Genomic DNA, 72,089 nt, shown 5'->3' on the forward strand with positions numbered 1-72,089 from the left:
AGAACCGCGATTAAAGGTCCTCCGCCCCGACGGACTGCTGGCGGCCACGTGGATGTGCCTTTAGTCGCGGTTCGTAAGAAACCGCGACTAAAGGAGGGGCCTTTAGTCGCGCTTAATTGGTCGCGGTTGCGCAACCGCGACTAATGGCAGTTGCGAACCGCGACCAAAGACTCTTTTTCTACCGGTGAAAGACCGGAGAGTCGGCGGACCGTGGCAAATGGCTCCTACCTTTCCACGGCAGGGGGTACTACGACAGTGACATAGGCACCTGGGTCGGGATTCGAGTGGCCGATGGCAAAGAAGGAGGGAGCATTAAAGGATATTCATATCTGTGTGCCTGCGATGTTCCGACGGCCCTTGCACACCCCGGCCCTTGCACACCCCGGGAGCCAATGTGGTCGAAATGCTACCACGCTCCCCGAGCCAGTGTGGAAGATGTGTAAAGAGGAACTCACATTCGTCAATGCACCCACAACGGCCACGAGCCGCACGCTTGTCCACACTGGGTGCGGCAAGTTCTGCCTCGTTGAGGCCAGCCAGGGAGGAGAGGCGCGTGTGACCATGTTTTGTGCTAAGCGTGCAACGAATGGCGAGCTTGAGGTCACGCCGTACCAGCCTAGCCGCTCCTACCTTGTGCCCAGTTACTCTGGGGGTTTGCTTACTGCATTCTGGATGTAATAATGATATTTAGTCGACCATCTTCCATTGGATTTTTTTTGGACAATCAATACCACATATATTCATAGTACCAAATAGTACGTGGTAGAGATACACGAGCTGACTCCAACGATTACAAAATAAAGTCTAAAAGATACTAACAATTCTTCGAGGTCTTCAAATTTTTCCTTCTTCCATAACATAATTTTCCGTTGGATTTTAATTTTTATAGTATTCCTTCATTTTATTTTCTTGGTGTTACACAAGAACTGGTACAACGTATTATGTTTCTGGCTGAATACGGTCAGCCACCCTTTAGTTACCAGTATGTTTTATATAGTTGGCTGAACTTCTTCTCTGGATTTTTCTTGATGTGTATATTTTAAACCTTTTTCACACCGACGATTAGGACCGGTGGCTCCCATATGATAGTATTCTCTGAATTCGGTGCTTGTAATCAAGCGGTTTAATTTCAGTGTTTTAGTGAAACGAGTACCGCGGCTTTCGGTGTATATCTTACATATCTTAAACCTTTTTATACATATCGTCTTGCAAAACCTGAAAATTCTTCTGGTTCTAGCACGCGTAGTATGCAAAGATACACTTCAGAAAATTCATGGCACTGAGACTTTTACTTTAAGCAGATCGGTAGTGCGCCTTGTGAAGTTTTCAATACAAACACGTAATTATTTAGCTGGTGCGGACAAATTTCTACATTAGAGTGAAATACTAACAAGTGGCGACACATGAACTCTAGTCCACATTCAATGGCAATTCAAAATAAGATCAGTCTAGAAAATTGAATAAAACAAGTCCAGTCAACTTTACTAATGAAAAGACACATTATTTCAATGATCTTAGCACTTATCAAAATCTGGTCAATATCCAAATGCAGAGAGCACTTGCGCACTTTGACATACTGCCTGCTACGTATTCTAGCCAACACTTGTCCCACTTGATTCCATGGAACTATGGAAGATTAACCTTTGGAGAAGACTGAATTCGGCATCAAATTGAGCAGCAAACCTGAGCTCCTTCAGTATCCTGGAAAACAGCCGAGTTTTAGAACTCCACCGAATTTAACTCACAATTAATCAGGGGAGGCAAATTGAAAGTTTTTATCTCCTTCTTGTGCCTTGATATGGTATATACTCCTAAGACAAAAGATACACCCAAAAAAAATTCATGAGACATGATCGACTTGTACTGGAAACAGGTTTTTTTTTCTCGGCCGGAATTTCCGAGATTTCGGAGAAAACCGGTTACCACCGAGAAAAAGAAATACCGAACGAAATTCTCCGGTATTTAAGTAATTTGGCCAAATTTTATTTTTTTATATAAATTTTGAACAAAATAGTGAGTTCGTTTGACAAATCTCGGCCGGTATTTGGCCGGTATTTCCGAAATACCGGAATACCGGTGGTCACCGATATTTTTTGCCTGCCGAGAAAAAAACCTTGACTGGAAACAGATGGGTAGTGCCCCTTGTATATATATGGTTTTCAAAGACAATTTAAACGGTACCAAGAAATTTCTAAACTGTAATGAAAAAATGGCTATGCATGAACTCTAGTCATCATTCAAAGAAAATTGAAATTTATGGTCAATTTGGACAAGAAAAAACACCCATAATTTGAGTGATCTTAGGCCTGGGTTAAAATCTGTCAAAAATCAAAATGTAGAGACCGGGACCAGAAAAAATATTATCGTAACCATTTGGTTTCTTTGCATAACCTAAATAAAAATAACGATGCATTTGGTTTAAATCACCAGAGGAATATACTTTTTTTTATATGCCAGACATGCATTGAGCTAAACTATGCAACTACTTAATTTTCATTAAATAAAAAAGTTCAACATATTGATTTTTTGACAATCAAATTCAGGATACCATTTGAGTGGAAGGTGACTTATTGGAAAGGAGAAATTCATAAAATTATAATTGATGGCCGGCACACTAAAATATAAAGAATAACTCACATGGCGGAAATGGGTTCAATTCGCATCATAGCCAGAATGCTCTAAGCGATTCAGAGGCATAATTGGACGCGAGGTAGGAGCGGCCACGTCGGCACTGCGAGACCACGAGGTCGCCATTCTTATCATGCTTAGCGCAAAACATGGTGACATGAAGCAGGTATTGGTCTACGTCTTCCCCGGTCGAGCAGGTGCACTGGTTATCCTTGGCTCCCTCGTCGAGTGGCAAGGACGTCGTCTCGACGAGGCAGAACCTGCCACGCCCGGTGTGGACGAGCGCCTGGCTTGCGACGTCCTCGACGAAGGTGAGCTCGTCCTTACACATCTTCCACTCTGGCCCATTGGCGAAGTTCTTGGGGATGTCGCAGGAGTAGAGGTAGGGACTTGTCTCTTTCCCGCCGTCAGTGGCCAGCGCTGTCATCTCAAAATAAAAATAAAAACAACTTAACCACGCCCCGTAGAAGGCCCTCTGCTTGCTGACATCGACCACCAGGGTTCCGTCTGGAGCGAGCGCGTGGAACGTGGGGTCCATCGATCCGGCCCGGAGATGGAGACTTGCGCGCGCGCTTGGTCTCGCCTGAATCACGCAACCAATTCCCCTCCCTGCACCCAAACTGTCACGCCCGCCTATACGATCCCTTTTGCCTTATTTGCACAAAAACAAACGCTCAAAATCAGATCCAAGAAAAAAGGATATCCACAAGAAACAAACGCCTACTCCATCAACGATCGGTCTGTGGTTAAAAAAACGAAGGCCACCTTCAACTAAGGGAGCTCGGTCGCACACTACTACTATTAAGAACAAACACAGATTAGTTGGTATCTCCTAGGAATGAGCTCCAAGTGAAGAGAAGAAAAAAAAGTATGCAGTTGGGAGTTACCTGCCGGCTGTGGCCGTCGGCATGGCAAGTCCTCTCCTCTTCTCTCCTCGCCAAAGCCCAAAGTCACAAGTCACGCACGCGATGCCGCCCGCGGTCTCACCATCGCCTTGTATTTATAGAAGAAGATTGGAGGGAAGAGAACTCTCTCGAGTTCAACCTTTTTCTTTTAGGCGGGAAGGATAATTATCACCAGGAATTAGGTTGATTGGCCAGAATACCTCTCACGCGGATCGCTCCTTGAATGAACGTTGGATACAAGACTGGGATGGAATCACAGCCATTAAACCACCAAGCCTGGGCAGTCCAAATGTCTCCCGGATAACTCCTCCTACAACCTACCTGTGCATGCATGCATGCATCTAGATATTAGCCCCTAGCTTCTCGGGCTTGCGTTTCCAGCCAGTCTTCCGAGGTGTTAAATCTTAACTCCCTTGATTGATTTACCCATAACCACGAATCCAACGCTCCCCCAGCACAAACCCTAGTGGGCGGGTGTTACAGAGGAAAACTAATCTCCCTCGAGTGAAGAGATTGTGTGCACGCTGTGGTGGAGGACCTACGGTAGAGTCTTCCAAGGTGTTAAATCTTAACTCCCTTGGTTAAGTTGGTTTCCGAAGAAAACTAAAACAAGTTGTGGACTCGAGGAGCCTCTCTCCTCAATTATACCATTATACGACCAGCTTAATGACGACATTATTACCCGCTAACAATACTTTTTACAAAAAGTATTATGATTTGTCCTCTTTGGTTCTGTAGATGTACAAAGAAAGAGAGAGAGAGCATATGTTTCACATCAATTAGCAGCCACGCGGGTCTTATCTCAGATATCAAATGAGCAGGTTCAATTGGAAATCAGAGTCAGGCATAAAGGTTCAAATACTGCTTCCAGCAGGTTCAATTGGAAATCAGAGTCAGGCATAAAGGTTCAAATACTGCTTCCATTAACATAGCAAGTCACACCATACAGTATTTACTGATAGCCAAATTCTATTTACATCAGCAAAAAGTAGAAGAATGCCAGGCTCAACATGAGCAAGCTGTGCATGCCATACAATCAGGACTGCTCTGTTCCTAAGAATACAATTAGATCTGATTACTACTTTCACAGAGAAAATCTAGCTGGTCACGTGGCTCAAGGCTGCACCCAACCTTCCACGGCTGCTTCACTTCTTCACTTCTAGATGAGCATGAAGTTGCCGCTACCGCAGCATCTAGTGCCGTCCTCGTATCCATCCGATTCGTCATCCACACCAGCAATAACAAACCATCATATCCATCTCCTAACGCCTTCTTGTGATGTTTTTATTACGACAACATTCTCTAGCAAAATGGTGAGCTCAAACAAGAGAATTGCATCATAAAGAAACAAGGGCTTGCAATTTGAGTGAAAAATCGTACCATACTGAAGAGCCGACAAGACCTCTAGATCACTGAATGTTGCCATCGGGTTGGGGTTCTGCTCAACAAAGAATGATGCCATTTAGTTTCATAAAGGAGGTTCCTCCACTATCAATAGCTCATACAAGGTACACAACAAAGGCAGATAAGCACTGGTCAAGCACTTACATTCGGGATATCATCCTTACCACCAAAATCGGGAGCACCTCCAGCTCCAAGCTTACCACCCCCATTCCTGCAGGCTTACCACCACCTCGGAAATTACAACCCATGTCTAGCTTGATTCAGATCTAGCTTCAATAAAATCACCGTCCTTTGGTTGGACAGTGATACCGAACCCATGGCACTACATTGGAATGCTAGTTGAGTTAGTACCATAGTATTGGCTTAGTCAAGCTTGTAGCAAGAACTGTTGTAATAGGTTAATTTAGAAAGAAAGAAATGTGGCTTCAAACTTAAACACCTGATTTAACACTTCACAAGCACATGAATGTGGGAGTGATCATTAAGAAAAACAATATCATGAGCATTAGTGGTAGGTACACCAATCCACTTTAGCACTCATATAGTGGCATTGGGTGCCAATTTAGTTATATGTAACTCATGCATACCATTACCAGCCGCAAAGAAACACCATTTCATAATGAATACAGCAGTGCATTATTAAAATTTGAATGACTACAAGTGGAACCATTTCTGACTAAGCATATTATGATAATATGCAATTACAAGTCTTTGCTAGAAACGAAAATTAAAATAAATGGGTGTTTCACCTTGACCTCACATGCCATGGCTTTTTTAAAAGAAATAATGCAAAAGCGGTTTGTTTCTCCAGCAAAAAAAATGAGAAAGCGGAGAAATCAGGCCAAAAACACAATTGTAGCATATACCCATGAACTTAAGACTCTAGAGAGAACACACAAATAAGTGTTTGCAAAAAGTAATACCTTTGAAGCTTTAACTTCATTCCCTATATCATCATATAAGGTACCTGCAACGAATGATCCTTTGCTACTATATCACATTTCTTCAGCGATGCAAACTTGGTACTTTCCTATTCTTAGAATCTTGTTGTCAACATCACAAGTTGCAGGTGAAACTGATCCTTCAACGTATAGACCTGTTTTAGCACTGATTGAAGGAACAACATCTTAGCATCCGTTCGTCGGCACTGAAAACTGCAAGTTACACATAAATAATTTATTACAATCACAGTTTTAACATTCAGGGACAGAAGCATTTCTTATGAAATCATCGCTCAGCGTGATGGATAAAAAAAGGATCTTTTCCCTTCCAGTGCTTAAAAATTGTGAATCATGTATTAAGAAAACTATAATAGATGGATATTCATAATTTTTGGCTGAAAAGTAAATAAAGTAAACAAGAATTACAGGTAGTAACAAAAATCAACAAAAACAAATATGACTATTGTGGAACTCTGATAGATATAAGATTGTTGGTTCAAAGCTATAAGAAGTATGGAAACATGTAAAAAAGTAACTATGGAAAGCATTATACCTAGAATCACAAGGGACAAAGATGAAGTCTTCCCAAGATCAGTCCAAGTAGAGTACTCAAAGGCAGTAATGCCATTTTGATGACTCTTTCCAAGTAAAGGTAAGGTACATATTTTCTCAATGGAAATCTGTACATTCTTAAAGGCATCAACAACAATATCTTCTGATACATCAATTTCTTCGCATAGAAGAGCTTATGTCCACATGGATATGAACCGGCTAACAAAGGGGGAAGCCGTGCCGGTGAGCAACAATTCAAGGACGCGGTCGAGGGAGACATCAGCAACAGTAGCCCGAGCAGGTGAGCACTAGCAGGAGCTTGGGGACACCGACCTTGATATCCTTCTCCTTTTCTGCAGGGCACGAGAATGGTAAATTATACACATGAAGTGTCATACCATTACTAAAATAGGATTAACAAATTATTTCTAAAGCAACCCTGCTAAATACAAGTATTTTCACCAGCTGCAACTATTGAAAAATGAACAGACATAATTTTGCACAAGGGAGTAGTACATGATTACATTAGCAAAACTGCAATATATAGTATGATTACAGAGGCAAAAATACCTAAATATTTTTATATTTTATTTCAAAAATACATCATGCATTATGTTCAATAGTTTGCTTTGAAAAATGACCACACGGTGAAGGGGTTTATGCACACGAATAATTACTGTTTCTCAGATGGTCCAAGCAACTACGTGTACATAGCTTCCAGGTCTTTACAATGTGACTCGGTTACCCCCAAATCCATCCATACTCCACAAAAATGCAAAAATGATGAATAGCAAAACAAAGTTGTTACTTGGTCATAATACATATAAGAACACCATTCATACATTTTTAGCCAGTATAGGCGTGTTGTTGATTCACACATAAAACTTGAAAGTATTTCATAAAACATGGCACACACAATGGGGTTTCCACGCTAGACCCACTGTAGTCAGAGGAACATAAAACACTTCTTATTTCAAACACAAGTATCACACGCCAAACATGATGCATACGATTTTCTCAACTGCATACACATTCAACAGGAAAAAGGAACCGAAATTTAGCAAACATACACGAAGAGGGAGAAGAGAGAACTCACCGGTAGGCAGCATCTCTTGCTAGACTACCAAAACCAGCAGACAGGGCAGGTGACGACCAGCTTGTTTCTCGTGGCTCCCCGACATCATCTCTGCGCCACGACGAGCCCCTCCCACTAGTTGTAGTCACACTCCATCATGGGTGACTAAAGCCAAAAGATCAGTGAGACGCAAGAATGATCAAAAGCATAAATCCAAGCTATATTAAGTTAGAACACATCAGAATTCCACTTGTATATATATACAGGGTATTAAACTAGACTGGAAACAGGACAATTGGGTATAACATGTATGAGGCAACTTGCCATGAGGGAGGTCCTCTCCTCCACCAGATCTTTCATCTCAGCTTTCAAGATAAAAAAAACGCCAATAAAGCATGAATTTTCAGTGGGATGCCTGAATAATCAGAAGCATAAATCTGAGATAAATTGAGTTAGAACACATATATAAAACTACACAGAAGACAACACGACATGTATCATATGGGTAATTCTCAAAACAATGTCAACTAATATACTGCACTAAATCAGAAGAAGCTCTATTCAGTTCTTGTCTAATAAAAAAACATGCATAGCATCCATGGCTAAGCTTGTGTGACTTGTGAAAAGGCTGCAACTACTTCCCCTTTCTAGCTGTTTGCCAAGACAACTAAAATCGCGGCTGCTATTCTTCCGTATGCACACATGGCACCGTAACCATCCATGTTGAAGTCCAGATATAGCAGCTACTAGTCCACCATATGAGCCAAAACACATAGACATTGGATATAATAGTTACAGAGTAGATTGGGACATAACATTTGTATAAATTGTCACCAAGTAGGTTAGGATATGAATTTCTTGGGTTACCAACAAGTTTTTTAACCAGAATTAGATCGCAGTGCAGCAGGAAGATCACAACTCACACTACGAGCCTTCCACACATGTGCGATAATAAGGTGCAGGGATCAAAACTGGAAGGACTTGAAGTGCCAGTTAACTTGTAAACTGGATATGACACACCTATTACACATTTAGTACAAGGAAGCACAGAGCCATCTGTTTTCTGAATATAAGTTAGATAAGCATCAGGCTGGAGATTACACTAAGTACCGAGGTGCTCTGCTGGCCAAAATTCCTATTTGATAATCGCTGTCATAACCAAGATTGGCCTCAACGGCCACATAGATACTGTAATCCACCGATGATTATACCCTTTCAAATAACTCTCTTTAACACTAAATTGACTATTTCAGTGCAGAGGGGGTGGTCTTCAACTTGAGTGCAAGTGGTGAATCAAAAAAAGTTGAATTTTCAAGGCATTCGTTTCGAAGGAAAACAGAATCGAGTTGCTTTCATTCATGCATGCCTCGCTCTTAAATCCTATCCAAGATGCATGCCTCACTCAGTGTTGTACATATCCTAGCCTGGAGCAGCACACGAGGAAAATCAAGAGAGAAAAAAAAAAGATACTTTGCGCTTAATCGCTGCATCGTTGGTTCGCCGAAACTATCTCGTTAAGGTCGGTCAGGTGTGGTAACGTATTGCACCGCATCGATCAGCAGCAACATATGCAAAATCCTGTCCTGACCATATGCAATGGCCATCATCTTCCGTGCTTTGCAAGCTTGCGCGTTCCTACCCGGTACAAATCATATATTAAGAATCATGCTTACCATAGAGCACAGAAGATTAACAACTGGATCGATCAATCAAGGGAAACTAACACAGCTATAGCAGAGTAGAGGGGAACAAAAGTACCTTTTGCTGGGCATCGTCAACGTCACGCTGGAGCTCGAGATTGGTCTACTGGTCGTGGCCGGACCGTCCCCTTCCTCACATTGTGAGTCATCCACTACCAGCTAAAGCTGGTCCGAACAACAACATCGGCAGCAAATACCTTGTGATAGGAAGGATTAACCACATGAGTTGATGTGGCATTTGGTTAACAGAACTACATGGAATTGCCTATGTAGCAAGATAACTTGATTAACACGATAAGTATGGGCCAGGATCATAGCTTCCATTACTACTTAATTTTATTGACCATCTATTCATCAATAATTATAATAGAAAAATGATGAATCAGTTTCAGGGCATCTGTTCGTGCTTTGTGACAAAGAAACTATTAGCATTGGCATGATATGATAGCAATAATTAGATAGAGAAATTAGTTTTATTAATTCTTTACACAAGACTAAACCCAACATACTCACGAGTGGACATTTCTTCAGTATCTCTTCATTTAAGTGTTGATGATGGCTTTTACCGTGAGGAGCACAACACAACAAGGTATGGGGCATCCCCCTGGAGCTGGAGATCAGACTTACCTGGCCATCATCCTGGACCTGCTACAAATCAGAGCACAAGGGGATCTCCACGGTGTGAGAAAAGCTGATTGAAGACTAAGAAATAAAGAATGAGTGAGGAAGAGGGACTGACCGGTGAGGAGTCGAGGTTGGGTCGACGGTGAAGCCCTCCATGGATTGGGGCCTGCCGCTGAAAGGGGACTGCCAGGAGCATCGGCGCTTGATGCCTGAATAATCGAAAGCATAAATCCAAGCTATACTAAGTTAGAACACATCAGAATTTCACTTGTATATATACATCATATGAAAAAATACAGGATACAAGACACATCAGATATAATATGCAGGAGGCAACTAGCTAGCATATGGATAATTATCAAAACAATATAAACAAATATAATATAGTAATTGTATTGTAAGTTTGTAACAACAGAAGAAGATCTATGCAATTCGATCCTGTCTAATAAAAAATGCATAGTATGCATGGCTAAAGTCGCGTGAGTTGTGAAAAGGCTCTAGCCACTTCCCCTTTCTAGCTGTTTGCCAAGACAAATAAGATCGCAGCTGATGTTTTAACCATCCATGTTAAGTCCGAATTTAGCAGTTAGTGGTCCATCAAATGAGGCACAATACGCAGACATCGTTAGGAAAATATTTGCACAAATGGTCAGCTAGTAGGTTAGGATATGAATGTCTGGGGTATCAGCAAGTTCGTTCACTGGAATTAGATCGTCGTGTAGCAACAACATCACAAATCCAATTATGAGCCTTCGACACATGTGCTATAGTAAGGTGCAAGGATTAAATCTGGAAGTACTCACAAAGTGTCAGTAAACATGTACGCTAGATATGACACACATGTTACACATTCACTACAAGGAACCACATAGCCATTCGTTTTCTGAATACAAGCTAGATAAGCATCAGTCTGTAGAGTACTAAGGTGTTGTGCTGGGCAAAATCTGTAATGCATAATAGTTCATAACCAAGCTTGGCCTCAACAGCCGCATGGACACTGTAATCTGCTTATGACTTTACAGTATCAAATAACTCCCTTAACACTAAGTTGACTGTTTCGGAGCACAGTTTAGGCCAGACAGGTGGTGTATAACTTGAGCGCAAGTGGTAAATAAAAAAAAGTTGAAAATTTGCAAGGAATTCGTTTTGACGGAAAACAGAAATCGAGTTGCTTTCATTCATGCATGCCTCGCTCCAGGATCCTATCCTGGATACATGCCTCACTCAGCATTGTACATGCTACTACTAAGTTAGTAGCTTGATGGATCCTAGCCTAGAGCAACACAAGGAGGAAAATCATACAAGAGAAAAAATACTTTTGCACTCACTCGCTGCATCGTTGGTTCGCCGAAACTATCTCACATCGGTCGGTCAGGTGTGGTCAGGTACTGCAACTCATCAATCAGTCCCGTCCGAACCGTCCGCAATGGCTATCATCTTCCGTACTTTGCAAGCTTCCGTGTTACTACCTGGTACAAATCATGTACGAAGAATCATGCTTACCGTATAGCACAAAAGATTAACAACCGGATCGAGCATGGGCAACTAAAAAAAACTATAGCAGAGCAGAGCAGGGGAAAAAGAAAGTACCTTCTGCTGCGCATCAACATCGCCTCGCTGGATCTCGAGATTGGACTAGTGGTCGTGGCTAGGCCGTCCCCCTCCTCTCCTTGTGATTCGCGTGGCCACTCCGAGATTCAGCTGGACCGGACGACGACGACATGGGAAACAACAACCCTGCGATAGCAAGGGTTAATACACGAGAACCATGGGCCAGCATCATAGCCTCCATTACTACTTAATTTTTATTAACCATCCAATCATCAATAATGATTACAGGAAAAAAATGATGAATCGGTTTCAGGGCATCCTATTAGCATTGACATGATATGATCCCTAGCAACAATTACAGAAAGAACGTAGTTTTATTGATCCTTTGTAGAAGACTGAACCCAACCTAGGTAGCATATGGATAATTCTGAAAACAATATAAGCAAATATACTATAGTAATTGTAACCACGGAAGAAGATCTATTCAATTCGATCTTTCTAATAAAAAATTGCCAAGACAAATTCACCCGAGTTGTGAAAAGGCTGAAGCCACTTACCCTTTCTAGCTGTTTGCCAAGACAAATAAGATCATAGCTGATGTTTTAACCATCCATGTTAAAGTCTAGATTTAGCAGCTAGTGGTCTATCAAATGAGGCACAACACATAGACATGGGATATAATAGTTACATAGTTGCTTGGGACATAATATTTGCACAAATGGTTAGCTAGTAGGTTAAGATATGAATGTCTGGGGTATCAGCAAGTTCATTCACTGGAATCAGATCGTCGTGTAGCAACAACATCACAAAATACAATTATGAGCCTTCAACACTGGTACAAGGGTTAAATCTGGAAGGACTCAAAGTGTCGGGGAGGAGGAGGGGTCGCCCCTGTCGCCGCGGGGGCGACGCGGAGCGACTACGCCTTGCGCCTCCTCCAACACCTACTTCAGAATCTACACCCTCACAATTAGAGAAAAAATCGTGCTCATATACATCAAGCAAGAAGTTCAACGCAAGAAAAAAAAAATGACCTGATCATTTCTCTTGTGGATCTGTAGATTCGTCAGCGAACTGCAGTACATCAAGGAGTGGCTCCCTTGCGGACAGACGAAGGCAAGGAACACCTGCAACCTCCAGGTCTGTGGCGTCCGCCTCATCCATCTACGGGCTGTCGGACTCGAGCCGGCCCAAGCGGGTTTCTGCACTCGAGTCGATTGAAGCAGATGCACCATTAGGGAAGAGCCTCCTCAAGGTCCGTCCTGCCACGGTCGAGCCGGTGCCCCGCTGCAGGCTGCTTCTCTTTTTTTAATCGGCATACAAAGGAGAATGAGACACATGGGAGAAGCAGCTTGCTGCGTGTCGCTTGGCTGCCTCCGGCATCGTGGTGGCTGCTCATGGCCAGGCTCCGGCAGGTCGCGGTAGCATCGGCGGCGACCACGCAGCTCCAGCGCCGGCACGCACAAGATCTGCAGCATCCGAATTGCGCGCGTGGAAACGGCAGGGCCGGGAAGCACGGTCCGGGGAGAGCAGAGCCAGTGGATGATGTTATTTCCCGATGGTGGCTCCTGGCGGCCATCATCTTCGGCATAGGTGAGGGAAAAGAGAGGGGATTAGAAGAGGGTGGGACAGAGAAAGCTAGAGAGGGAAAAGAAAACCGGATCGAAACAAGAAAACAATCACAAGAAAATAGCCGAAAAGAGAAGACATCATAGGAATCAAATTATCAAAAAAGAAACCATAAAAACAGAAAGAAGACACCATCGAAAGGAGGAGCGGCCAGGAAAGAGCTCCAGCAGCGAGAGGCCAGCGAAGGTAGATGAGATCTGGTAAAAATGACGGAGAGAGGAAGGAGGTAATCTAGAGAATGTGGCCACCTTGTGAAAAGGCAAAACATCACAGGAGTTCTATAGTCACATATCTAACGCACCAAAATGTGAATAAAAATTGCAAAACAGCACCGAAGTTGCACACACACAAAACACTGCAGGAATTAACCACCAATGAACACACGTGTCAACTCTGTGTTAATCTGAAAAAGAAGTCAAAATTTTGAGAAAAATCAAGGCTGTTGAGGATTAGTATAGTAGTTATTCTGTACGATTTCGCAAAATGTCTAAATTGAACATATATAATTGCTTTGTCTTGATCAACATTCAGTACGACATGGTTGCTTCCTATCTGCCAGGCATCATCGATCAAACATATATGATTGCTTTGTCTTGCCATTCCAGGACCTTCTTCTTCTGGCATATGCATCTTTTGTTTTGATTGGGTAGTATGCAAGATACATTTCAAAAAATTGATGGTCCCAAATTTTCCGTCGATTTCATTAAAAACTAAAGAAATAAAGATCGTATGCATCTATTCAATGCAGAAACACGGGCTGATCCCTATTTTAAAAATAAAAGTAAAAAAATAAACCAGCAAAGTTTCTTTGAATTTCCAAAGGATCTCACATGGTTTACACGATGCCAATGAAAGTATATTGGTTGCTCAGGACTTTTTTTCCAGGCTACTAGGTGGCGGTATATTAATAGAATAGCAAATGCATAGATTTTCTGCGTGTCAACATTTTCCTATGGTTGATTCATGTATCGACCTTAGCTTCTCCGTGAATGTAATGAGTGAATCTTGATGAACTGATATTGATGCAGAGGATGGAGCTATGCTCCTTTATCTAAAAAAATGAAAAGTATAATGACACAGCAACCTTGTTATGGTCAACACATAATTTGAACATTGGACGGATTATTGTTGACTTATGGTCAAATTCGGACAACACATATTCGGCATAACCTAGTTCTTCCATATTACTACAGTAATATAAAACTTGCCAGTAGAAATCGTCACATCCAGAATGCAGTAGGCGTACCGGTTGCATAGTTGGGCATGAGGAAGGAGCGGCCAGGTCGGCATGGCGCGACTAGAAGCTCACCATTCTTTCCATGCTTAGCGCGGAACATGGTCACATGGAGTAGAAACTCAAGGCCATCCCTGGTGCGACGTCTAGCCTCCTCTCCCTTGGCGACTGGCGCCGCCAAGACCTCAACGAGGCAGAACCGCCCACGGCCAGTGTGAACCAGAGCGCAACAATGTGCGGCTGGTGTATCCAGGAAAGTGAGCTGTTCCTTACACATTTTCCATGCCGGTGCCGGCAGGGCCCGGCCCCCCTCAAGTTTCGGGGCATCGCAGGAGCACAGGTAGGAATGTCCCTCGCTCCCGCCATCGGTGCCATCGGCCATCCGGATACCAACCCACGCATCCAGATCGTGGTCATAGTAGCCTCGGTCGTTGAACGGCAGCCTCCACTCACCACGACGCGTATACTTGACATCCTTGGTGTCTACGGAGAAGGTGAAGTGACGATGGGGCTCAATGTAGTTGCTGGAGAAGCACGAGACAAATAAGGTTTTGCCGTCCGGATGCACTGCATACGACTGTACGAAGAAGCTGGTGTGGGAACTGAGGTTGAGTGCGCACCGCAGCGACGACCGGCTCTTCTTCCAGGCCCACTCCTTGATCTGTCCTCTCATGGCGAACTCCCCCATCTCATTGCCGCTGTCATACCCATCGTCCTCAGGTAGCACCCATTGCTCGCAAAGGTAGTGTAACGTTTGGCTGTTGGCGCCGAACGCGTATAGCTTGTTCCCGGCCTCAGCGGCGTGGTAGCACAAGAGGTTGAGACCTTTAGGCGGACTCTGCCCGACGTCGAGCCTCGCCGTCTTCGTGTCATAGACGAAGGTGATCGTGCCATTGCCGCTTGAAACGCCAGTTGCCACAATCTTGCTGCCGAGGGCTTTGAACTGAGCAAATGTACCGACTGATTAATAGCCTAGGCGAAGGACTGGCTCGGGAAGACGACGTGGCAGGGGCTTCGTCTGGTGCGGCACCCGTGCCGCGTCAATGCCGGTGACCGCGTCCTCATCACCGCCATCAAGGTCGTCGACGTTGAGCCTGTATACACTGTGTCCCGTGTTCATCTCGTCCAGCACCACGTACAGATGCCGCCGTGGCCTAGGCCATGATTTCTCACCGTCGACCTCTTGTTCTGAAGGGGTTGCCGAGGTATAAGCACGACGATGGATCCATGGATCTGCACTGCCAAGAGCGGCAGCGACGGCCGTGTCCCCATAGCTGCATCCGCCGGATCTTGTAGGGCGCCGCCGGAGATTGGACAGAAGGGGCTGAGATCGGGACAGAAACGATCGCCACATCGTGTATCGGTCGTGAATCCTAAACCTTTGATAGTTAGTTTCTATATTTTTTGCTAGTGCGACTTAGTAGGTAACAAAATATCCATCCCGTGATTGAATCATTAAAAAAAAATTTGAGGGAGAATCGTTAATTTCTTATGTTAGCACAAACAAAAAAACAAATTATGTTAATTTCGTGCGGCCAGGCCCATTAACGCTCGGGCAGTTTCCCTGGTTCTAGAATCGAGAGTCGCAGTCGCTACGCTGTACGCTAAAACGGCCTAGGCGACGGTCTCTGCATCCTCGCGGCCGGATACACATCTAGCTAGGTCACGATCTGAGTTGAAAAAACCTTGCAATGTTGCGATCCATCGTCGCCAGATCCCAGTCCCTTCTGTACCATCTCCGTCGGACAGCCGCAGCTCCGGGCGGTGCCATCCTTCCATCCCGTGCCTACGCCAGGTCGTCGACACCTGTAGCACCGTGCAATGGGTTAGCTGTGGGGGCGGCGGCGGCGAGACATCTGTACATGGTGCTAGAGGAAGAGGCGATGAACAGGTTCAGCATCTACAAGCTTCCTGTCATGGACGTGGTCACCAACGACGAGGCCCCGCGGCGGCTCCCTAGAGGTGCCCCTCCACTTAAGCTATTCGTTGGTCGGTTCAACCCCGCAGTTCGAAGCCCTCGGAAGCAAGATCGCCATCTACGGTTATTCCTGCGTCATCTTTCCGAATCCTAACAATAGTCTCTTCATGACAATGCTCTACGACATCAAGACAGGGACGCTAGACGCCGGGAGAACCCTGCCGGACCTGCCACAGCTATATGACGAGGTGTGGATCAAGGATGGCTACAACACCGCAGCGACCGTCGGCGACAGGATCTGCGTGTTAGAGTCTGTTGGAAATAAGCCGTTCTACCTGTATGAGAAGGATAACTCCTACTACCTCAACAAATGGACCTGGGAGCATGGACCCTCACCGCTTCCGATCCACGCCACTGACGACGACAACCCCATAGAGTCACACGCAGTCCACCCAGACGGGCACACCATCTTTGCCTCGTCCTCCTTCACCTTCTCTCTCGACACAAAGACCGGAGAGTCGGCGGACCGTGGCAAATGGCTCCTACCTTTCGACGGCAGGGGGTACTACGACAGTGACCTAGGCACGTGGGTCGGGATTCGAGTGGCCGATGGCAAAGAAGGAGGAAGCATTAAAGGATATTCATATCTGTGTGCCTGCGACGTTCCGACGGCCCTTGCACACCCCGGGAGCCAATGTGGTCGAAATGCTACCACGCTCCCCGAGCCAGCGTGGAAGATATGTAAAGAGGAGCTCACATTCGTCAATGCACCCACAACGGCCACAAGCCGCACACTTGTCCACACTGGGTGCGGCAAGTTCTGCCTCGTTGAGGTCAGCCAGGGAGGAGAGGCACGTGTGACCATGTTTTGTGCTAAGCGTGCAACGAATGGAGAGCTTGAGGTCACGCCGTACCAGCCTGGCCGCTCCTACCTTGTGCCCAATTACTCTGGGGGTTTGATTACTGCATTCTGGATGTAGTAATGATGTTTAGTCGACCATCCTCCCTAGGATTTTAATTTTTTCAGTACTCCTTCATTTTATTTTCGTGGTGTTGCACAAGAACTGGTACAGCGGATTATGATTCTGACTGAATACAGCCACCACCAATATTACAAGTATGTTTCATATAGTTGGGTGAACTTATTCTCTGGATTCTTTTTGATGTGTATATTTTAAACCTTTTTCACACCGACCATTTGGACCGGTGGCTCCCATCATAGTATTCTCTGAATTCGGTGCTTGTAATCAAGCGGTTTAATTTCAGTGTTTTAGTGAAACAACTACTCACTACGGGAACCCGCCGACGTGCCGACGGCCAGAATCTGTGCCGACGGCCGCCGTCGGCACAGCCTCGCTCGCCGTCAGCCCAGCAAAGTAGCCGTCGGCACAGCCTGGCCGTCGGCACAGAACCACCAGGACCGACGGCCGCCGTCGGCACACCTTGGCCGTCGGCACAAACACTATCTGTGCCGACGGCACGTAGCCTAGCCGTGGGCACATGGTCATATGGTGGGGCCACAGACAGCCACCGACAACGGCGTCAGCAGGTGGCAAACGGCGTGAAGTGGGCCGACGGCCAGGCCGTCGGCACAGCTTCCCCGCCAAATTTTCCTTCTTCCCGCCCTTATTCGCGCCAATTTTTCGCGCCACTTCCTATGTAGGCCGACGGCCAGGCCGTCGGCACAGGTTCCCGCCATTTTTCCCCTCCTTCCCTCCTCCCGCCATTCTTCTCGCGCCCATTCTCTCCCGCCAATTATTCCCGCCGTTTCAGCCCTCGTCGTCCTATATATAGCTATGTCTTCTCAACACTAACATCAGCAACAACATTTCTCTCCTCATCCAAAAAACACCACAGAATCCTCTGAGCTCAGCTGCCGTCGAGATGGCTCCTCGTCGCCGTAGCAACACGGGCTTCATCGGCGTTCGCCAGCGGGCTGCGGGCCATTTCGCGTCCGAAATCTCCGCCGGTGGTGTGCGTGTGTGGCTCGGCACCTTCTACACGAAGGAGGCTGCTGCCCGCGCATATGACGTTGCGGCTTGGAGGTTTGGCCGGTCGCGCCACGAATTGAACTTCCCGGAGGTCAGGTCTCTGGCGGAAGCCGAGAGTATATATACTGAGCCGCTAATTCGCTCAGAGGGTGAAGAGCAGCGGTTCAGAGATGGCCAGCGGCGGATTGAAACCACCTATGCGGACGAGCAGTTCATGGCACGGTGGCGCAGACCATCCCGGAGACGTCGCGGCCACGCGCGCATTCTGGAAGGAGAAGCAGGCGTACGGGGAGAGAGAGGAGGGCGGGAAAGCGCAGAGGAGGGCCGAATATGACGCGGAGTACGCCAAAGGAGAGGCGTCGACATGGGGAAAATGATGAACGGTGGTTTTCGTACCTCTCAAGTAGGGCTTCAGTGGACACCCCTAGCGAGGACGAAGATTTCGAGAACTGATTAGTATGTGTGTGTGTCGAGTCCATGTGTCTAACGGGTCATGTGTCGACCCAGTGTTAAGTGCTTTGTTCGTGTGTGGGTTTAGTTTTTTAAGTGTTTTGGTTTGTGTGTTAGTAGTGTAGTTTTTAAGTGCTTTGCTTCGTGTGTGGGTGTAGTTCTTTAAGTGCTTTGGTTTGTGTGTGGTCTAGTTGTTTAAGTGTTTTGGTTTGTGTGTGGGTCTAGTTACGTGTGTGGGTCTCAAGTTCTTAAGTGTATCATTATTGTGTGTCGTCAGAAATCGAGCATCGGAGGGTGGGAATGGTCCCAAAACTCAGGCAGATTATAGACTATAGGGGTAAAATCCAGGATCTGTATGTGGAAACTCCTGGTAAGCCCAACCTATGGTTTCCCATGTACATATGTCCTAAACAAACCAAAGCAAATAAAAAAATCCATTGTTACACCGTCACACGGAGAAAGCTATAGGGGTAGATCTGCGGGGTCCCCGCCCTAGGGTTTCCGAAGATACAGATCAGCGGAGCGTCGGAACCGCTTAAAAACTTGCATATGTCCCTAGCATATGTGCACAAGTGTGATGTAGGGTTTGGCTAACCTTGCATGTACCCGGCGTTGACGATTTTCGCAGACATGGGCCAGCACTTGGTGAAAATCCAGGATCTGTATGTGCAAACTCCTGGTACGGCTAAAATGGAGCCTATTTTATGGTAAAGTAAGCCCAACCTAGGCCGGGGCCGACTCCAGTGTGCCCATCGAGGGAAGCTTTCGCGGCCACATACTACGCACGGACTCCGGTAAGTCCTGTGCCTAACCAGTTCTCACCGCTTTCCTTTCCCATGTGTAAGATGCTAACTCTTGTCAAACATGTAGGGCACGGGAAGTTCGCGGAACCGACCCTCTCCTGGTTCGTCGCGCGAGGGCACACCGATGCACCCCGGCCGCCATTCTCCCGGTGCTTCAGGGTTTTCACCTGCTGGCGATGGTTCAGGCCATGGTTCTACTTCGGTCTACCTCGACAAAGGCCGGACGCCTGAATTTACGAGTCGGACCCCCTGATCTTAGTTTCCCTTAGCTAGGTGTCTAGCGGGTGTGCGTCGATCGTGTGTGCCATGTGTCGACGATGTATGATGATTGTGTGTGCTACATGACACATATTTGTATCACGATGATGTTGTTGCTACATTTGATGATGATTATGTGCTGTGCAACATTTGTGATGCATTTGAATGTATATTACTGCTATATATGATGTGCGTGCTGTGCTGGGCCAGGAAATGCAGCGGGAAACCAAATGGTATGGCCTGTGCCGACGGCATAGCCGTCGGCACAGCACCCTGGACGTGCCAAATGGCAGGGGCTGTGCCGACGGCTATGGAAGGGTGCGCCCAGCGGCAGCGCGGAGCGGGCGGCAGCGCGTCTGGGCCGAAGGACCTGGGCCGACGGCTTGGCCGTCGGCACAGGAGCAGGGGCGTGGACGCGTGGCAGCCTCTGGTCCTCCGATGGCAGCATCTGGGCCGACGGCTTGGCCGTCGGCACAGCTGCAGGGGCGTGGACGCGTGGCAGCCTCTGGTCCTCCGATGGCAGTGTCTAGGCCGACGGCTTGGCCGTCGGCACAGTACCTCCCTTGACCTAACGGCCGTTAGACGCTCCGCGGGCCCCACGTTGACTGTGCCGACGGCTACTGTGCCGACGGCGTCGTTTGACCGTCGGGCTGGAGTCTGTGCCGACGGCAAAGGCTGGGCCGACGGCGAGCCAGTCTGTGCCGAGGCGATACTGTGCCGACGGCGGTGTGCCGACGGCGGCCGTCGGCACAGACGTGGGCCGACGGCAGGTGATGCTGTGCCGACGGCCGCCGGCCGTCGGCCCCTCCGCTGGTTCCCGTAGTGACTGCGGCTTTCGGTGTATATCTTACATATCTTAAACCTTTTTATACATATCGTCTTGCAAAACCTGAAAATTCTTCGGGTTCTAGCACGCGTAGTATGCAAAGATACACTTCAGAAAATTCATGGCACTCAGACTTTTACTTTAAGCAGATCGGTAGTGCGCCTTGTGAAGTTTTCAATACAAACATGTAATTATTTAGCTGGTGCGGAAAAATTTCTACATTATAGTGAAATACTGACAAGTGGCGACACATGAACTCTAGTCCACATTCAATGGCAATTCAAAATAAGATCAGTCTAGAAAATTGAAGAAAACAAGTCCAGTCAACTTTACTAATGAAAAGACACATTATTTCAATGATCTTAGCACTTGATCAAAATCTGGTCAATATCCAAATGCAGAGAGCACTTGCGCACTTTGACATACTGCCTGCTACGTATTCTAGCCAACTCATGTCCCACTTGATTCCATGGAACTATGGAAGATTAACCTTTGGAGAAGACTGAATTCGGCATCAAATTGTGCAGCAAACCTGAGCTCCTTCAGTATCCTGGAAAACAGCCGAGTTTTAGAACTCCACCGAATTTAACTCACAATTAATCAGGGGAGGCAAATTGAAAGTTTTTATCTCCTTCTTGTGCCTTGATATGGTATATACTCCTAAGACAAAAGATACACCCAAAAAAAAATCATGAGACATGATCGACTTGTAGTGCCCCTTGTATATATATGGTTTTCAAAGACAATTTAAACGGTACCAAGAAATTTCTAAACTGTAATGAAAAAATGGCTATGCATGAACTCTAGTCATCATTCAAAGAAAATTGAAATTTATGGTCAATTTGGACAAGAAAAAACACCCATAATTTGAGTGATCTTAGGCCTGGGTTAAAATCTGTCAAAAATCAAAATGTAGAGACCGGGACCAGAAAAAATATTATCGTAACCATTTGGTTTCTTTGCATAACCTAAATAAATATAACGATGCATTTGGTTTAAATAACCAGAGGAATATATATATTTTTATATGCCAGACATGCATTGAGCTAAACTATGCAACTACTTAACTTTCATTAAATAAAAAAGTTCAACATATTGATTTTTTGACAATCAAATTCACGATACCGTTTGAGTGGAAGGTGACTTATTGGAAAGGAGAAATTCATAAAATTATAATTGAGGGCTGGCACTAAAATATAAAGAAGAACTCACATGGCGGAAATGGGTTCAATTCGCATCATAGCCAGAATGCTCTAAGCGATTCAGAGGCATAATTGGACGCGAGGTAGGAGCGGCCACGTCGGCACCGCGAGACCACGAGGTCGCCATTCTTATCATGCTTAGCGCAAAACATGGTGACATGAATCAGGTATTGGTCTACGTCTTCCCCGGTCGAGCAGGTGCACTGGTTATCCTCGGCTCCCTCGTCGACTGGCAAGGACGTCGTCTCGACGAGGCAGAACCTGCCGCGCCCAGTGTGGACGAGCGCCCGGCTTGCGACGTCCTCGACGAAGGTGAGCTCGTCCTTGCACATCCTCCACTCTGGCACGGAGAATGGCTGCTTCCCATTGGCGAAGTTGTTGGGGATGTCGCAGGAGTAGAGGTAGGGACTTGTCTCTTTCCCGCCGTCAGTGCCGTTAGAGTCTCGAATCCCTACCCACGCGTCGAGATGGGCATCGTAGTATGCCCGGCCATCGAACGGCAGGCCCCAATGGCCGTGGTGCGTCGACTCGCCGTTCTCGGTATCCAGGGAGTAGGTAAATTGATTGCGGTTACCGCAGGAGACGAAGATGGTGCGGCCGTCCGGGTGCACCGCGTATGACTGGACGTGGTTGCCGTCGTTGTATCTGCTGCCGGGAAGCGGTGATGGGCTCTTTCCCCAAGCCCACTCATTAATCTGTCCTCTCATGCCGTATCTCATCCGTTCCTCGCCGCTGTCGTATCCGCTATACTCACGTAGCGCCCGTTGCTCGCAGAGGTAGTGCGGTGGTTGGATGCCGGAGCTGAACGTGTAGAGCTTGTTCCCGGCGGCGGCGGCATGATAGTACCAGTATATGAAGTCTTCCGGTGGAGGCTGTTCAACGTCCAGCCGTGCCGTCCTGGTGTCGTAGACGAAGGTAGCTCCGCCACGGTTGTGACGTGTTCGCCCCGTGACGATGATGTTGCTGCCGAGGGCTTCAAAGTGCGCGCACGACCCGACGGAGGAGTAGCCGAGGCGGAGTACCGGATCGGGGAGGCGGCACGGCGGGGGTGCAGCCAAGTGCGGCGCTCGGCCGGTCTTGTTGCACATGCCGGCGACGGCGTCCTCGTCACCGCCGTCGAGGTCGTCGATGTTGAGCTTGTAGATGCTGTGGCCCGTGTTCATCTCGTCCAGCACCACGTAGAGATGCCGCGGGGTCCTTGGCCATCGTTTTGCACCGTCCGCCTCATCAGCGACGTCCGAGGCGTATGCACGTGGATTTGTGCTGCCCGGAGCGGCGGCCGCGACGACACTCTGTCCGTCGGCGCGGCATCCAGGAGGGCGCCGGAGATGGGAGAGAAGGGGATGAGATTGGATGACGGAGGATCGCCACATAGTTACCTAGTTTGTTTGGATTGCCAAATTAAACCGGAAGGCTAGAAAAACTGTTAATGTATGCTCGTGTTCTCTTATTTTCAGAAAAAAATATTATATTTAGTCCAAGTTAATTAGGAAAAGAAGATATTAATTTGCGGATCGTCTGGATCATTGCTTGCAGCAAAAGAAACTGAAGAAGTTCCTTATACAGAGTCCAGATTGTAGTATATATGTTGCCCGGTCGCCCCAAGTTAACAAATTTATTAAGCCAAAAAAACATACATAACGCTATATCGATCGATCAGTTTCACCGCGCGGCGACGATGTCGTCAAGGTGGACGGTATCTCCCCAACCTAGAAGCCCCAGCATATCGACGCTATGGCACAGCGCCAGCAAGGAAATCAAACAAGTTCTCGTGGGGGCAGCGATTGGGACGGCGACACTGGTCGGGGTGGCCCTGTGCAACGCCGCGTGGCAGGGTTACCGGCGCCGCCAGCGACGCAAGACGAGCCTGCAAACGTTCGGCCGGGATATGACAGCAACAGCCGGCGACGCTGACCCGGTGGTCGGCCGGGACGATGAGATCGACCGCGTCGTCCGCATCCTCTGCCGCCGGACCAAGAACTGTGCCGCGCTCGTCGGCGCCCCGGGAGTTGGCAAAACGGCAATAGCCGAGGGCCTCGCGCAGCGCATAGCCGCGGGCACGGTCCCTGCGCCGCTGCTCGGAGCCCGCCTCGTGGAGCTCGACGTCGCCGGCATGGTCTCCGGGACGGTCTGGCGTGGCATGTTCGAGGAGCGCATGAAGAGCGTGATAGAGCAGGCGGAGGCTGCTGATGGCAATGTGATCCTGTTCATCGACGAGATGCACATGCTTATTGGCGCCGGTGATTGGCAGGGTCGCCATGACGCCGCCAACATGCTGAAGCCGGCGTTGGCCCGTGGCCGCATCCGCTGCCTCGGCGCCACCACGGTAGACGAGTACCGCAAGCACGTTGAGAAGGATCCCGCGCTCGAGCGGAGGTTCCACAAGGTGCGTGTCGATGAGCCCAACGAGCAGGCCACCATTGGCATACTCAGGGGCCTAAAGAAGGGTTTCCAGGATCACCATGGCATGGAAATTCAAGATGCTGCAATCGTCGCCGCTGCCGAGCTCGCTGGCCGCTATGTTACTAGCCGACAATTTCCTGATAAGGCCATTGATTTGATCGACGAGGCTTGCACAGCCACAAAAGTAGGGCAAACATTTGTTACCCCAGATCATGTCGCACAGGTAGACATTCCATCCTAATTATAGATTATTTCATGTATATTATGAAGTGCTTAATTTTGATAGTTTGTTTCAATGATTTTTTCTAAAGGTTGTGAGCCGGTGGACTGGAATTCCTATGGCTGCACTGGATCTTGATGAGACGGAAAAGCTAATCCACCTTGCAGATAAGTTGCATGAACGAGTTATTGGCCAAAATGAAGCTGTCAATTCAGTCGTGCGAGCAGTGTTACGTTCCAGGACTGGTCTTGATCCGCCTGGTCAACCAATTGGCTCTTTTCTTTTCTTGGGTTCGACTGGTGTTGGAAAGACGGAGCTTGCAAAAGCTCTCGCGGAACAGCTCTTTGACGACGAGAAGATGTTGCTTCGGTTTGACATGTCTGAATATGTCCATTCTGGAACTGTGTTGCGTCTCATTGGAGCTCCTCCAAGGTTTAATTTTATACCTTGTGTCCTTTTTAACATTGCCTTATCATCTTATGGCTACTAATTTAATATTTAGGTTACTTATACGATAGTTTCTTGTATAAAATCTTGCAGTTATCATGGTCACCAAGATGGGGGAGAATTGACTAATAAAGTTCGGAGCCGTCCGTACAGTGTCATCCTTTTTGATGAGGTAGAGAAGGCCGATCCATCGGTACTAAATGTATTACTTCAAATCCTTGATGACGGTGTGCTCACTGATGGCAAAGGTCAGAAAGTCGATTTCAAGAATACCGTCATTATTATGACCTCGAATATAGGAGCAGAGCACTTGATAGCAGGAATTCGCGGTGAAAGTACAATGAAAGATGCACGGGATCTTCTCATGGAGAAGGTTTGTTCGCTACCAAAATTACACTGATCCTCAAAAGGATTTATATTACTCACTATGGTTCTTTGTTTGTAGGTGAACAACTATTTCAAGCCTGAGCTTCTCAACAGACTAAGCCAGATTATTACATTCGATCCACTTTCACATGACCAACTAATGGAGGTCGTGAAAATCCAAATGAAGACCGCTATTGACAGAGTAGCAAAAAAGGGCATAACTTTGTCTGCAAGTGATTCTGCATTGGAAATCATTTTGTTAGAATCATATAACCCCGTATGTATATGTTATTTTTTAGAATATCACGTGATCAGAGTATCAGGATCTATCTTCTCAAAATTGTTCATGCGCTCTAACTATGCCTGTGTTTTTTTTTGAAACTGTGTATCCTTCGCAGATGTATGGTGCGAGACCTATAAGAAGATGGGTGCAGAACAATGTTATGACAGTTATCTCCGAGATGCTGATAAAGAAAGAAGCTACAAAAGGCTCGACGATCTCCATTGACGCAAGTGATGACAAGAAGAGGCTGAAGTATGACGTGGTGAAGAAAGAGGTGGTAGATCCACCAGATGAGGTACCATCTGCCAGTGACGCCAACGACGATGGGGATGATTCAGCAGTGGAGAGCCCCATGGTACGGTTGTCACAAGTTTCGAAGCTTTTCAGAATGTATTCTCGTTTGACTTCGGTGTTGCTGTGAATACTAGTTGCTTCTAATTTTCTATAGACCTTAATTAGCTGGAGACGGCCACTGACCGAAGAACTTGATATGGCCAGAGTTAATGATCCAGTTATCATAGTATACTTGCTCGTTTGGGTGATTATTTCCACCTTAATTTCTTGTGTGAATAGGCGTGATGGAAACGAGGTGTCTTTGACTTTCCCAAGTAAAACAATTCTACTCCTACTCCTAGCTCTATTGTTGGGATCCGACAATCCATTTCTATTTTCTTTAATAATGAAATATTGTAGGGGAAGTCCCTACGGTGATTTTTGTAAATAGCAAGTACCCAAATTTGCATGCATGGGGACTTAAATCTTGGTGACAGGATTGTACATGAAAACTAATTAACTTCCTCCAGAGGCTGTAGCGCGGGCAACCTCAGAGGCGTATTTTTTTCCAACTGAAACTTTCTTCCCATTTCCATTACATCACATAACGGAAATACACAACATCCAGTTTGTTTCCACCACAACAACAAACGAAGGAAACAAAGGAAGTGGAATACTAGGTTTCAGGAGCCCAGCTAAAGGAAGAAGTTTTTGGTAGGAAAACCCGCTGCTCAGCCTCAGCATTGAAAACCAAGCTACGGGGCAAAAAACCTACCCCTACACTACTAAGTTCAAGGTAACCGAGACCACATCAAGATATCGCAAAATCAAGTCTAACAGGAAGCTAACACAGCAACAACAGCCAGCATTCTTCAAGCTCCCCCATTTGTGATCATCAGGATCCCAGTCCTTGCCCTTGGGGTCCCTGGAGCTACCGCGGCATCATGTTGAAGAGCGGACGCCCATTGCAGAATCTGGTCCGCTCCCTTCTTGATCTTCCCTTCTTCCTCCGCGCCATATAGAGTCCTGCCCTGATGGCGTGTAACTCACACGTTCGTTGGGAACCCCAAGAGGAAGGTATGATGCGCACAGCAGCAAGTTTTCCCTCAGAAAGAAACCAAGGTTTATCGAACCAGGAGGAGCCAAGAAGCACGTTGAAGGTTGATGGCGGCGGGATGTAGTGCGGCGCAACACCAGGGATTCCGGCGCCAACGTGGAACCTGCACAACACAACCAAAGTACTTTGCCCCAACGAAACAGTGAGGTTGTCAATCTCACCGGCTTGCTGTAACAAAGGATTAACCGTATTGTGTGAAAGATGATTGTTTGCAGAAAACAGTAGAACAGTATTGCAGTAGATTGTATTTCAGTATAGAGAATTGGACCGGGGTCCACAGTTCACTAGAGGTGTCTCTCCCATAAGATAAACAGCATGTTGGGTGAACAAATTACAGTTGGGCAATTGACAAATAAAGAGGGCATGACCATGCACATACATATTATGATGAGTATAATGAGATTTAATTGGGCATTACGACAAAGTACATAGACCGCCATCCAACTGCATCTATGCCTAAAAAGTCCACCTTCAGGTTATCATCCGAACCCCCTCCAGTATTAAGTTGCTAACAACTCGACCGCCTCATTCTGGCCAATTACTCTCTTGTGCAATCTGTCGGCCAAGTGCATTAACTTAACCTTCTCCCTTTCATCAAGCTTAGCTATAGGGATTCCAGTCCATCGGCTTACCACCTTCAAACAGTAACAAAATTGGTTGAATATAACCTTCAAATAGCAAAATTAATTAGGCAATACACGCATGGCAAATTACATGCTTACCTGTGCTACAAGATCGGGGTTAACAATTGCACCCGGTTTTCCTTCTACCCATGTGCAAGCCTCGTCAATTAGATCAATCGCCTTATCAGGAAATTGACGACCTAAAAAATATCAATGGAAGATTATTTTAGCTCTTACGCAATAAATTAAAAAGCTTATCGAAAATAATAAAAAGCTTAAAAATCACCTGTGATATAGCGGTCGGCGAGGTGTACTGCAGCCTCGATAGCGGAATCCTGAATTTCCAGGCCATAGTGTCGTTCAGACCGCTCCTTGAGCCCCTGCAGAATGCCGAGGGTCGCTGGCATGCTCGGCTGCTCGACGTGCACCTTCTGGAACCGCCGCTCGAGCGCAGGGTCCGCCTCGATGTGCTCACGGTACTCGTCGTAGGTGGTGGCGCCGATGCAGCGGATACGGCCGCGGGCTAGCGCCGGCTTTAGTATGTTTGCGGCGTCGCTGCGGCCTCTCCAGTCGCCGGCTCCGATGAGCATGTGCATCTCATCAATGAAAAGGATGATCTTGCCCTTGGACGCCTCGGCGCGATTGATCACGGCCTTGATGCGCTCCTCGAACATGCCGCGCCACTGGGTCCCAGCGACGATGGCGGCCAGATCGAGCTCCACCAGGCGTGCACCTGCAAGCTGCGGGGGCACGTTGCCGGCAGCGATGCGCTGAGCGAGGCCCTCGGCGATGGCCGTCTTGCCGACCCCCGCTGCGCCGACGAGCGCCACACAGTTCTTGGAGCGGCGGCACAGGATGTGGATGACGCGGTTGATCTCGTCGTCGCGGCCGACCACCGGGTCGACCTCGCGGCGGCCGGCGGCGGCCGTCATGTCCCGGCCGTACTTGCGCAGGCAGGTGCGGCGGCTGTAGTACCGCCACGCCCCGTAGCACAGGCCGAGCCCCCCGTACAAGTAGATGAGCGGCTCCAGGACCTCCAACACCCCGGAGGCGTGTGCTTGGGCGCGCGATAGGATGGTGCCCAGCCCGGCGCTCGCCATCGTCGGTGGCGGCGTCGTTCCTCCGCCGTCCATCCATATCCTGAGCATGGGATCGTAGGATCTGGTCCCGGCTTCCATGGTAGGTAGTCGGTAGATCGATTAAAACCCTGAACAAAACCGTGATGATCTCAAGCGATAGTACAAAACTAACGCCTCGTTCTTGCTTTGTGTCATGTTATGTACTCCTATAATGACTTCTTGTTGTGCAAGCTAGCATGCACTACATACGGTACGTTGGAGTTGTAATCGATCGGACTTCTGTTGATTTGTTCCTATTTCACTTGTATGAAACCTTGAGGGCACTCCAATGAGACACGAGACACGATTAGTACAAGGCTCCAAGCATATCAATTCTGACATGTCAAAGGAATCGAAGCAACATCGTATCATCGTTGCGGAGCTCTGTGAATTCATGGAGGGTGTCGCCTTAGCCATAGGGTACCCGATTGAAACTTACAACATTTGATCGCCCGGGTTATCATTAGCAGGGAGCGGGACTATCTATTAGTAATCTTCAACAAGAGTACAAGATATGCAAAAGTAATAAAATTTACAAAAATGTATTTTGACCACCTAGGAATACAAGGTACGCAAACGTAATAAAACTTTACAAAAAAGTATTTTTACCACCTAGGAGTACAAGATACGCAAAAGTAATGAAAATTTACAAAAAAAGTGTTTTGGCCACCTAGGGATCACTACAAGGCTACAAGCACTCGAACAAGCCAAAGGCGTGGCTTCGTCCTCGCCACTCCCTCACTTTTTTTTGATAAAGGGAATATATTAACATCAAAAGATTCCAATTACATCCAGCCTAAGCAACAATGCAATACCCTAATGACAATACGGATGCACACCGCCAAAAAGGAAAAGGAAACTAATAAAAGAAAAGTCCCACTACAGTATTCCAGCCCTAGGAGCAACGATACATCCACCACCAAGACAACACCTGAACTCTAGGTTCTTCAAAAGAGACGCCTCCAAGAAGGGAACATTGCACAAGCGACATCGTCGCCCGATCAAAGATCTTAGGTTTTCACCCTAAAGATAGTCACCACTCTCAAAACAATGCCTCCAACAAGATCATTACCAGGCATAACCAATTAAGGCAGGCCTTGGAGTTTCACCCTGAAAGGTAGAACTCTGAACTTCACCTGTGTTACCGCCCCCACTTGCATACCGCTGCTGCGAAACCCAAAACACCAAGCAAATCCCTCAATAGCACAGAGACTTGAACCTCCATTGCTAGTACTCCAATCCGGTCCTCATGGTATTCTCCGCCTCTAACTTCACCATGGAACAAGATGTGCCCCTTTCCACCATATGAAGCAAGATGTGCCCCCTTTCCACCATCATCTCTGTCCTTCTTATCATCTGAGTAGCGCCACCAACACTCATTGGCAGGATGGCCATGTTTCTTGCAAATCTGGCATTCAATATTGACATATGGAGTAGGGACACGGTCTAGGCGATGTCCACCACCATCATCCCAACATCTGTCACGTCGATCATCTCGACGGTCACCACGGTCACCACCGAGACTCAACGCCAACAAAGTGGTAGATGAACACCACTCCACCGAAATCCGCCAACATCCAGCAGCTGCTCCAAAAACGATGCCCCAAGAGGTAGAGCGACGCAGGGCGCGCCGCCATCGTCCGATCCGGGAGACTCGGACCTAGGGTTTCCCCCGGAGCATCACGAGTGAGAAACCGCAGACTGCGTCGACGATGCCTTCAAGAAGGTAGCGGCGCGACACGTCGCCATCATCTGCCAACCGAGGTCGGAACACGGTTTTCACCGGCAGCCGCGCTTCCCCAACTCGCCGAGTGTAGTGCCAAGACGGGTAAAGATTATGCCTTCGACAAGGTAACGACGTCGACCGACACCGCCATCATCCGCCAAGACCGAGGTCGAGGCTCAGTTTTCACTGGGCGCCATGACACCCCAGACTAGATCACCATCGCCGGAGACCTGTGTGAGATCCCATGATCCCCCACACAGGACTACCAGCCTGGCCGACCACCTCCGGTGAAGAAGAAGGCCGCCTCCACCGTCGAACCCGAGGCTGCTGCCCCGGGCGTCCTCGAACCGCGGGAGAAACCCAAGGTTACCGCCCCGCACCGGCGAGAAGCGGAGGAGATGGCGCAAACCGTCCCACCCAGCCACCACTGGTGTGCCACCGACGTGAGGCAAGGGAGGCTGCAGCACGCCGCCGCCCCTCCTACCTCCGACCGCCGCCGCCCCTCCATCACACGGGAGGCAGAAGATCTACCGCCGCCGCCGTCGAGGTGGGCACCCAGCCGCCGTCCCATCCGCGCACGGGGGAAGCCCGCCGCCGCCGTCACGCCCCGCGGCCTTTGCCCGGCGGTGGCGCCGGTGGCGGCGCTGGGAGGAGTAGTCTAGGGTTTCGAGGGGGGTTGGGTGCGGGAGGGCTCGCTCTCCACCTTAATTTCTTGTGTGAATAGGCATGATGGAAACGAGGTGTCTGTGACTTTCCCAAGTAAAACAATTCTACTCCTACTCCTAGCTCTATTGGTGGGATCCGACAATCCATTTCTATTTTTTTAATAATGAAATATTGTAGGGGAATTCCCTACGGTGATTTTTGTAAATAGCAAGTACCCAAATTTGCATGCATGGGGACTTAAATCTTGGTGACAGGGTTGTACATGAAAAATAATTAACTTCCTCTAGAGGCTGTAGCGGGCAACCTCGTAGGCGTATTTTTTTTCCAACTGGAACTTTTCTTCCCATTTCCATTACATCACATAACGAAAATACACAACATCCAGTTTGTTTCCACCACAACAGGAAACAAAGGAAACAAAGGAACTGGAATACCAGATTTCCAGGAGCACAGCTAAAGGAAGAAGTTTTTGGTAGGAAAACCCGCTGCTCAGCCTCGGCATCGAAAACCAAGCTACGGGGCAAAAAAAAAACCTACCCCTGCACTACTAAGTTCAAGGTAACCGAGGCCACATCAAGCTTCAGGATACAAAATATCGCAATATCAAGTCTAACAGGAAGCTAACAAAGCAACAACAGCCAGCATTCTTCAAGCTCCCCCATTTGTGATCATCAGGATCCCAGTCCTTGCCCTTAGGGTCCCTGGAGCTACCGCGGCATCATGTTGTAGAGCGGACGCCCGTTGCAGAATCTGGTCCGCTCCCTTCTTGATCTTCCTTTCTTCCTCCGCGTCATAGAGTCCTGCCCAAAAATGTAGAAAAGAGCAAATCGTAGCGATCGTTACCAAGGGAGAACGAACAACAACCCCATCAAAGGTTATCTTGTTCCTGACATTCCAAATGCCCCGGCAAATCATGGCAAGGAGAAGCATGTGAATTGTTTTCCCATATGGATAAAAGCAATGCAACCAAGCTATACTTTGCCATAAGGACATGGGAAAAACATTAGTTCCCAGAATCTTTCCCAAAACCCCCCAAACCACCTTGGCATTAGCACATTCAAAGAACAAGTGTTTTGCAGTCTCATTCTGGTTACAAAAGGAACAAAGAGGGGAACCAGTCCATTTGCGCCGTTTCAGGTTATCTCTAGTCAGGATAGTATCCCTGAAAAGTTGCCAGAGGAAGATTTTAATTTTGAGAGGAATTTTTGCCTTCCAAATCCTTTTGTTATGAGAACCAGACAGATTTCTCTCGAGGTATTGATACATAGATTTGATAGAGAAAACTTTCTTATCGTTCAAGTTCCAAGTAACTACATCCGGATCATTCGATATGAGGCAAGCCCGCGCATTGGTTTTGATAAGATCCCACTACACTAACATACCAGGTAAAAGCCTTCTTCTAAAAGGGACAGCGAAATCACAACTGAGCATTTTCTCAAAGGTCCAATTCTGTCCTTGACAAATATCGAAAAGAGTCGGATAAACTTCAGACAAAGGTTTATTGTCTAGCCAGAGATCAATCCAAATCTCACTAAGTCCCCTTTTTTTAGAACAATTTTCCGCCCCGCTAGTGCTCTTTTACTTTCAATAAAGTTTTCCAGCCCGGAGAATCGTGTATGCAAGGTTTCACCATCACAACAGATTTATTTCTTAGGTATTTTGCTTTCACAATTTGTTGCCATAACCCATTTTGCGTCTCTAACTTGTAGCGGCGCGGTTGTGTTGGTTTGTAGCGGCAGCAGCAAAGACAACTAGGTCAGGGAAGAGGTAGCTCTGATACCATGTTTGTGTTTTGGGTGGAACGATGACGTTGTTCTCGGTCTCGGTTGCCAAAACGTGGGCCAAAACAGAAATAAAAGCCCTATTACATATTCTAACAGCCGTAGGGCGGATCCAAAGATACCAAGTTGCCTGGGCACTTGCACAGAGCTTCAGTCTTGGATTCCTTGGTTAAAATTGCATCTTGCCTTGATATTTTCTTTGAATTAGACTTCAGCTTTGTTGTGTGCCCAGGCTTCGCAAAATCCTAGGTCCGCCTTTGCTAACAGCTACAACGCAGCGTGCCCGTCGCCAACAGGCTGTGCGTGTTAGAGGCTGTGGGAAATACGCCGTTCTACCTGTATGAGAAGCAGCAGCGCTACTACCTTGACGAGTGGACCTGGGAGCATGGCCCGTCGCCGCTCCCGCTTGACGCCATGATGACAACAACCCCGTCAAGTCACACGATGTCCACCTGACGGACACACCATCTTTGCCTCGTCCTCCTTCACCTTCGCCCTCGTCACAAACACTGGTAGAAAAGAGGCTTCCGTCCAGCCCCATTAGTCGCGAAACTGTAGGAACCGCGAGTAATGAAGTCTTTAGTCGCGGTTCGGCGGGCGAACCGCGACCAAAGGCCTGGGCCCCGGCGCTCGGTGGCCAGCTGGTGCACGTGAGGGGCTTTAGTCGCGGTTGGCCAGGCCAACCGCGACTAAAGATGCCCGAAGGCCTTTAGTCGCGGTTGGCCACCTCCCCTATATATACCAGTTCAGCACACTCACTTAGCCATTTGGTGCCACTTCTCCTCACAAACTTCACAAGGGGGTGTTAGGTTTGCTTTTGGCTCCTCTTATGCACACAAAGTGTTTGATGAAATGCCCCAAGAGCATGAAACAAACATGATATGAAGTGTCGGAGCCACACTTGAGCTTCCTCATTTATTTTTTCCTCCTCGATCGCGGTTAGCAAGTTGAACCTTTCATATGTGTCATTGATAAAATATGCATGTGTGTAGTTCATTGTTTAATTTCTATTGTTTATAGCTAGTTAGTTTAACAAATGCATGATGATTAATTATATATTTTATATTATAATAATGCAGATGAATCGGCAATGGATGTACGGTAACCGACTCTCCGGCGAGTTCACTACAGGTTTGAAAGATTTCCTCGTAGTGGCTAATGCGAACAAGCAGAAGGGTTTTGTTATCTGTCCATGTGTTGACTGTAAGAATCAGAAGGGTTACTCTTCCTCAAGAGAAGTTCACATGCACCTGCTTCGGCACGATTTCATGCCAAGCTATAATTATTGGACCAAGCATGGAGAAATAGTGGTTATAATGGAAGAAGATGAAGAAGGGGATGATTTCATCGATGAAAACTATCTTGATCATTTCGGTGATACTTTCATGGAGGATGCTGAAGGTGAAGGGGAAGGTGAAGGGGAAGGGGAAGGTGAAGAAGAGGCACGTGATGAGCCCGTTGATGATCTTGGTCGGACCATTGCTGATGCACGGAGACGCTGCGAAACTGAAAAGGAGAGGGAGAATTTGGATCGCATGTTAGAGGATCACAGAAAGTCGTCGTACTCGGATGCGATAATGGTCTGAAAAAGCTGGGCTGCACACTGGATTTGCTTAAATGGAAGGCACAGGCAGGTGTAGCTGACTCGGTGATACGTCTCCAACGTATCGATACCTACATGTTTTGTTCACACTTTATATCGTTTTGATGCATTTTCCGGAACTAACCTATTGACGAGATGCCAAAGGGCCAGTTGCTGTTTTCTGCTGTTTTTGGTTTCAGAAATCCTAGTAAGAAATATTCTCGGAATCGGACGAAATCAACGCCCAGCATCTTAGAATTCCACGAAGCTTCCAGAACACCCGAGAGCCACCAGAGGGGGCCCTGTGGGCCCCACACATGTAGGCGGCGCGGCCCAGGCCCTGGTCGCGCCCCCCTATTGTGTCGTCGCCCCGTCAGCCCTCCGACTCCGCCTCTTCGCCTATTTAAAGGTCCCTGACCTAAATCTTCGATACGAAAAAGCCACGGTACGAGAAACCTTCCAGAGCCGCCGCCATCGCGAAGCCAAGATCTGGGGGACAGGAGTCTCTGTTCCGGCACGCTGCCGGGACGGGGAAGTGCCCCCGGAAGGCATCTCCATCGACACCACCGCCATCTCCATCAACGCTGCTGTCTCCCATGAGGAGGGAGTAGTTCTCCATCGAGGCTAAGGGTTGTACCGGTAGCTATGTGGTTAATCTCTCTGCTATGTACTTCAATACAATGATCTCATGAGCTGCCTTACGTGATTGAGATTCATATGAGTTCTGTATCACTATTCATCTATGTGCTACTCTAGTGATGTTATTAAAGTACTCTATTCCTCCTCCATGATGTAATGGTGACAGTGTGTGCATCATGTAGTACTTGGCGTAGTTTATGATTATGATCTCTTGTAGATTATGAAGTTAACTATTACTATGATGGTATTAATGTGATCTATTCCTCCTTTCATAGTATGAAGGTGACAAAGGTGCATGCTATGTTAGTACTTGGTATAATTGTGTTGATCTATCATGCACTCTAAGGTTAATTAAATATGAATATCGAATGTTGTGGAGCTTGTTAACTCCGGCATTGAGGTGCTCTTGTAGCCCTACACAAATAGCGGTGTTCATCATCCAGCAAGAGAGTGTAGAGTGGTTTTATTATGTGATCAATATTGAGAGTGTCCACTAGTGAAAGTAGGATCCTTAGGCCTTGTTTCCAAATACTGCAATCTCCGTTTATTTACTGTTCTGCTGCATGTTTACTTACTACACGCCAGCAAGCACTTTTCTGGCGCCGTTACTACTGCTCATATACATTCATACCACCTGTATTTCACTCTCTCTTCGCCGAACTAGTGCACCTATACATCTGACAAGTGTATTAGGTGTGTTGGGGACACAAGAGACTTCTTGTATCGTGATTGCAGGGTTGCTTGAGAGGAATATCTTTGACCTCTTCCTCCCTGAGTTCGATAAACCTTGGGTGATCCACTTAAGGGAAACTTGATGCTGTTCTACAAACCTCTGCTCTTGGAGGCCCAACATTGTCTACAGGAATAGAAGCGCGCGTAGACATCAAGCACTTTTCTGGCGCCGTTGCCGGGGACCGTAAAAGCTACACAACAGGGATTTCCTCCCTCGTCAACCACGCGCCAGACCTGGACATCGAGCACTTTTCTGGCGCCGTTGCCGGGGAGGAAAGGTAAAAGGTACTCACACTCTGGTCCCAGGTAACCAAACACTTTTCTGGTACCGTTGTGATTGCTCGAAGCTATTTCCTTTAGATCCTGCAATTGCATCTTTTTTGTTTCTTGTTTACACTAGTAAGGCATAATGGAAAACAACAAAAATATGAGAGATCTTTATGAACTTTATCTTGAATTAGGACATGATGTGTTTGAAGAGAGAATTAAAAAACCTATGGAGCTTTATATGCATGCTAATGGGAATGTTATTACTATGAATGCTTTGAACACCATTGTTGCTAATGCTATGGAAAATTCTAAGCTTGGGGAAGCTAGTTTTGATGAGCATGATATTTTTAGTCCCCCAAGCATTGAGGAGAAAATTTTCTTTGATGATACTTTGCCTCCTATTTATGATGATTATAATGATAGTAGCCTTTTGGTGCCGCCTGTTATGGAGGATAAATTTGATTATGATTACAATATGCCTCCTATATTTGATGATGAGAATAATAATGATAGCTACTTTGTTGAATTTGATCCCACTACAACTAAAATTGATTATGCTTATGTGGAGAGTAATAATTCTATGCATGAGACTCATGATAAGAATGCTTTATGTGATAGTTATATTGTTGAGTTTGCTCATGATACTACTGAAAGTTATTATGAGAGAGGACAATATGGTTGTAGAAATTTTCCTGTTACTAAAACACCTCTCTTTTTGCTGAAAATCTTGAAGCTGCGCTTGTTTTATCTTTCTATGCTTGTTGCATTATGCTTCATGAATTTGTTTATTTACAAGATTCCTATGCATAGGAAGTGGGTTAGACTTAAATTTGTTTTGAATTTGCCTCTTGATGCTCTCTTTTTCTTCAAATACTATTTCTCGCGAGTGCATCATTAAAACTGCTGAGCCCATCTTAATGGCTATAAAGAAAGAACTTCTTGGGAGATAACCCATGTGTTTATTTTACTACAGTACTTTGTTTTATATTTGAGTCTTGGAAGTTGTTACTACTGTAGCAACCTCTCCTTATCTTAATTTTATTGCATTGTTGTGCCAAGTAAAGTCTTTGATAGTAGAGTTGATACTAGATTTGGATTGCTGCGCAGTAACAGATTTCTTACTGTCACGAATTTGAGTCGCCCCATCTGTAGGTAACTCAGAAAAATATGCCAATTTACGTGCGTGATCCTCAGATATGTACGCAACTTTCATTAAATTTTAGCATTTTCATCTGAGCAAGTCTGGTGCCTCTAAAAAATTCGTCTTTACGGACTGTTCTGTTTTGACAGATTCTGCCTTTTATTTCACATTGCCTCTTTTGCTGTGTTGGATGGATTTCTTTGTTCCATTAACCTCCAGTAGCTTTGTGCAATATCTAGAACTGTTAAGAATGATTGTGTTACCTCTGAACATGTGAATTTATGATTATGTACTAACCCTCTAATGAGTTTGTTTTGAGTTTGGTGTGGAGGAAGTTTTCAAGGGTCAAGAGAGGAGGATGATATATGATTAAGAAGAGTAAAAAGTCTAAGCTTGGGGATGCCCCCGTGGTTCATCCCTGCATATTTCAAGAAGACTCAAGCGTCTAAGCTTGGGGATGCCCAAGGCATCCCCTTCTTCATCAACAATTTATCAGGTCACTTCTCTTGAAACTATATTTTTATTCAGTCACATCTTATGTACTTTACTTGGAGCGTCTGTTTGTTTTTATTTTTGTTTTGCTTGAATAAATGCTTGTGTGAGAGAGAGACATGCTCCGCTGGTTCATATGAACACATGTGTTCTTAGCTTTTAATGTTCATGGCGAAGGTTGAAACTGCTTCGTTAATTATTATATGGTTGGAAACAGAAAATGCTACATGTGGTAATTGGTATAATGTCTTGAATAATTTGATACTTGGCAATTGTTGTGCTCATGTTTAAGCTCTTGCATCATATACTTTGCACCTATTAGTGAAGAAATATTGTAGAGCTTGTTAAAATTTGGTTTGCATGATTGGTCTCTCTAAGTCTAGATATTTTCTGGTAAGGGTTTGAACAACAAGGAAGACAGTGTAGAGTCTTATAATGCTTGCAATATGTTCTTATGTAAGTCTTGATGTACTAGTTCATACTTGTGTTTGCTTCAAATAACCTTGCTAGCCTAAGCCTTGTACTGAGAGGGAATACTTCTCGTGCATCCAAATCCTTGAGCCAAAAACTATGCCATTTGTGTCCACCATACCTACCTACTACATGGTATTTTCTGCCATTCCAAGTAAATACTTCGTGTGCTACCTTTAAACAATTCAAAATTTACTATTTCTTAATTTGTGTCAATGTTTTATAGCTCATGAGGAAGTATGTGGTGTTTTATCTTTCAATCTTGTTGGGAAACTTTCACCAATGGACTAGTGGCTTCATCCGCTTATCCAATAATTTTGCAAAAAGAGCTGGCAATGGGATTCCCAGTCCCAAATTAATTAAACTTCATAATTTTACAAAAATAGACACTCCTCCATGGTATGTGATTGTTGGACGGCACCCGAGGATTCGGTTAGCCATGGCTTGAGAAAGCAAAGGTGGGGAGGAGTGTCATCTAAATAAAACTAAAATAAAAAGGCACTCCTTCATGGTATGAGATTGTTGGCAGGCACTGATACGTCTCCGACGTATCGATAATTTCTTATGTTCCATGCCACATTATTGATGTTATCTACATGTTTTATGCACACTTTATGTCACATTCGTGCATTTTCTGGAACTAACCTATTAACAAGATGCCGAAGTGCCAGTTGCTGTTTTCTGCTGTTTTTGGTTTCAGAAATCCTAGTAACGAAATATTCTCGGAATTGGACGAAATCAACGCCCAGGGTCCTATTTTGCCACGAAGCTTCCAGAAGTCCGAAGAGGAGACGAAGTGGGGCCACGAGGTGGCCACACCCTAGGGCGGCGCGGCCCCCCCTTGGCCGCGCGGCCCTGTGGTGTGGGGCCCTCGTGCCGCCTCCTGACCTGCCCTTCCGCCTACTTGAAGCCTCCGTTGCGAAACCCCCAGTACCGAGAGCCACGATACGGAAAACCTTCCAGAGACGCCGCCGCCGCCGATCCCATCTCGGGGGATCCAGGAGATCACCTCCGGCACCCTGCCGGAGAGGGGATTCATCTCCCGGAGGACTCTACGCCGCCATGGTCGCCTCCGGAGTGACGTGTGAGTAGTCTACCCCTGGACTATGGGTCCATAGCAGTAGCTAGATGGTTGTCTTCTCCCCATTGTGTTTCATTGTCGGATCTTGTGAGCTGCCTAACATGATCAAGATCATCTATCTGTAATTCTATATGTTGCGTTTGTTGGGATCCGATGAATAGAGAATACTTGTTATGTTGATTATCAAAGTTATGTCTATGTGTTGTTTATGATCTTGCATGCTCTCCGTTACTAGTAGATGCTCTGGCCAAGTAGATGCTTGTAACTCCAAGAGGGAGTATTTATGCTCGTGTTGTCGTCAGAAACCCACCGGCGGGCAGCGACGGGCAACACCGTAGAGCCGGGAACAACCTAGAGCTGCGGCTGGCTGAGGTCCCTCCGAGCGACGGCCCGCAAAGCGTTCTGGTCACACGTCCGATGCTGATGCAAGGGCGTGCCACCTGACCTATACCTGGTCAGGAAGGTGATGGAGATGCCTCGCTTAGTTTCCTGCATGGCATACACGTAAACATTAAATACGAGCCTCGATCGGCTCTCAGGTTATCCTGTGAATCGGCTCAGGGAGCCGATCCACCCATGATTTGTACGAGGTGCACGGATATATGGTGGTCCTGCTTGATCAAGATAAAGCTAATGAGATCTACGACGATTTAGGGTTTTCACCGCATAATCGGATCATCCTACTCACGGTTGGGCCTCGCGGCCACGCACGGTGATCGTAAGCCGATCCTAAACAAGGCCTAAAAACCAACACAAGGTTGATCCCCGGAACATCCTGTTTAGGGCCAGCGAACGACACCCTACGTGCCGCTGGATCCTCCACCCCTTTGTAAGGCCTAACTATTGCAGATATTAAACTAATCCTTGTAGAACAAGGAGCAATCGTAACGGATCAGATCTACTAAATAATGATCAAGCGGTGCCGCCCCACACCTAAGATAGGTGTGAGGGCGGCTAGACATGCAAGGGTTGCACTACGATAGCATGTTACGCGAAGAACTATGCTAACCCTAACACATCTATGATAACTACGCTGCTCGCCATCAACAAGGCTTCAGTACGAGCAACGCATGAACAACGTGGAGCTTGTGCTGCCTAGATCGCAAGATGCGATCTAGGCAGCATGTTGCTTACCGGTAGAAACCCTCGAGACGAAGGAGTTGGCGATGCGCCAAGATTGATTTGTTGGTTGAACGTTGGTTGTTGTTTATTCCATAAACCCTAGATACATATTTATAGTCCAGGGGACTTTCTAATTTAGGCGTGCACCTAACCGTGCACGGGTCAAACTCTATCTTTTAATCTAAGATGCGATCTACTAAATTAAGATACACGGGCAATCTAGCCCAAACCCCTCGTGCAAGGCCGCTTCAGAGATCTTCTACATGTAATCTTCCAAGCCCATCTCCCCTACGGCCCATCTCCTGATTTAGCCAAAATCTGGTGATAACACATGCCCCCCTGGTTTTGGTAATGATAATTTCAAAACCACTCTGTTTTTCCTTCGAAGGGTCATGTCGTGGCAGATCAGAACCGTCGCAGTATTCTTCATCATGATGACCTGCCTTCTCAACTTCTCTGCACGATTTGACAATTTTGGCTTCACCTCCTTGGAAACTGCTCGAGCAATAAATCTCTATTCTATTCCCTTTATTTATCGAACAGTTCACCTCTTCGTCCCTCTGCTCCAAATTAGCCTTCAGCCAAAAAACCCTCTCCTTCCATGGCCATGTCGTCCTCGTCCTCCTCTTCCATCTCTCTCCAATCCTCTTCCTCAAGCGAGTCGATCCCAGGGCACAACCAGATGGAGGCGTACAACAGGCGCGCTCCCAAGCATTGGGACGAGCAGGAGTGGGACTTCGATTTCGTGCCAGAGGGCCGACCCGAGGACCTCGTCTGGTCAGATGGGGCCATGCCCCTAACTGACGGGGAGGATGACCTCCGGTTCCTGATTGACGGAGCACTGGAGGCGGAGAGTGACGACGACGACCCTTATTTCCGAGGTAAATTCACCTCCATCACCAAAGAAGCAACAGAGGATGACGAAGACGAAGACATCTCCTCCGGCACGAAGAAAGAACAGGAGGACGACACCTCCTCCGACGAACCGCCGCCAAAGCGCATCCGTGGCTGGGCTTGGTCAGATGAGGACGATGATGATGACGAGGAAGAAGCCTCCGCTGAAAGTCACAGTAGCAGCAACGAGGAACCCGTCGACAGCAGCAATGACGACAGCTACCCCAGCGACGGCGAAGACGGCAACAACCCTTAGAGTAGGGACCTACTAGCACAGGATTAGCAGTAGCAATCTGCCCCTTTTGTCGAACAATCGGCTTCTCTTTGTAAGAAATCTCATTATTAATGGAAAACTTCCTTTGATTTTGCCGATGTCCTTTATGCTGATTTAGCCGATTTTTCCTCATCTGACTTTGTCGATTGTTAGCCTAACCAATGCTCAATGACTAGATGGGGCCACGCATTGGTCTCTCACGATAATCTGCGAGACAGGCCAATTCAGTCATCCCTCCAAGTTAGCCAGCTCCGCCGATGAGATAGCACTGGGTGCAGCCGATCGCAGTAGGCCGGCGATTCGGTCTTGAGCGAGCATTTTCAAGAGAGCCCTGGAACTGTTGTTGAATCATCTTGGATGCTGAAACTGATAACTCTATAACAAAAGCACCACTCTTCAGAACAGTCACAATGTAGAGCCAGCCGAATCAAATCGGCTCCCCAGAGCCAAGAACCTTTCGGGCGAGTTGCCCCCCAAGCCTTATCCAAGGCGAGAACAGTAATGAATCGGCCAAACGTGTCACCATCGGCTTCCAAGTTATAATGCAGAACCAGCCGATTCTAACAAAATCGGCTTTCCAGAGTAAAGATTCTTCAGGGCGAACTGCCCCCCGAGCCTCTTCCGCTCCCATCAAAACGTGACAGGAAAGCTCAAAAAACCCACGCACTGAAAGGGTTCGGAGAGATCAGCAAATGCGTTCCTTGAACCAAGAAACCTCAACAATAATGGCTTTCCGACTCCTCCTAGTTCAATCCGTTGCGCCTTGCTGATCAGATCAGCTCCTCATCTTTGGCAGCCTGATGCAACTTCCGGTGAGGATGTTTTGAATTTCTGATGCCCTCCAAGACTCTGGACGTAACAACCTCTGAAAGTGACATCAACCAAGCCACCACCTTGGTCCATGCCAGGCAAAAAAACGCCATGGCCGCTTGATTCGCCCATCGGCTATGCTCATGCTCCTAGGATCTGCATGCTTACACTGGCACTGCTGAACTTGAAGACTTGCAGAAGGAGTTGGAGATCTTGAGAAAGAATTCATCAGTAGAGCCTCTCTTTGTAACTCAACAACTGCTCCATCAGGCTTCTGCTTATATCAGCTGTACCTCTTGAGTCGATGGTCATGCATCGGCTTTCTACTCTAAAGTCGATGTCTGTGCATCGGCTGTATACCCACTGTGAGTATATTTTTTTTTACTGGCCGATTTTTTCTATCAGCCCCCAATATTTCACGGCACACATGTTTATCTGCACCTGTTCATCTGATTATTAGATGCCCCCCGAGCCGAATCTGCCAGGTGACTGCAGATATCGGCTTTTATGGTTAGCCAGGGCACTGCACTTGTACGTCGGCTTCGCGAGGATTCGTGCTGACTTTCATCCGCCGACGTGGCTGCTGCCCAATAGATTGATGTTAAACACAAGCAGCAATACGTGGAGAAGATAATTTTGGCCGATTGCTGGAATCGGCCTCCATATCCATTGAAGCGCTGACTGAAGGTTTTATAATGCTCCTTCATAATTTTTGGGGCCGATCACAAAGATCAGCCTCGCCCCGTTTGCTCATCGGTTTAATCTTGCTACTCGGTCAGGCTGGTGGATAAAACCAGCCCAACCTCTGACTTGATGCGCCTGCTGTCGTCCACCTTGAGTGCATCGTAGAATCGTGGAGCACTAAGCTCCGTCGGAAGGACGAGCACCATGTTTGTGCCAGCCGATGTTTCATCATCGGCTTTCCTTTGCTTGGGGCGCCACTCCATTTTCCGTGGACGACCCTCTTCGTCCAGGGTTCGCTGAACTTTCGCAGCCAGATCAGGTCGTGCCTTCCTTAACGTATGCAAGTATAACCTTTCGGCTTCCTCCAGGCCGCGCAATCGCTGAACCCTGCGCTTTTGTGAACGGCTGAGTCCATCAGGGCACCACCTTGGACGGTGGTACCTGTCTTCTTCCTCTTCTTGTCCCTCGTCTCTGAATCCTCGAGATCTGCCCAGCGAGGGGACTCAGCGCGTTTGCTTTGTGGCGGGAGAGGCCCTAAGCGCTTGAACACAGACACGTTGGCTGCCTCCTTCTTCTTCTGGTTGCATTATGGGCAATTGCCGATTGTGGGCAATCGGCTCATTCCTGAATCCCAGCAGTGTCTGAAGAAGGGGCAGTCCCAGTGCCTGTCGTTGTCGTCTTGCTCCCTTGATTTTTCCGTGGCACGGCGCTCGTGCTCCTCCTCATCGCGATCGTGCCGACGATGTCTTCTGGCTTCTCTAGCCAGACGATCTCTCTCATCATCATCGCTGGATCGTCGGCGTTGGTCATACTGACTCACATACTTGTTGAGGAGGTGATCAGAGAGGGGTCTTTGATATCTCATGTTCTTCACTTCTCCCTCTGTGACGTAGCGCTTGCCATCATGACGGAGCCGATCGCGTGGAGCGGCCTCTTCTGTGTCCTTGCTATGAGAGCAGCTGACCTCGTCTCCATCTTTGCCAGAGTGGTTCCCAGGTCCTACCATGTTGATGCTGAACGAGGATCCTGGCTGGCAACCTTCAGGGTAAGTGCACTCTACCATGTTAACGGCGGGGAAGGGCTGGGTGTCGACCTTCATGGCGTATTGGTTGAAAATTAGATGCCCTTTTTCTATCGCCGCTTGGATGTGCTGACGCCATACCCTGCAGTCGTTGGTGGCATGGGAGAGCGAGTTGTGCCATTTGCAGTATGGCTTTCCGTTCAGCTCTTGCACCGTGGGGAATTTGAGACCTTCAGGAATCGTCAACTGTTTCTCCTTGAGCAGGAGGTCGAAGATTTGCTCAGTCTTGGTCACGTCAAAATCAAATCCCCCACAGGCGGGCCTGGTGGCTTTACCCATTTGCAGGATACGGGGGTTCCTCCCCGAGTCCATTCAGCCACTGCTACCTCTTGGTCTCCCGCAGGAACTTCGTCTTCCTCTGCATCGACCAGGACTACTGCACGCTTGAACTTGTCTTGGTACAGGTCCGGGTGGCGCTGTTCATATGCCGATAGTTTCTGAACCATGTGCGCCAGTGAGGGATAATCTGCTTGGGAGGCCATGTCCTTGAGCTGTGTTGCAAGGCCTGCTACTGTCAACTCGACTGCTTCTTTTTCAGTTATACGAACCGAATAACATCGGTTCCTAAGATTCCTGAAGCGCTGGATGTATTCTGTCACAGTTTCTCCGCGCTTCTGACGTAGTTGTGCTAGATCGGCAATGCCAGACTCGGAAGCCTCTGAATGGTACTGCATATGGAACTGCTCTTCCAACTGCTTCCAAGTCCGGATGGAGTCTGGTGGCAAAGAGGTGTACCATCCGAAAGCCGATCCCGTGAGGGACTGTGAGAAGAGCCTCACGCGTAGTTGATCCGACACTGAAGCCGGTCCTAGTTGCGCCAAATATCGGCCCACGTGCTCGATGGAGCTGGAACCATCTGATCCACTGAATTTGGAGAAGTCAGGGAGCCGATATTTAGGTGGTAGCGGGATCATCTCGTAGTCGTCGGGGTACGGCCTGGAATAGCCGATGGCCCTCCTTTTCGGTACCATGCCGAACTGGTCTCTCAGTATGGTACTGATCTGATCCACTGTGCTGGCTGCAGGAGTTGAATTCTGAAGATTCGCCGGGGCGGCGTACTTAGCCAGCCATGTTTGCTTTTCCAGCTCTGAGCCAACTGCAGGAGCTGAGCTCTGGAGGTTCGTCGGGGTGGCGTACTTAGTTAGCCACGTCTGCTTCTCAAGCTCTGTCGCTGACGTCCCTCCCATTTTCCCAGGAGTTCCTGATGCTGTGGCCTGGTTTGTGAGTGCCCAGTTACCACAATCTGGCACATACGTGCACGTGTACCCGTGAGGGATCTCCTTAGGCGCCTCGGGCAAGAACTGGTAGTCACTAGGGTCACCACCGATCTTGTAGACGACGAATGCCGGTGTAGCCGGCACTTCTGGTGCTGCCAACGCATATGGCAGCGGTGGACGGGAGTGGAGTGGCAACTCTCCTTGATGCGTCCCGAGAGCTGGTCCTGACGGCGAGTACTGGTGCCTCATGATCTCCTGGATCACGCGAAGAGCGACACGCTCCAACGTGTTGACCAGGTTCTCAGAGTGGCGGTGTAGCGAGTGAGCCACCAAGTAGTTGATCTCCTGCCGCAGGGACCTGGTGCGTTCTTCCGACGGGGCAGAGAGGTCTATCCCATCCAGTGCACCATTAGGCGAGAACCCCTTCCACCTGATGCCATGTGAACGGGTTCTGTGGAAAGAGCCGATGAGGTCGGCTTCGAGGATGACTTTGATCTCGTCATACTTCTTCTTGAGCTCGTCCGTCAGATCCTCGTACGTATCAAGCGTGCCGTCCGCCATCTCAGATGTAGATGGCGATGTGGTTGATGTAGAAGCTTGTCCCACCGGGCGTGCCAGAATGTGTTGTCGTCAGAAACCCACCGGCGGGCAGCGACGGGCAACACCGTAGAGCCGGGAACAACCTAGAGCTGCGGCTGGCTGAGGTCCCTCCGAGCGACGGCCCGCAAAGCGTTCTGGTCACACGTCCGATGCTGATGCAAGGGCGTGCCACCTGACCTATACCTGGTCAGGAAGGTGATGGAGATGCCTCGCTTAGTTTCCTGCATGGCATACACGTAAACATTAAATACGAGCCTCGATCGGCTCTCAGGTTATCTCGTGAATCGGCTCAGGGAGCCGATCCACCCATGATTCGTACGAGGTGCACGAATATATGGTGGTCCTGCTTGATCAAGATAAAGCTAATGAGATCTACGACGATTTAGGGTTTTCACCGCATAATCGGATCATCCTACTCACGGTTGGGCCTCGCGGCCACGCACGGTGATCGTAAGCCAATCCTAAACAAGGCCTAAAAACCAACACAAGGTTGATCCCCGGAACATCCTGTTTAGGGCCAGCGAACGACACCCTACGTGCCGCTGGATCCTCCACCCCTTTGTAAGGCCTAACTATTGCAGATATTAAACTAATCCTTGTAGAACAAGGAGCAATCGTAACGGATCAGATCTACTAAATAATGATCAAGCGGGGTGCCGCCCCCACACCTAAGATAGGTGTGAGGGCGGCTAGACATGCAAGGGTTGCACTACGATAGCATGTTACGCGAAGAACTATGCTAACCCTAACACATCTATGATAACTACGCTGCTCGCCATCAACAAGGCTTCAGTACGAGCAACGCATGAACAACGTGGAGCTTGTGCTGCCTAGATCGCAAGATGCGATCTAGGCAGCATGTTGCTTACCGGTAGAAACCCTCGAGACGAAGGAGGAGTTGGCGATGCCGAGATTGATTTGTTGGTTGAACGTTGGTTGTTGTTTATTCCATAAACCCTAGATACATATTTATAGTCCAGGGACTTTCTAATTTAGGCGTGCACCTAACCGTGCACGGGTCAAACTCTATCTTTTAATCTAAGATGCGATCTACTAAATTAAGATACACGGGCAATCTAGCCCAAACCCCTCGTGCAAGGCCGCTTCAGAGATCTTCTACATGTAATCTTCCAAGCCCATCTCCCCTACGGCCCATCTCCTGATTTAGCCAAAATCTGGTGATAACAGCTCGATAGTGGGTTCATGCCTCCATTGATATCTGGGACAGTGACAGAAAGTTCTAAGGTTGTGGATGTGCTGTTGCCACTAGGGATAAAACATTAGTGCTATGTTCAAGGATGTAGTTACTAGTTACATTACGCGCAATACTTAATGCAATTGTCTGTTGTTAGCAACTTAATACTGGAGGGGGTTCGGATGATAACCTGAAGGTGGACTTTTTAGGCATAGATGCATGCTGGATGGCGGTCTATGTACTTTGTCGTAATGCCCAATTAAATCTCACTATACTCATCATAATATGTATGTGCATGTTCATGCCCTCTTTATTTGTCAATTGCCCAACTGTAATTTGTTCACCCAACATGTTGTTTATCTTATGGGAGAGACACCTCTAGTGAACTGTGGACCCCGGTCCAATTCTCTATACTGAAATACAATCTACTGCAATACTTGTTCTACTGTTTTCTGCAAACAATCATCTTCCACACAATACGGTTAATCCTTTGTTACAGCAAGCCGGTGAGATTGACAACCTCACTGTTTCGTTGGGGCAAAGTACTTTGGTTGTGTTGTGCAGGTTCCACATTGGCGCCGGAATCTCTGGTGTTGCGCCGCACTACATCCCGCCGCCATCAACCTTCAACGTGCTTCTTGACTCCTACTGGTTCGATTAAACCTTGGTTTCTTACTGAGGGAAACTTGCCGCTGTGCGCATCACACCTTCCTCTTGGGGTTCCCAACGGACGTGTCAACCACACGCATCAAGCAAATTTCTGGCGCCGTTGCCGGGGAGATCAAGACACGCTGCAAGGGGAGTCTCCACTTCCCAATCTCTTTACTTTGTTTTTGTCTTGCTTAGTTTTATTTACTACTTTGTTTGCTGCACTAAATCAAAATACAAAAAAATTAGTTGCTAGTTTTACTTTATTTGCTATCTTGTTTGCTATATCAAAAACACAAAAAAAATTAGTTACTTGCATTTACTTTATCTAGTTTGCTTTATTTACTGTTGCTAAAAGGGCCAACCCTGAAAATACTAAGTTGTGTGACTTCACAACCACAAATAATAATGATTTCTTATGCACACCTATTGCTCCACCTGCTACTACAGCAGAATTCTTTGAAATTAAAACCTGCTTTCTTGAATCTTGTTATGCGAGAGCAATTTTCTGGTGTTAGTTCTGATGATGCTGCTGCCCATCTTAATAATTTTGTTGAACTATGTGAAATGCAAAAATATAAAGATGTAGATGGTGACATTATAAAATTAAAATTGTTCCCTTTCTCATTAAGAGGAAGAGCTAAAGATTGGTTGCTATCTCTGCCTAAGAATAGTATTGATTCATGGACTAAATGCAAGGATGCTTTTATTGGTAGATATTATCCCCCTGCTAAAATTATATCTTTGAGGAGTAGCATAATGAATTTTAAACAATTAGATACTGAACATGTTGCTCAAGCTTGGGAAAGAATGAAATCTCTGGTTAAAAATTGCCCAACCCATGGACTGACTACTTGGATGATCATCCAAACCTTCTATGCAGGATTAAATTTTTCTTCGCGGAATTTATTGGATTCAGCTGCTGGAGGTACCTTTATGTCCATCACTCTTGGTGAAGCAACAAAGCTTCTTGATAATATGATGATCAACTACTCTGAATGGCACACGGAAAGAGCTCCACAAGGTAAGAAGGTAAATTCTGTCGAAGAAACTTCTTCCTTGAGTGATAAGATTGATGCTATTATGTCTATGCTTGTGAATGATAGGACTAATATTGATCCTAATAATGTTCCGTTAGCTTCATTGGTTGCACAAGAAGAACATGTTGATGTAAACTTCATTAAAAATAATACTTTCAACAACAATGCTTACCGGAACAATTCTAGTAACAACTATAGGCCATATCCTTATAATAATGGTAATGGTTATGCTAATTCTTATGGGAATTCTTACAACAATAATAGGAGTTCACCCCCTGGACTTGAAGCCATGCTTAAAGAATTTATTAGTACACAAACTGCTTTTAACAAATCTGTTGAAGAAAAGCTTGGGAAAATTGATATACTTGCTTCTAAAGTCGATAGTCTTGCTGCTGATGTTGATCTTTTAAAATCGAAAGTTATGCCTAATGAAAATCATCATAACAAAATTACTACTACAGAAAATGCCATCCAAGTTAGAATTAATGAGAATATAAGATTAATGGCTGAACTGCGTGCTAGGTGGGATAGAGAAGAAAATGAAAAACTAGCTAAAGAGAAGAATGTAGCTAAAGTTTGGACTATTACCACCACTAGTAATGCTAATGCTACACATGTTGCTGCACCTCCTACTATTAATAATAAAAGAATTGGTGTTAGCAATGTTTCCACTTCTAATGCAAAGCGCGAGAAACTGCCTGAAACTGCTAAAACTGCCTGTGATAAAGCTGCTGAAATTTTTTCCAACATTGGGGATGATGATCCCATTGCTTTAGATTATAATGGTTTGAATTTTGATGATTGCCACATCTCTGAAGTTATAAAGTTCTTGCAAAAACTTGCTAAAAGTCCTAATGCTAGTGCTATAAATTTGGCTTTCACGCAACATATTACAAATGCTCTCATAAAAGCTAGAGAAGAGAAACTAGAGCGCGAAGCCTCTATTCCTAGAAAGCTAGAGGATGGTTGGGAGCCCATCATTAAGATGAAGGTTAAAGATTTTGATTGTAATGCTTTATGTGATCTTGGTGCAAGTATTTCTGTTATGCCTAAGAAAATTTATAATATGCTTGACTTGCACCGCTGAAAAATTGTTATTTGGATGTTAATCTTGCTGATCATTCTACAAAGAAACCTTTGGGGAAAGTTGATAATGTTCGCATTACCGTTAACAATAACCTTGTCCCCGTTGATTTTGTTGTCTTGGATATTGAATGCAATGCATCTTGTCCCATTATATTGGGAAGACCTTTTCTTCGAACTGTTGGTGCTATCATTGATATGAAGGAAGGTAATATAAAATATCAATTTCCTCTCAAGAAAGGTATGGAACACTTCCCTAGAAAGAGAATGAAGTTACCTTTTTATTCTATTATTAGAACAAATTATGATGTTGATACTTCGTCTCTTGATAATACTTGATACACACTTTCTGCGCCTAGCTGAAAGGCGTTAAAGAAAAGCGCTTATGGGAGACAACCCATGTTTTTACCTACAGTACTTTGTTTTTATTTTGTGTCTTGGAAGTTGTTTACTACTGTAGCAACCTCTCCTTATCTTAGTTTAGTGTTTTGTTGTGCCAAGTAAAGTCGTTGATAGAAAAGTTCATACTAGATTTGGATTACTGCGCATAAACAGATTTCTTTGCTGTCACGAATCTGGGCTGTTTTCCCTGTAGGTAACTCAGAAAATTATGCCAATTTACGTGAGTGATCCTCAGATATGTATGCAACTTTCATTCAATTTGAGCATTTTCATTTGAGCAAGTCTGGTGCCTCGATAAAATTCGTCAATACGAACTGTTCTGTTTTGACAGATTCTGCCTTTTATTTCGCATTGCCTCTTTTGCTATGTTGGATGAATTTCTTTGATCCATTAATGTCGAGTAGCTTTATGCAATGTTCAGAAGTGTTAAGAATGATTGTGTCACCTCTGAACATGTTAATTTTTATTGTCGCTAACCCTCTAATGAGTTGTTCTAAGTTTGGTGTGGAGGAAGTTTTCAAGGATCAAGAGAGGAGTATGATGCAACATGATCAAGGAGAGTGAAAGCTCTAAGCTTGGGGATGCCCCGGTGGTTCACCCCTGCATATATCAAGAAGACTCAAGCATCTAAGCTTGGGGATGCCCAAGGCATCCCCTTCTTCATCGACAACATTATCAGGTTCCTCCCCGAAACTATATTTTTATTCCATCACATCTTATATGCTTTGCTTGGAGCGTCGGTTTGTTTTTGTTTTTTGTTTTGTTTGAATAAAATGGATCCTAGCATTCACTTTATGGGAGAGAGACACGCTCCGCTGTAGCATATGGACAAGTATGTCCTTAGTTTCTACTCATAGTATTCATGGCGAAGTTTCTCCTTCGTTAAATTGTTATATGGTTGGAATTGGAAAATGATACATGTAGTAATTGCTATAATGTCTTGGGTAATGTGATACTTGGCAATTGTTGTGCTCATGTTTAAGCTCTTGTATCATATGCTTTGCACCCATTAATGAAGAAATAAATAGAGCATGCTAAAATTTGGTTTGCATATTTGGTTTCTCTAAGGTCTAGATAATTTCTAGTATTGAGTTTGAACAACAAGGAAGACGGTGTAGAGTCTTATAATGTTTTCAATATGTCTTTTATGTGAGTTTTGCTGCACCGGTTCGTCCTTGTGTTTGTTTCAAATAAGCCTTGCTAGCCTAAACCTTGTATCGAGAGGGATTACTTCTCATGCATCCAAAATACTTGAGCCAACCACTATGCCATTTGTGTCCACCATACCTACCTACTACATGGTATTTCTCCGCCATTCCAAAGTAAATTGCTTGAGTGCTACCTTTAAAATTCCATCATTCACCTTTGCAATATATAGCTCATGGGACAAATAGCTTAAAAACTATTGTGGTATTGAATATGTAATTATGCACTTTATCTCTTATTAAGTTGCTTGTTGTGCGATAACCATGTTTACTGGACGCCATCAACTACTCTTTGTTGAATTTCATGTGAGTTTCTATGCATGTTCGTCTTGTCTGAAGTAAGAGCGATCTACCACCTTATGGTTAGAGCATGCATATTGTTAGAGAAGAACATTGGGCCGCTTAACTAAAGCCATGATCCATGGTGGAAGTTTCAGTTTTGGACATATATCCTCAATCTCATATGAGAAAATTATTAATTGTTGTTACATGCTTATGCATAAAAGAGGAGTCCATTATCTGTTGTCTATGTTGTCCCGGTATGGATGTCTAAGTTGAGAATAATCAATAGCGAGAAATCCAATGCGAGCTTTCTCCTTAGACCTTTGTACGTACGGCATAGAGGTACCCCTTTGTGACACTTGGTTAAAACATGTGCATTGTGATGATCCGATAGTCCAAGCTAATTAGGACAAGGTGCGGGCACTATTAGTATACTATGCATGAGGCTTGCAACTTGTAAGATATAATTTACATGATACATATGCTTTATTACTACCGTTGACAAAATTGTTTCATGTTTTCAAAATCAAAGCTCTAGCACAAATATAGCAATCGATGCTTTTCCTCTATGGAGGACAATTCTTTTACTTTCAGTGTTGATTCAGTTCACCTATTTCTCTCCACCTCAAGAAGCAAACACTTGTGTGAACTGTGCATTGATTCCTACATACTTGCATATTGCACTTATTATATTACTCTATGTTGACAATATCCATGAGATATACATGTTACAAGTTGAAAGCAACCGCTGAAACTTAATCTTCATTTGTGTTGCTTCAATGCTTTTACTTTGAATTATTGCTTTATGAGTTAACTCTTATGCAAGACTTATTGATGCTTGTCTTGAAGTGCTATTCATGAAAAGTCTTTGCTATATGATTCACTTGTTTACTCATGTCATATACATTGTTTTGATCGCTGCATTCACTACATATGCTTTACAAATAGTATGATCAAGATTATGATGGCATGTCACTCCAGAAATTATCCGTGTTATCGTTTTACCTACTCGGGACGAGCAGAACTAATCTTGGGGATGCTGATACGTCTCCGACGTATCGATAATTTCTTATGTTCCATGCCACATTATTGATGTTATCTACATGTTTTATGCACACTTTATGTCACATTCGTGCATTTTCTGGAACTAACCTATTAACAAGATGCCGAAGTGCCGATTGCTGTTTCATTGTTTTTGGTTTCAGAAATCCTAGTAACGAAATATTCTCGGAATTGGACGAAATCAACACCCAGGGTCCTATTTTGCCACGAAGCTTCCAGAAGTCCGAAGAGGAGACGAAGTGGGGCCACGAGGTGGCCACACCCTAGGGCGGCGTGGCCCCCCTTGGCCGCGCGGCCCTCTGGTGTGGGGCCCTCGTGCCGCCTCCTGACCTGCCCTTCCGCCTACTTAAAGCCTCCGTTGCGAAACCCCCAGTACCGAGAGCCATGATACGGAAAACCTTCCAGAGACGCCGCCGCCGCCGATCCCATCTCGGGGGATCCAGGAGATCGCCTCCGGCACCCTGCCGGAGAGGGGATTCATCTCCCGGAGGACTCTACGCCGCCATGGTCGCCTCCGGAGTGATGTGTGAGTAGTCTACCCCTGGACTATGGGTCCATAGCAGTAGCTAGATGGTTGTCTTCTCCCCATTGTGTTTCATTGTCGGATCTTGTGAGCTGCCTAACATGATCAAGATCATCTATCTGTAATTCTATATGTTGCGTTTGTTGGGATCCGATGAATAGAGAATACTTGTTATGTTGATTATCAAAGTTATGTCTATGTGTTGTTTATGATCTTGCATGCTCTCCATTACTAGTAGATGCTCTGGCCAAGTAGATGCTTGTAACTCCAAGAGGGAGTATTTATGCTCGATAGTGGGTTCATGCCTCCATTGATATCTGGGACAGTGACAGAAAGTTCTAAGGTTGTGGATGTGCTGTTGCCACTAGGGATAAAACATTAGTGCTATGTTCAAGGATGTAGTTACTAGTTACATTACGCGCAATACTTAATGCAATTGTCTGTTGTTAGCAACTTAATACTGGAGGGGGTTCGGATGATAACCTGAAGGTGGACTTTTTAGGCATAGATGCATGCTGGATGGCGGTCTATGTACTTTGTTGTAATTCCCAATTAAATCTCACTATACTCATCATAATATGTATGTGCATGGTCATGCCCTCTTTATTTGTCAATTGCCCAACTGTAATTTGTTCACCCAACATGCTGTTTATCTTATGGGAGAGACACCTCTAGTGAACTGTGGACCCCGGTCCAATTCTCTATACTGAAATACAATCTACTGCAATACTTGTTTTACTGTTTTCTGCAAACAATCATCTTCCACACAATACGGTTAATCCTTTGTTACAGCAAGCCGGTGAGATTGACAACCTCACTGTTTCGTTGGGGCAAAGTACTTTGGTTGTGTTGTGCAGGTTCCACGTTGGCGCCGGAATCTCTGGTGTTGCGCCACACTACATCCCGCCGCCATCAACCTTCAACGTGCTTCTTGACTCCTACTGGTTCGATTAAACCTTGGTTTCTTACTGAGGGAAACTTGCCGCTGTGCGCATCACACCTTCCTCTTGGGGTTCCCAACGGACGTGTCAACCACACGCATCAGGCTCCCGAGGATTCGGTTAGCCATGGTTTGTGAAAGCAAAGGTTGGAAGGAGTGCCACCCAAAAATAAAAATGTTTCATGGGAGCCGCTCTTTGAAGGTTTGTCTGGCAAGGGGGTTAGAGTACCCACTACCATTCGTTGACAACAACAAACACCTCTCAAAATTTTACTTTTATGCTCTCTTTATGATTTCAAAACTTGAAAAGCTCTAGCACATGATTTATCCCTGCTTCCCTCTGCGAAGGGCCATTCTTTTACTTTTATGTTGAGTCAGTTTACCTACTTCCTTCCACCTTAGAAGCAAACACTTGTGTTAACTGTGCATTGATTCTTACATGTTTACCTATTGCACTTGTTATATTGCTTTATGTTGACAACTATCCATGAGATATACATGTTACAAGTTGAAAGCAACTGCTGAAACTTATATCTTCATTTGTGTTGCTTCAATGCCTTTACTTTGAATTTGTTGCTTTATGAGTTAACTCTTATGCAAGACTTATTGATGCTTGTCTTGAAAGTACTATTCATGAAAAGTCTTTGCTATATGATTCAGTTGTTTACTCATTGTCTTTACCATTGCTTTGAATCACTTCATTCATCTTATATGCTTTACAATAGTATGATTAAGATCATGTTGGTAGCATGTCACTTCAGAAATTATCCTTGTTATCGTTTACCTACTCGGGACGAGTAGGAACTAAGCTTGGGGATGCTGATACGTCTCCAACGTATCGATAATTTCTTATGTTCCATGCTTGTTTTATGACAATACCTACATGTTTTGTTCACACTTTATATCGTTTTGATGCATTTTCCGGAACTAACCTATTGATGAGATGCCAAAGGGCCAGTTGCCGTTTTCTGCTGTTTTTGGTTTCAGAAATCCTAGTAAGGAAATATTCTCGGAATCAGACGAAATCAACGCCTAGCATCTTAGAATTCCACGAAGCTTCCAGAACACCCGAGAGCCACTAGAGGGGGGCCCTGTGGGCCCCACACATGTAGGCGGCGTGGCCCAGGCCCTGGCCGAGCCCCCCTATTGTGTCGTCACCCCGTCAGCCCTCCGACTCCACCTCTTCGCCTATTTAAAGGTCCCTGACCTAAATCTTCGATACGAAAAAGCCACGGTACGAGAAACCTTCCAGAGCCGCCGCCATCGCGAAGCCAAGATCTGGGGGACAGGAGTCTCTGTTCCGGCACGCTGCCGGGACGGGGAAGTGCCCCCGGAAGGCATCTCCATCGACACCACCTCCATCTCCATCAACGCTGCTGTCTCCCATGAGGAGGGAGTAGTTCTCCATCGAGGCTAAGGGCTGTACCGGTAGCTATGTGGTTAATCTCTCTCCTATGTACTTCAATACAATGATCTCATGAGCTGCCTTACATGATTGAGATTCATATGAGTTTTGTATCACTATTCATCTATGTGCTACTCTAGTGATGTTATTAAAGTACTCTATTCCTCCTCCATGATGTAATGGTGACAGTGTGTGCATCATGTAGTACTTGGCGTAGTTTATGATTATGATCTCTTGTAGATTATGAAGTTAACTATTACTATGATGGAATTAATGTGATCTATTCCTCCTTTCATAGTATGAAGGTGACAGTGTGCATGCTATGTTAGTACTTGGTATAATTGTGTTGATCTATCATGCACTCTAAGGTTAATTAAATATGAATATCGAATGTTGTGGAGCTTGTTAACTCCGGCATTGAGGTGCTCTTGTAGCCCTACACAAATAGCGGTGTTCATCAACCAACAAGAGAGTGTAGAGTGGTTTTATTATGTGATCAATATTGAAAGTGTCCACTAGTGAAAGTAGGATCCTTAGGCCTTGTTTCCAAATACTGCAATCTCCGTTTATTTACGATTCTGCTGCATGTTTACTTACTACGCGCCAGTTAGCACTTTTCTCGCGCCGTTACTACTGCTCATATACATTCATACCACCTGTATTTCACTTCTCTTCGCCGAACTAGTGCACCTATACATCTGACAAGTGTATTAGGTGTGTTGGGGACACAAGAGACTTCTTGTATCGTGATTGCAGGGTTGCTTGAGAGGAATATCTTTGACCTCTTCCTCCCTGAGTTCGATAAACCTTGGGTGATCCACTTAAGGGAAACTTGCTGCTGTTCTACAAACCTGCTCTTGGAGGCCCAACACTGTCTACAGGAATAGAAGCGCGCGTAGACATCACTCGGCATTTGAAAACTTGCTGAAAATGTTGAAGAATATGTTTCCAAAGAATAACGAGTTGCCCGCCAGTACGTACGAAGCAAAGAAGGTTGTCTGCCCTCTAGGTTTAGAGGTTCTGAAGATACATGCATGCATCAACGACTGCATCCTCTACCGCGGTGAATACAAGAATTTGAATGAATGTCCGGTATGCACTGCATTGCGTTATAAGATCAGAGGCGATGACCCTGGTGACGATGTTGAGGGCGAGAAACCCAGGAAGAGGGTTCCCGCCAAGGTGATGTGGTATGCTCCTATAATACCACGGTTGAAACGTCTGTTCAGGAACAAAGAGCATGCCAAGTTGTTGCGATGGCACAAAGAGGACCGTAAGTCGGATGGGGAGTTGAGACACCCCGCAGATGGAACGCAATGGAGAAAGATCGACAGAGAGTTCAAAGATTTTGCAGCTGACACAAGGAACATAAGATTTGGTCTAAATACAGATGGCATGAATCCTTTTGGCGAGCAGAGCTCCAGCCATAGCACCTGGCCCGTGACTCTATGCATCTACAACCTTCCTCCTTGGTTGTGCATGAAGCGGAAGTTCATTATGATGCCAGTGCTCATCCAAGGTCCGAAGCAACCCGGCAACGACATCGATGTGTACCTAAGGCCATTAGTTGATGAACTTTTACAGTTGTGGGGCAGACCTAGTGTCCGTGTGTGGGATGAGCACAAAGAAGAGGAATTTGACCTACGAGCGTTGCTTTTCGTAACCATCAACGATTGGCCTGCTCTTAGTAACCTTTCGGGACTGTCAAATAAGGGATACAATGCATGCACGCACTGCCATATGAGACTGAAAGTGTACATTTGCCAAATTGTAAGAAGAACGTGTACCTTGGGCATCGTCGATTTCTGCCGAAAATTCATTCAGTAAGAAAGAAAGGCAAGCATTACAACGGCAAGGCAGATCACCGGCCGAAGCCTGCGGAACGCACTGGTGCTGAGGTATTTGATATGGTCAAGGATTTGAAAGTCATCTTTGGAAAGGTCCTGCGGACAATCAATTCCGAAGGGAGCTGACGGGCACGCAGCCATGTGGAAGAAGAAATCTATATTCGGGAGCTAGAATATTGGAATGTCCTAGATGTCCGCTCCGCAATCGACGTGATGCATGTTACGAAGAATATTTGCGTGAACCTCCTAAGCTTCTTGGGCGTGTATGGGAAGACAAATGATAAAAGGAAGCACGGCAGACCAGCAACGTTTGAAAGACCCGATGACCGGCATCCGAATGGTTTCAAGGTCGTGCCAGCTACGCTCCGACCAAAGAAGAGAAGGTCATCTTTTTTGAATGCCTGAGCAGTATGAAGGTCCCGTCTGGATTCTCGTCCAATATAAAGGGAATAATAAACATGGCGGAAAAAAGTTCCAAAACCTGAAGTCTCACGACTGCCACGTGATTATGACGCAATTGCTTCCGATTGCTTTGAGGGGCTCCCGCCGGAAAATGTTCGAGTAGCCATTGTGAAGCTATGTGCATTCCTCAATGCAATCTCTCGTAAGGTAATCAATCCGTAAGTTCTACCACGGTTACGTAATCGATGTGGTCCAATGTCTTGTCGGTTTCGAGTTGGTGTTCCCGCCATCCTTCTTCAATATTATGACGCACCTCCTGGTTCACCTAGTCGAAGAGATTTCCATTCTCGGTCCTGTATTTCTACACAATATGTTCCCCTTCGAGAGGTTCATGGGAGTATTAAAGAAATATGTTCGTAACCGTGCTAGGCCAGAAGGAAGCATCGCCAAGGGCTATGGAAATGAGGAGGTAATTGAGTTTTGTGTTGACTTTGTTCCTGACCTTAAGCCGATTGGTCTTCCTCGATCGCGGCACGAGGGGAGACTAAGTGGAAAAGGCACGATCGGAAGGAAATCAACGATATGTATGGACGGCCATTCTATGATCAAGCACACCACACAGCTTCGACCAATTCCAGCTTGGTGGCTCCGCACTTTGAGAAACACAAGAATATTTTACGCTCGGACAACCCGGGAAGCCTGAATCCTGGATTAGGAAGGCCCACATGGAGACTTTCGGCGATTGGTTGAGAAAACATTTAATGAATGACAATGATGTTGTAGATCAGCTGTACATGTGTTATCACCAGAATTTGACCGAGTCAGAGGTGGGCCGCGATCAAGATGGGCTTAAAGATTATACATGGAAGAATATACATGAATCGGCCTTATGTGCAAAGTTTGGGCTAGTTTGCCCGTGTATCTGTAATATAGTAGATTACGTGTTGATTAGTTAGAGTTTGCCTCGTGCACGGTTGGGATTATTCCCACGTTAGAAAGTCTACGGACTATAAATATGTATCTAGGGTTTATGAAATAAACAACAACCATCGTTCAACACAAATCAATCTAGGTGCATCGCCAACTCCTTCGTCTCGAGGGTTTCTTCCGGTAAGATCATGTCGCCTAGATCGCATCCTGCGATCTAGGCGACAAGTTTATTCGTTACCATGCGTTGCTCGTACTGAAGCCTTTTTGATGGCGAGCAACGTAGTTATCTTAGATGTGTTAGGGTTAGCATTGTTCTTCGTATCATATGCTGTCGTAGTGCAACCCTTATACATCTAGCCGCCCTTACACCTATCTTAGGTGTAGGGGCGGCACCCCGCTTGATCTTTATGTAGTAGATCCGATCCGTTACGGTTGCTCCTTGTTCTTCAAGGATTAGTTTGATATCTGCAATAGTTAGGCCTTACAATGGGTTGGAGGATCCAGCGACGTGTAGGGTGTAGTTTGCTAGCCCTAGACAGGATGTTCCGGGGATCAACCTCGTGTTGGTTTTTAGGCCTTGTCTAGGATCGGCTTACGATCACCGTATGTGACCGCGAGGCCCAATCGTGAGTAGGATGATCCGATTATGCGGTGAAAACCCTAAATCGTCGTAGATCGTTTTAGCTTTATCTTGATCAAGCAGGACCACCATATATTCGTACACCTCGTACGAATCATGGGTGGATCGGCTCTCTGAGCCGATTCACAGGATAACCTGAGAGCCGATCGAGGCTCGTATTTAATGTTTACGTGTATGCCATGCAGGAAACTAAGCGAGGCATCTCCATCACCTTCCTGACCAGGTATAGGTCGTGGCACGCCTGCACCAGCATCGGACATGCGTGCTGGAGGCTTTGCGGGCCGTCGCTCGGAGGGACTAGGGCCAGCCACAGCCCTAAGTTGTTCCCGGCTCTACTGTGTTGCCCGTCGCTGCTCGCCGGTGGGTTTCTGACCGCAACACATTCTGGCACGCCCGGTGGGACAATCTTCGACATCAACCACATCGCCATCTACATCTGAGATGGCGGACGGCACCCCAGTCACGTACGAGGATCTGACCGACGAGCTCAAGAAGAAGTATGACGAGGTCAAAGCGATCCTCGAAGCCGACCTCATCGGCTCTTTTCACAGAACCCGTTCGCATGGCATCAGGTGGAAAGGGTTCTCACCTGAAGGCGCGCTCGATGGAGTGGACCTGTCCGTCCCGTCAGAAGAACGCACCAGGTCCCTGCGTCAGGAGATTGGCTACATGGTGACTCACTCAAGCGTCGCCATTCTGAGAGCCTGGTGAATACTTTGGAGCATGTCGCTTTTCGGATGATACAGGAAATCATGAGGCATCAGTGCTCTCCGTCAGGACCAGCTCTCGGGACCTACCAAGGAGAGGTGCCACTCCAGTCCCGTCCACCGTTGTCATTCGCATTGGCAGCACCAGAAGTGCCGAATTCACCGGCATACGCCGTTGACATGGTGGAAGACATGTGCCCTGGGAGGTGCCAGCCAAGATACTCGTTCAACATCAACATGGTAGAACTGGGGCACCGCCCTGGCAAGGGTAGAGACGAGGGCAGCTGCTCTCATAGCGAAGATAAGGAGGAAGCCGCTCCACGCGATCGGCCCCGACATCGCCAAGAGATCCTGGTGATGATCAAGATGAAGGCCGATTCTAGCGATCGGCCCAGATATCCGTACTCACCTGCTCTCCCAAGATGTGGCGTTGACCTCACAGTGACGGAAAGCTAGGGTATGGGTTTACATCTGTAGATGAGCTAGAGGAAGGCGACATCGGTCCTGGGATAAGCCGCGACTAACTTTTATCAGCAAGAAGTTAGATCCACAGCTCAGGGGTTAGATGATAGCTCTGTTAAAAGAATACCCAGATTGCTTTGCATGGGATTACACAGAGATGCCTGGGTTGGACAGGAGCATCATTGAACATCGGCTCCCCCTTAAGAAAGGATTTCGGCCGTTCCAACAACGAGCACGTCAGATGAGGGCCGAAATTCTGGAAGAAGTCAAGAAAGAGATCGAGAAGATGTTGGCCGCCGGGTTCATCAGGCCATGCAGGTATGCTGAGTGGATCTCCAGTATCGTTCCTGTAGAGAAGAAGGACGGCCGATGGCGTGTGGCCATCGATTTCCGAGATCTCAACAGAGCCACTCCAAAAGATGAGTATCCGATGCCTGTGGCAGAAACATTGATCAATGCAGCTGCTGGCCACAAGGTGTTGAGCTTCATGGATGGCAACGCCGGCTATAACCAAATCTTCATGGCTCCTAAGATATACACAAGACCGCATTCAGAGTACCAGGGGCAGTAGGCTTGTTTGAATATGTAGTCATGACTTTTGGGTTGAAGAATGCTGGTGCAACGTACCAACGAGCCATGAATTATATATTTCACGATCTGATCGGTAAGTTGGTGGAAATCTACATCGACGATGTGGTAGTCAAATCTGTCTCCATGGAGGGACACTTGGATGATTTACGGCGCATCCTAGACCGAACTCGGAAGTTCGGACTGAGAATGAATCAGAAGAAGTGTGCTTTTGGTGTGACGGCTGGTCAGTTCCTAGGTTTTCTGGTTCATGAGCGGGGAATTGAGATCGGCCTGAAAAGTCAAGAGGCGTATGCATCATGCAGCCGCCCACCATGAAGAAGGAGCTCCAACGTCTCATCGGCAAGATCAATTTTGTCCGACGATTCATCTCTAATCTGTCAGGACGAATCGAGCCGTTCATGGCACTGGTGAAAACTAAATCTGATGACGAGTTTCACTGGGGGGCAGAACAGCAGCAGGCGTTTGATGAGATTAAGCGGTATCTGACGACGCCGCCTGTGCTAGTTCCGCCCCAACAAGACAGGCCGTTCTACATCTACCTGTCAGTGGCTGACACGTCCATCGCTTCGGTGGTGGTGCAACTTTACGAGGGTGTTGAAAAGGTCGTTTTCTACCTCAGCAGAAGGATGTTGGACGCAGAGACAAGGTATCCTGAGGTCGAGAAGCTTTGCCTCTGCCTGTTCTTCACCTGCACCAAGCTTCATCACATCCTTTTGACGGCAGAGATCATCGTCATATGCAAGTCAGACGTTGTCAAGCACATGCTGTTGGCCCCTGTTTTGAAAGGCCGACTTGGTAAGTGGATGTTTGCTTTGTCAGAGTTCGATCTTCGGTATCGGCCTGCGAAAGCAGTCAAGGGGCAAGCGTTGGCCGATCTCATAGCTGAACGAATCAGTACCAATATAGCAGCACTGTCTATACGTGCATGGGCTATGTTCTTCGATGGATCGGCTTGCGATGACGGTTGTGGCATCGGCATTCTGCTCGTGTCGCCTCGGGGGGCAGCATACTCTTTTTCCATCAGACTATCTACCCCTTGCACCAACAATGTCGCGGAATATGAGGCAGTGCGTAAGGGAATGGAGTTGTTATTGGAAGCCGGAGCAGAAGCAGTAGAGCTTTTTGGAGACTCCAAGTTGGTGATTAACCAGCTCACGGATGAATATAAGTGCGAGAGTGAATCGCTTTTCCCATATTGGGTGGAATGCCGTGAGTTGATGACACGGTTTCGGTACATCAACTTTAATTGGATCCCAAGATCCCAAAACGTTGAGGCTAACAATCTCGCGCAAATGGCGTCAGGCTATATAGACACATCTGACGGGTCAGAAGTTCAGGTGCAGTTCCTGGAACAAGATGATTGGAGAGCCGAAATCTTCAATTACTTAAAAGATTCGGCTCGGGGGGCACCTAAACGGATAAGATACAAAGCCATGAAGTATGTCCTCATAGGAGACGACATGTTCTACAGGACGTTGGAAGGGTTACTGCTCAAATGCCTAGGACCAACTGAGTCTAATCGGCTCTTACATGAGGTGCATGAAGGCGCATGTGGAACTCATCAGTCGGCTCATAAGATGAAGTGGCTAATCGTGCGATCGTGGTTTTATTGGCCCACCATGCTTGAAGATTGCTTCAATTACTACAAGGGGTGCCAAGCATGCCAGATGTTCGGGAAGATTCAGATGGTACCCGCATCAGCAATATACCCTATCATCAAGCCTTGGCCGTTTCGAGGGTGGGGCATGGATATGATCGGCAAAATCCATCCGGTGTCGAGCAAAAAAACATGAATGGATTTTGGTTATCACAGATTACTTCACCAAGTGGGTGGAAGCTGTCCCTATGAAGAAGGTGAAATCGAAGATGTGATCAAGTTTGTGAAAGAACACGTCATTCATAGGTTCGGATTCCCAAACTATCACGACCGATGGAGGTTCGGTCTTTATTTCTAAAGAATTCAGAAAGTTCTGCGATGATATGGGGATTAAACTGATCCGATCATCTCCATACTATGCTCAAGCCAATGGGCAAGCTGAAGCGTCCAATCAGAGCTTGATCAAGCTGATCAAGAGAAAAATTGACGAGAACCCTAGGGATTGGCATGAAAAGTTATCAGAAGCTTTGTGGGCCTACCGCATGTCGTGCCATGGAGCTATAAAAACTTCGCCGTACCAGCTCGTCTATGGACAGGAAGCCGTATTACCTTGGGAAATTACGGCTGGATCAAGACGTGTCACGTTTTAGAATGATCTGACAGCTGAAGAATATGCAGCTTTGATGAGTGACACTATTGAGGACGCAACAGAACTTAGGCTTTGGTCGTTGGAGAAGATTAAGGAGAACAAAGCCAGGGTAGCTCGTGCCTACAATAAGAAGGTTAGACCAAAGGAGTTTCAAGTTGGTGATCTAGTATGGGAAGCTGTGTTGCCATTAGGAACTAGGGAGAAGGCATATGGCAAATGGTCTCCTAATTGGCACGGTCCGTACAAAGTCGCCCAGGCCTTGAAGGGTAATGCATACATGCTGGAACAGTTGGACGGCGTGAGGTTCCCAGTAGCCGTCAATGGTCAACACCTCAAGAAGTATTTCCCAAGCATGTGGGATGATGGGCAAGAGAGTATGGAGGCCGATTTTAAATCGGCCAGTAAAAAAAAAATCACAGCCGATGCGCAGACATCGACTTAAGAAAACATGCGGAGACAACAGTATGCGAGTACAGCCGATGCACGGACATCGAGTTCAGAATAATAAAGCCGATACATTGCTATCGACTTTAGACGAATAAGCTCAAATTAGCAGGGTAACGGGATCGGTTCAGGCCAGAAATCATGATATTTGGGATGAATCTCCTAGTGGGTTGCTGAGGAGTTCAATCTGATGGTTTGGACGTGGTTTGGACGTGAGTTAGACCTGTTGGACCGCGTGTTTAGGTGACGGCTTGGCCTCAGATCGCGTTTATACTGCGAGCCGATGTCCTGCTATCGGCTCTCTATACGACGACTTCGTTCGACGATCGGCAAAGTTGACAAGGAAGCGAAATTAATTGAGGAATGTTTTCTTCATTAATAGAGGGATTTCTTACGAAGAAAGAGCCGATCGCTCAGAGAAGAAGAGGACAAAAGCCGACTACTACTACTAGTCCCTAATCTAAGGGCCGTTGCTGCCCTCATCGTCACTGCCGCTGGCGCGGCTGTTGATAGGCTCCTCATCAGAACTCCCGTAGCCTTCTACGGGAGCCTCATCTTCCTCATCGTCGTCATCGCTGTCGTCGTCCCACCAGGTGCGGAGGCGTTTCGCTGGTGGGTAACCTTCGAGGGAGTCGTCGTCCTCCTCCTCCGCCTCTTCCTCGGAGGAGGTGAAATCATCCCAGGAGAAGCGATCGTCCTCGCTCTCCGCCTCCTCTTCCCCTTCGACGAGGAATTGAAGGTCACCCTCTCCGTCGGTCAAGGATTTGTCATCCTCGGACCAGACGAAGGAATCGTGTTCCTCCTTGTCCCACGTCGTTGGGGCGAGAATGTCGTGCGCCGCCAACGAGCCCCACTCCGGCGTCGGCTCGCGAGATGAGGAAGAGTCGGAGAAGACCGACGAGGCGGAGGAGGAAGAAGAGGAGGGCATGGCTACGGGAGATTGGGGGGGTTTTTTGGGTGCCGATGGCCGGAACAGAGCAAAGGGATGAAGTGGCAAACTGCTCAGAGCGGTTAAATAAGGGGGGTATAGTAGAGATTCAATGCCATAGCAGTTTCCGAGGAGGCGGTGCCCAAAGACAACGGTCAAATCACGCGGAATAGTTGAGAAGGCAGGGCATCATGATGAAGGGTGCTGCGACGGTTCTGCTCTGCCACGACATGACCCGACGAAGAAAAATAGAGTGATTTTGGAATTATCAATTCCAAAACCAGGGGGGCATGTGTTATCACCAGAATTTGACCGAGTCAGAGGTGGGCCGCGATCAAGATGGGCTTAAATATTATACATGGAAGAATATACATGAATCGGCCTTATGTGCAAAGTTTGGGCTAGTTTGCCTGTGTATCTGTAATATAGTAGATTACGTGTTGATTAGTTAGAGTTTGCCTCGTGCACGGTTGGGATTATTCCCACGTTAGAAAGTCTACAGACTATAAATATGTATCTAGGGTTTATGAAATAAACAACAACCATCGTTCAACACAAATCAATCTAGGCGCATCGCCAACTCCTTCGTCTCGAGGGTTTCTTCCGGGTAAGCATCATGCTGCCTAGATCGCATCCTGCGATCTAGGCAAGCAAGTTTATTCGTTACCATGCGTTGCTCGTACTGAAGATTTTTTGATGGCGAGCAACGTAGTTATCTTAGATGTGTTAGGGTTAGCATTGTTCTTCGTATCATATGATGTCGTAGTGCAACCCTTATACATCTAGCCGCCCTTACACCTATCTTAGGTGTAGGGGCTGCAACCCGCTTGATCTTTATTTAGTAGATCCGATCCGTTACGGTTGCTCCTTGTTCTTCAAGGATTAGTTTGATATCTGCAATAGTTAGCCTTACAAAGGGTTGGAGGATCCAGCGACGCGTAGGGTGTAGTTTGCTAGCCCTAGACAGGATGTTCCGGGGATCAACCTCGTGTTGGTTTTTAGGCCTTGTCTAGGATCGGCTTACGATCACCGTATGTGACCGCGAGGCCCAATCGTGAGTAGGATGATCCGATTATGCGGTGAAAACCCTAAATCGTCGTAGATCGTTTTAGCTTTATCTAGATCAAGCAGGACCACCATATATTCGTACACCTCGTACGAATCATGGGTGGATCGGCTCTCTGAGCCGATTCACAGGATAACCTGAGAGCCGATCGAGGCTCGTATTTAATGTTTACGTGTATGCCATGCAGGAAACTAAGCGAGGCATCTCCATCACCTTCCTGACCAGGTATAGGTCAGGTGGCACGCCCTTGCACCAGCATCGGACGTGCGTGCCGGAGGCTTTGCGGGCCGTCGCTCGGAGGGACCAGGGCCAGCCGCAGCCCTAAGTTGTTCCCGGCTCTACTGTGTTGCCCGTCGCTGCTCGTCGGTGGGTTTCTGACCGCAACAACATGTTGGCCAAGACACCATCTTCGACTATAACGACTTTCCAAGGGTACGAGATAAATGGGAATACATTTTACACGATCGCCCAAAATAAAAAGAGCACCAACCAAAACAGTGGTGTCCGCTTTGATGCAGCAACCGAGAATGGGAAAAAGGTCACATATTATGGTTACATAGAGGAGATATGGGAACTTGACTATGGACCCTCCTTTAAGGTCCCTTTGTTCCGGTGCAAATGGTTCAAGCTAACAGGAGGTGGGGTAAAGGTGGACCAGTAATACGGAATGACAATGGTGGATTTCAACAATCTTGGTTACCTTGACGAACCATTCGTCCTAGCGTAAAGATGTCGCTCAGGTTTTCTATGTGAAGGACATGAGTAGCAAACCGAGGAAACGGAAAGATAAGAAAACGATGAGTACATCATGCGATGATCCAAAGTGCCACATTGTTCTTTCAGGGAAAAGAAACATCGTGGGAGTGGAGGACAAGACAGACATGTCAGAAGATTATAATATGTTTGCTGAAATTCCGCCCTTCAAAGTGAACACCGACCCAAGCATTAAGTTAAATGATGAGGATGCTCCATGGATACGGCACAATCGTAAGCAAGCAGGGACACAAGGGAAGAAATGATGTGTGTCAACACCCGGATTTTTAAGTCCGAATGCCTATTATGTCATACATCGCAATCCCAGGAATATTGTTGTTGCGAGGCATAATAGTTAAGTATCACAGTCATCATTCATTACAAACCATAAGTCTTACAAATTTGGAATCACATGATCCATATTACACGAATAGTTGATCTATTGATCAACAAACAAACACAAGTTCATAGTTCAACATAGCGGAAGCGTAAGATACAAGGACTCTCTAGTCCACAGGCCAACGCTTGATGTCAGAAGGTGCTTAGTTGTCGTAGGCGTCCTGCTGGTCATCTCCTTGTTCATCTTCATACTCTGGCCATTTGAATAGCCAGGGACAAAGCCGTGAGTACGTTGAGTACTCGCAAACTAATACTAAAGTAAGTGCCAGACATTCTAGTATGGTTTGCTAAGCTCTAGTTTATTTGCATAAAGCTAGTTTTAGTTCACAAAGTTTTGAGAAAAGCTTATTCAAGTGCTAACTAACTCAGGTGGTAACATTAGTGTCATTCCCACCATTCAAGTGGTGATTTCAATTCAATCCACCACAAGTCATTTCACCATCATCCTTTTCAACATCATTTTCAAAGATATGACATCGGAAACTGTATGGCCTTTCCAACCGTCCGTAACCATGGACGCGGCTATTCGAATAGGTTTACACTGGCAGAGGTTGCACACTGGTGCCACAACATTTGATTTCATCCGTCGGGATTTCCCCGAATCATCGTAACACAAAGACGCGGATCATCAACCATAACCTTTCACTTACGAATCCTAGTATGAGCACCTCTCCCCATGAGCTTGGCCTCCCAGTGAAGACAGGCAGTCAGCCTGGGAACTGCACAGGGCTTGGGCCGGACATTCACCTCATTTCGCATCAGATCATATCGTTTCTTTTGTGGTAGAGGCAGCTTTCGGCATAACCCCGATGACGCTTGTTTAGAGGGAACCCATACTAAGACGCATAAACTTCCAGTTAAGCCCTACCCATAATCAGGTATTGTGGGGGTACTTGATAATTGGAAAGGTATCGCATTCAAACCAACATCATGTTTTATCAAAAATCACCATCTTCTCTTGGTCATATTCACCTTCAAAAATCATTCAATGGAATGCATCTTTATTCCAAGGTTTAAAAATCCTTTCAAACTCACATGGTTCCCATCTAGAGTAGTCAAGTTTTAATTCATTAGCACTAGCTCTAATTCATGAGGGGTGCTAACTTGCTTTGCTTTGGGAAGACTAACTCACTACTCTAGGACTCAACTTGTACTTTGACCAAAGTTAACTATAAAAGTAACTCATTTAGAAAACAAGTAAAAACTGGTAAAGTAAAAACTTGGGATGGGTTCATATAAGAAAGGGTAAGAAACATGGTGCCTTGCCCCAAGGGGCTTTGCACTTTGTAAGAATATTAGCTTGCATTGGTAGTAGCTTGCCTTGGTAGTTCTCAAACTGTTCCTCCTCCTCCTCCCGGTAGCAACCTTCTTCTTCAACAGACTCTAAGTGCTACCGTCTAAATTTGAATACGAGTATAATTACTCACTAATTCAATGGCTATTCCATACATCACATAGAACACACAAACTACTCTATGCACACAAGTAAATAAACTAGGGTGCATGGGTTGTGGGGTTTAAATAGAATTCACTTCTTTGTATTCCATATGTAAATGATAGTTTCCATAGAGTTCTTGAGAAATAATTTCCTCTCATTGAAATCTTCTTAAGATTTAATTTCTCCAACAATCATGGATGAACTCCTATTGACCTAAGTCAAATGTTCATCATCATCATTTGGGAAAATGATTTAAATGAGGTAAATCACCTCATACCATTTAAATAACACTACCTTTGATTTAAATCTCAAGTAATTCATATAAGAGAGTTTGGAACCAGGGGTCCAAACATCCCATGAATCCATGTGAGACAAGTTTAAATGAAGTGTAAGACTTCACACAATTTAACTTTAATAGTTTTGGACAATATCAACTAGTTAAACTAGTCAAAATATCCATTCCTTAAACCATGGCATGATCATGCAAAGTGACCACACCATTTTATTGCATAAACAATTAGTGTAAGTCAAAAGTGAGCTATTAGAGTTGGAATTAACTTAATATCTATTTTGGTTGATTTTTAAGAATTATTTGAATAGGGAAAAGTCCCTGTCTTGTTATTTTTATCATATTTATTCTACAAAGAGATTGACCATGAGGCCAGTGGCATGTTGTAGAGAATTTCCGTGGCTTTCTAACAATATAAAATTCACTAAATTTGGTTTAGCCAATTTGAAATGGTTGAATTTCAAAGTGGAGGCAGTATTCAAATTCATTTGAATTAATTAAACTAAGTTTGAATTAAAAGGGCCGGCGGGAAAAGCTACTGGGCCAAATCGTTTAAACGGGCCCAAGGCCAGCCCAGCCACGGTCCAGTACCGCGCGGGCTGCCTGATAGGGTGGGGTCCGCCTGTCAGCCTCTTTTAAAACCCGAAACGGTATGTTTCAACGTGGGACGTAGGATTAGATCGCAGATCTACGGTCGTGGTTCATCGTCGTCTCCGACGAGAACCCGACGATGCGGCGGCGGCAGTAGGGGGTGGGAGAGCTCACCGCGGCTCCAGCAAGGTATGGCAGTGCGCGAGGTAGATGTGGACGACGGCGAAGCAGCTGGTAGCAGTGGCGGAGCTCGAGGTGGCCTGGATCAATGGCGATTTCTCCAGGGCTTCCGCGGCTCCGATCTTGCAATTGGCCTTGCTCCGGCGACGATCGAGGTGGCTAACGGTGCGAGGCGAAGTGGTGAAGGGTGGGGAGTGAGGTGGTGTGCTCAGTTGCTTCCAGGGAACCTCCTATTTATAGGATTGAGAGAGGGTGGCGGGCGTGGCAAGGTCGACCATGGCGCGGCTCCTCCGGCGGCTGGTCGAGCTAGGCGTGGTCATGGCGATGCTCTACGGGTCCAGGCGATGCTATTGGCGGCGACAGCTTGGTCGGGGAGGGCCTGGTTGGGTCGCATTGCTTCCGGGCATGTCGCGGCAGTGGCGGGATCTTCTTCCCCGTTCACGGCGGCGGCGGTCTAGGGTCTGGTCGTGGCCATGTCTGGCGGCGTCGTGGTGGCGTGGTGATGCTCAACGGCAGGCAAGCGGGCCAGGCGAGCGCGAGGTAGTGGCGCGGCGCGTGGCCAGTGCACGTCCACGGCATGCACTCGCGCGACATGAGCGGCATCCAGGGCGCGTTCTGGGCGCGCTGTCTCCGGCGAGCTCACGGCGTCTACGGCGACAGGGCCATGCTAGGCGAGGTAGAGAGGTGAGGTGGCGAGTGTGGGTTCCAGGGCCAGGGCTGGGGAGTGAGGGAGAAGAGAGGGGCTCGACATGGCCGGCATGTGGCCGGCATGGCTATGCCATGCTTGCTATGCCTCTCCTCCTAGGGTTTCTATGTTGGTGTTAGGGAGAGAGGGAACCAGGGGACCAATTGGTGTAGGTTGGGGTAGGTTAGTTAGAGTAGAATCACTATAGCAAATAGTGTTCAATAGTGTTCAATTTTGGAATTTACAAAATTGTCCAAATTTGAAATAATTCAAAAGGTGAAAGTTTTTGAAATGTGAGTGTTGCTATTAGTTGTAATTGACCAGAGGTGATTTGAGGTGGTGGTGGAAAAAGTAGAATTCAAGAATTGCAAAAAATGACAAGTGTGAGATTGTTCCACTTGTTAAAATGTTGCAACTTTGGATGAGCATAGCTATTGATCAAGGATGAATTTGGCAGGGTGATCTTCATCAAAGTTGTTCACCTTGATGTTGACTGTGAAATGGTGCAAAGAGTTAGCAAGAATTGGTTTGGGCATATTGAATTGCAGGGGCTCAAAGTGGTGATCAGACTATAAATTTCAGTTTTGGCCATTATCATATGTGAGTGGGAATTGTGTTTGAATTTCATTTGAATGGTGCAACCTTGGTTCCAAAAGTTGTAATAAAGGTTTACTAACATTATTCAACGAATGGTGAAGACCAAATAGGTCTAGGGTCAAAATTTATAAAAATGCCATAGGGCATATGTGGGGGTTTTTAGGGTTTTGCATTTTTTTGGATTTTTCTTCCTCTTGGGTTTATTTGGTTGGTGATCTTCCCATGATCACACTAGGGTTTTAGAGTATAGCAAATACAAGTAAAAGCAATCATCATGGCATATCACTCAGATGCACAAGTCCTATGCATGGTACTATATGCAAAAATAAAAGTTTTTGTTGGTTTGAGATTTTGCTTTCTGGAATTCTCTAACTTTCTTTTTATTGAAACTTGGGGTGTTACAAACCCTTCCCCCTTACAAAAGATCTCGTCCCGAGATCGAAAAGAAAGTTAGGTACTAAAGAGATCTGGGTACTCCTTCTTCATGAAGTCTTCGCGTTCCCATGTGGCTTCATCCTCGGTATGATTGCTCCATTGGATTTTCAGAAACTTGATGCTTCGGGTGCGAGTGGTTCGGTAAGCTTCTTCCAATATGCGAATCGGCACTTCGCGGTAAGTCAGATCCTTGTTGATATCTACCGATCTGTGATCGATGTTCTTGAACACATCGGTCTTCTCCGGGACTTCAAGGCATTTCCGGAGAAGTGAGATGTGAAACACGTCGTGCACAGCCGACATTTCTTCAGGCAACTCCAGTTGATAAGATACTTCACCTCGGCGACTGAGGACTTGGAAAGGTCCTACATAGCGAGGTGCAAGCTTTCCTTTCAGCTGAAACCTTTGCATTCCTTTCAAGGGGGATACTTTGAGATAGACGAAATCTCCGATCTCAAAGGTCATCTCCCGACGTCTCTTGTCGGCGTAGCTCTTCTGTCTGGATTGCGCAGTCTTGAGGTACTCGCGGATCTTGTGGACTTTCTCTTCGGCTTCACGAAGAATATCTAGGCCGAAAACTTGGCTTTCTCCGACTTCTGACCAGTTCAGGGGGGTGCGGCACTTCCTTCCGTACAAGGCTTCAAAGGGAGCCATCTGTAGGCTGGCTTGATAACTATTGTTGTAAGAGAATTCTGCGTAAGGTAGGCAGTCTTCCCACTTGGATCCGTATTCCAGTACGCATGCTCTAAGCATGTCTTCCAGTATCTGGTTTACTCTCTCAGTCTGTCCGTCGGTCTGAGGGTGATAGGCGGTGCTGAAATTTAGGCGAGTGCCTAGTCCTTCATGCACTTTCTCGCGTAACCTTGAGGT

The 72,089-nt window shown here is 46.5% G+C and overlaps 2 protein-coding genes and 1 long non-coding RNA gene across 3 annotated transcripts; 1 reads left to right on the forward strand and 2 right to left on the reverse strand.

The window, feature by feature from the left end:
* Positions 1–8,990: 8,990 nt before the first annotated feature.
* Positions 8,991–10,139, reverse strand: LOC127323185 (uncharacterized). The gene is made up of 3 exons (XR_011744273.1): positions 9,945–10,139; positions 9,264–9,850; positions 8,991–9,140 (listed from the first exon to the last, which is right to left on the reverse strand). It is a non-coding gene; the product is annotated as an uncharacterized lncRNA (long non-coding RNA).
* A 13,230-nt stretch (positions 10,140–23,369) lies between these two features.
* Positions 23,370–25,876, forward strand: LOC127323183 (chaperone protein ClpB1-like). The gene is made up of 5 exons (XM_071828840.1): positions 23,370–24,317; positions 24,406–24,746; positions 24,855–25,134; positions 25,207–25,404; positions 25,526–25,876. The coding sequence occupies exons 1-5, from the start codon at positions 23,370–23,372 to the stop codon at positions 25,829–25,831; spliced, it is 2,073 nt and encodes a 690-aa protein (XP_071684941.1). The 3' UTR covers positions 25,832–25,876.
* A 1,424-nt stretch (positions 25,877–27,300) lies between these two features.
* LOC127323186 (uncharacterized) lies at positions 27,301–28,601 on the reverse strand. Its single transcript, XM_051351360.1, has 3 exons — positions 27,710–28,601; positions 27,523–27,623; positions 27,301–27,435 (listed from the first exon to the last, which is right to left on the reverse strand). The coding sequence occupies exons 1-3, from the start codon at positions 28,599–28,601 to the stop codon at positions 27,301–27,303; spliced, it is 1,128 nt and encodes a 375-aa protein (XP_051207320.1).
* Positions 28,602–72,089: the final 43,488 nt, after the last annotated feature.

This window comes from Lolium perenne, chromosome 4 (assembly GCF_019359855.2).
Source record: "Lolium perenne isolate Kyuss_39 chromosome 4, Kyuss_2.0, whole genome shotgun sequence".
NCBI classification, from domain to species: Eukaryota; Viridiplantae; Streptophyta; class Magnoliopsida; order Poales; family Poaceae; genus Lolium; species Lolium perenne.

Excerpts from the sequence above, each read along its gene's own strand:
- LOC127323183 (XM_071828840.1), top strand. The coding sequence starts at position 23,370 with ATGTCGTCAAGGTGGACGGTATCTCCCCAACCTAGAAGCCCCAGCATA. Across the intron at positions 24,747-24,854 it reads CTCATTGGAGCTCCTCCAAG|TTATCATGGTCACCAAGATG; the intron begins GTTTAATTTTAT and ends AAAATCTTGCAG. Across the intron at positions 25,135-25,206 it reads GGGATCTTCTCATGGAGAAG|GTGAACAACTATTTCAAGCC; the intron begins GTTTGTTCGCTA and ends CTTTGTTTGTAG.
- LOC127323186 (XM_051351360.1), bottom strand. The coding sequence starts at position 28,601 with ATGGAAGCCGGGACCAGATCCTACGATCCCATGCTCAGGATATGGATG. Across the intron at positions 27,624-27,709 it reads CGCCGACCGCTATATCACAG|GTCGTCAATTTCCTGATAAG; the intron begins GTGATTTTTAAG and ends GATATTTTTTAG. Across the intron at positions 27,436-27,522 it reads ACCCCGATCTTGTAGCACAG|GTGGTAAGCCGATGGACTGG; the intron begins GTAAGCATGTAA and ends TACTGTTTGAAG.